This window comes from Mus caroli, unplaced genomic scaffold (genome assembly GCF_978045245.1).
Source record: "Mus caroli unplaced genomic scaffold, Mus_caroli_1 scaffold_15, whole genome shotgun sequence".
In the NCBI taxonomy this organism is placed as follows: domain Eukaryota; kingdom Metazoa; phylum Chordata; class Mammalia; order Rodentia; family Muridae; genus Mus; species Mus caroli.
In genome coordinates, this window is record NW_028227270.1 from 107,824,439 (window position 1) to 107,896,527 (window position 72,089).

The 72,089-nt window shown below is 42.2% G+C and overlaps 1 protein-coding gene and 1 non-coding gene across 4 annotated transcripts; both read right to left on the reverse strand.

Annotated features, from left to right (window-relative positions):
* Positions 1–4,084: 4,084 nt before the first annotated feature.
* On the reverse strand, positions 4,085–47,341 carry Ero1b (endoplasmic reticulum oxidoreductase 1 beta). 3 transcript variants are annotated; one of them, XM_085831284.1, is made up of 17 exons: positions 47,030–47,341; positions 38,240–38,359; positions 33,902–33,985; positions 32,874–32,915; positions 31,209–31,291; positions 29,390–29,463; positions 21,932–22,052; positions 21,775–21,821; positions 19,320–19,331; positions 16,765–16,791; positions 12,709–12,801; positions 12,330–12,576; positions 10,865–10,934; positions 10,249–10,335; positions 9,418–9,551; positions 9,067–9,071; positions 8,005–8,153 (listed from the first exon to the last, which is right to left on the reverse strand). In XM_085831284.1, the coding sequence occupies exons 1-17, from the start codon at positions 47,129–47,131 to the stop codon at positions 8,020–8,022; spliced, it is 1,482 nt and encodes a 493-aa protein (XP_085687410.1). In that variant the 5' UTR covers positions 47,132–47,341; the 3' UTR covers positions 8,005–8,019. The 3 variants fall into 3 exon arrangements, with proteins under 3 accessions (XP_021035741.1, XP_085687409.1, XP_085687410.1); XM_021180082.3 differs by lacking the exons at positions 8,005–8,153; positions 9,067–9,071 and adding an exon at positions 4,085–6,842; XM_085831283.1 differs by lacking the exons at positions 8,005–8,153; positions 9,067–9,071; positions 16,765–16,791; positions 19,320–19,331 and adding an exon at positions 4,085–6,842.
* Positions 23,031–23,212, reverse strand: LOC115029202 (small nucleolar RNA SNORA73 family). The gene has a single exon (XR_003834754.1). It is a non-coding gene; the product is annotated as a small nucleolar RNA SNORA73 family (small nucleolar RNA).
* Positions 47,342–72,089: the final 24,748 nt, after the last annotated feature.

Consider the following 72,089-nt stretch of genomic DNA (forward strand, 5'->3'; position numbering starts at 1 on the left):
CACTGGATATGCCTTGCCACTGTGCTACACACATTCTAGCCTTTGCTGTTTGTTCTACTACAAGGTTACAAATAATTTATCAAAATTTACAAGTTTAGCCAATTATTGTAGAAAAAGAATCCTGCTTTCACTCTTATCAGACAGCAATTTAAACAACAGACTGATGCAGAAACACATCAGTGTGCAGTTCTACTTTATCCAGTATGCATGAGCTATTCACAGCTTCTGATGGATCCAGATGGTAGAGCTATTAGAAAAAGGAGCAGGCTCAAATCAGAGTTCTCTTCAAAGACTAAGTAAATAGGACAATTAAAGTGAGAAAACTTTTTAAATGGAACTGTGAAGACAGACAGTGGAATTGAGTCTATTGGGTGCCTCTGTTGGACTGGGAAATTGTCATGAGTTTGGATCTGAGGCGACACTAAGAGAATCGCACATAAACTTCCTCTCGCTCCCGGCAGGATGCATGAAAACCCCTCTCCCAATGGAACAAAATACCCGATCCCTGCTGTGGCCGTCCCTATGTCCCAAGCGATTACACTTCTTAAGCCTTTGCTTCATTCTTGCCCTGGGTAGGTTCTGTGTTCAATATGGACTCATGGAATCCAAATGCCTATAGGATCCACACCTACCTCCTCCAAACCTTCATCTGCCTCTATGTTTGGATGCAGATAGCTTACTAGTGTCTTCTTTTCCCCTAAGCCTTATCTGGTTCACCCCTCAAATTCTGATTTTCTATAATCTGAGTGGAGCATATGTTCTGAACTTTAGCCTCGTCAGAACTGGAGTTCAGAGACTCACTTTCTTCAGCTCATATGAGCCTCAAAATTCTTCCCTCTCAACTCTTGTTTACATAACCGTTACCCATGACTCTGACACCCACTAGTCACTCGCCGATCATGGTCTTCCTTCAAGACCCTAACTGAAGCATAAGAGTGCATGCATTCAGATAAACAGGGTCTTCTCAGGCCTGCTATGTGAGTCTCTAACAGATACCCAACTCTTTGGACAAATAAATGGAGGGGACTCTTTTTTTTCTTTTTCTTTTGTGTGGTTTTTCGAGACAGGGTTTCTCTGTGTAGCCCTGGCTGTCCTGGAACTCACTTTGTAGACCAGGCTGGCCTTGAACTCAGAAATCTGCCTCCCAAGTGCTGGGATTAAAGGCGTGCGCCACCACGCCCGGCCAGCTCGTCTTACAAGATGACACAGGGAACATGAAATAGAGAATAAAATCTGAGCTAACTCTTGGTTAAATGACACCAAGGGGAAATGCTTTCTTTCCTTAATGTGTCACCAACACATTATTGGTGATTTGGAATTTACTCCATGGTGGTATGCGGGACCTCTATGAACGTCCCCATTTAGTAAGAACTCAGAACTACCCAAGGTAGCTGAAAAGAAAATCTAAGATGATCTTTACGTTCGTCTAATGGTTAAGTTCAAGAGGTTAAAAGTACCTTTAAATCTAAGATTGTAGTTGTAGGTAGTATGTTTGCCCATGTGTCCAGTTCCCCACACTGCATAAAATGGGCTTGGCAGTTTATACCTGTGGTCCCAGCACTTGGAAGTTGGGAGACAAAGAGAAGAATCAGAAGTTCAAGACCATCCTTGGCTATATAGGGACTTTGAGGATAGTCTGAGATACTAAAGACCCTGTAAGTAAAGAAAGGGAGGGAAGGAGGGACTCACAACAGAAAACAATTCTGCATTGCTATGAGTTTTTTCAAAGCTCGTGTGGAATCATGAAAATCTATAGTATCTAGGAAAATTAAAAGGGTGCAGGGGAAGGAGAGCGTGTAGTCAATTTGAACACATTAATAGTAAATTCCAAATCACCAATAATGTGTTGGTGACACATTAAGGAAAGAAAGCATTTCCCCTTGGTGTCATTTAACCAAGAGTTAGCTCAGATTTTATTCTCTATTTCATGTTCCCTGTGTCTTCTGTCTTCATCCTCTGTGTGTTACACGAGTCTGAACCTGTGCCTGCCTGAAGACTGTCTTGTAAATCTATCCCCGCTGTGTGTGCATCTGTCACAAAGGGTGGCAGATTTATTGAGCAGCCCAGAAAGCATAACATGGAGAAGGAATGAGGGATAAGAGAAATCTTTAGCAGAGTTTTACAAGGGATTATTAAATCAGATTCCAATTAACCCCAACTGACCCAGAAAACAGTATTTCAAACTATTGTTTATGGAGCAATATTTAAATGTTGTGTTCAACATTCATGGTGGATATTCGTTTTAGGAGATTGCTTTCAACTTCTGTGTTTGCTGTTTTCAGCAAATGACACCCGTTCATTACTGTTGGTCAGAGACACGGAAGAGTACATGACTTAAGATTACAGCTAGGCACAGGGAAATCCAAGGGTAAGTAAGGGTGACTGTTAACACCATTTTCTTAAAAGCTGAGCACACAGTAGGATAGCATCTTAAGTCACAAGTGACCTCAGGGTGTACTAACCTTGGCTGTAAGGCCCATCAAAAGTTCCAGTTCAGTCTCTTGGAGAGGACCAAGGGCGAATATTAAATATTATTTAATTAAAACAATGTCTACTGGTACATACAGGAAAATGGACTGATGAAATGGAAACATAGCCTAGATAAGGAGCTAGGTCCATAGAGGTGTCAGAGATCTGTCCTATCTACATGATTCCTCAAACTAGCCATGGAACACATGGCTAGAGTTTCCGGACCAAACAGGTTACACCTGTGTAAAGTTAGGTTGGTTTCCTTAACCTGTGTTTTGTACAAAAAAAAAAAAGTCCAAAGGATCAGAATTTAAAGCTGAAAAAGCAAAGCCATCAATTCTCTAGGAAAATAAAAAGGCCAGTGGATGAGTGTCTCGGTCTGAAGTGAGGAAGACAGTCTGAGCTGATACAGAAACTACCAAACAACTGGTATAGGAAATGAGACCACACCACAGCATGGTAAAACCATTAAAGCAAAGCCACGTAACAAACTGGAAGACTATGAAGCTCATCACGCTTGAAGAACGCCTCTAACAGGTGGGGTCTAGTGCACAAAGAACACCAAGCAAATTAAGGGTTAGTTGTTAATTTTATACATTTAGTTTTGAAAATGAGCATTTTAAATTTCCATCCTATCACAATGTCCAAATCTAGCATTTGAACACTGTCTCTGGTGGTGAGGCCATGGATGAGCAAGCACACATGTACATGAGCTGAGCTAGTCCCTCCCTGTGGAGGGCAGAGTCCAAGTCAGTACCTCTCAAACCTACAAGTGTGTGTGGTCTTTCACCTTTGAACACTTAGAAATGTACATAAACAAATGTGACATGGTATGTGGACAAGGTCTAGAAACAACTCAAATGCTCAAGAATGGTACCACTCAACTAAATACTGGAAGAGCCATAGTAAGGATACCAAGCAACCAATAAAGTGAAAAAGCTATCTGGTGGTACATGGCCACCGCAATAATTAGGTGATAAAAAGCAGATGGTGTGTATGTGATATTACTCCAAGTAAAATACGAGCGAATAGAGAAATAAGGCTTTATATGGATATATGTTGGCATTTTTTTTTTTAAAGGAGAGTATGGATGGAAATACAAAAAGCCAGGGACAGAGGGCCTGTGTGTGCACTATGGGAAACTGGGAAGACATTGTGGTATTAGTGTATATTGTGTTTTTTAACCATGTGAATGTACCACCTATTTGGAAAGTTAAATAAAACAAGCATTTTTTTTAAGCCTATGACTCAATACAAATCATAGAATACTGTTCCTACCTTTTGATTGAATGGTATTAGGTCCACATTATCAGTACAGACTCTGGTGGTCCGCTCAGGCTCTACACGCCTTGAGCTTAGAATAGAATAGCAAGCTCTGGCTGAGTCTCAGACCCCATTCGTTTTCATGCTTTAGGAAACACCTGTCCTTACCACCTAGTGTGCCGCTGCATGCAAAGTCCTCAGCACACACAGCCAACAGCTGCCATTATGACTGCAAGGAGAGTCCCCTTCAGACTATGCAGAAGTCTATTTTCCCCCAATCCATAAATTATAATCACAGTCTCATAAGAAGCACTTGATAAGGAGGAGGGGGGAAAAACAAAGAAACAAAAGATTGCAGAAACATGTATTTTAATTCATGGTTCTGACTCCAGTGGTTACAACAGCAAATTATTTGGAATTCTGCTCAGAAAACTCAAAGGTGCACCTGTAGATGTCATTTCAAATAAAGGACACGTGGATTTATGTACTTGGTTTGGACCAAGGAGTTTCCGTGACAGTATGTATCTGGTCTGAGCCTTTTGGTGACTAGCTAAGGGCTCCTGCAGGAACTTCAGTCTGCAAACTGCTGAGAAGCCTGCTGGGAAGTGTTTTCAGGTGTCTAGCTGAAAGCAGTGCTGAGAAAGACCAGCACAGTTGTCCCTCCTTACACATGGTGGCACCTAGGCAGGGTCGAGAGACACAGCACAGCATTTCATACACAAAATACAGGGGCCAACATCTGACTTGGCAAGTTTCAAAATTGATTATCTTGTTGTTTGGCTGATCCTCCACATAATCCAAAACAAGAGGAGTACTGAGCATGGACCATTTTAGTATGTAAAATCTGTCTAACATGGATGCCACTAAAGGAAAATACAGGCCACCAATGAAAATACTTCCTCTTCACATTGTTATGGCACCAGGTACAATCGTTTTAGTCAGGCTTGCTGTCAAGTGCTAGATTTTTACAGCAGGTGATGAGACACAGACAAACAGCAAGTGTTTTGTCACTCAGCCAACAAGCAATCTCACAATGTAAGCAGTGCTTGAATTTCCCCCAAGCACTGATGACAGAACTGGCAGACAGCCTCCTACAGATTCATCATCAAGGTCACCAAACAGTCCCACAGTCTCCACAGTCCTCAGATGTCATGGTGATGTCGCTATGCACACACCAACACACCCTAATGTATTTAAAAGTTAATCCAATGAGTACCAACTTCAGAATACTTCCCTTACTGAAGGAATTCATTCTAACAACCATTTCTTTCAACTTCCTAGAACACACTGTACTACTGTGTGTCCTAAGCTTGGAACAAATCATAGTTAAGAAAAATTCAGCAAGTGGAAATGAAGATCCCCCCCCCCTTAAGCAAATAGTTTAAATAACAGCATCTAACTGCAGTGGTGATAAGTGACATTTCCAAACAATCTCCACATTTAAAATAAAAATAGACAAAGTGCAAAATTTCCACCTTTCCTTACATTCTAAATGGGCACTACAGAACCCGCTGGTATACAGGGCAAGGTCACTGGCATTCACTTGGTGGGCTTTTTATCTTAGAGTGGCCCGTTCCCATCACATGGCAATACTTGCATCTCTTTAAAAAATAAAAAGCAAAGAAAAAAAGAAAACTTCAAGCCAAAAAAGAGTAATCAACCGACAAAACTCACTACTATCAACAAAACATTAAGTTTATAAAGATTAGAAATGAGGAGCAGAAATAGCCATAGAGGCCTCAGGTCTCATCACACCTCTGTAGTGGAAGACTAGGCATTCAGAGGGGAATGAGCCAATTTAATAATCTGGCCTACACCATGAAGTTACAAGGAACACAGTAAAGACTTTGGCAGATAGGATGTGGATTTAAGAGCACTTACTGTTTACTCCAGAAAGACAGAATCTAAGGAGAAGCGAGATTTTTGGACTCGCATAGATAAAAACCTTTCAAGTAATCCCATTATACACTGCCACCTTTAAAAGAACCAAGATTTAAAATATTTAAAGATTTTAAATCCCAGGTTTAGAACATGGCAGTTTAGGGCCTTCAAGTCCTCCACTGTCTTGAGTCGCCAAGGATGGCTGATCCGGGATGAACTGAAGATGGAGGGCCAGGGAGGAAGTGAAGCCGTGCTGAAGCAGCTCACCAGACAGTCGCACACAAGAGGTAGAGGATTGCATAGATTGTGTTCAAAATCAAATATTGAAAATGCTTACTTTAAAACAGCAAAATTTGTGTGTAATCCAATTAGCATTATAAACCCATAGGATCCCATTCAAATTTTGTGAAGAAGAAAAATCCATTAAATAAATAGGGCTTTTCATAAAATAACTGGAAATGTCTATAATTAGAAGAGGAACAAAGAGAAAAGCCAGAAGGGGAGCTGTAGGCTTTAGGTAAAGGACACTCTACTCTTGAGCCAGCCTGGGGTACACAGGCCAAGTGAGCACGGGAGGGCACTTACCCACCTTCACCAAGGCAGGTCCCTTTAGGCCAAAACCACAGCAGCAACAGCAACTAAACATCGTAACAGGGTTGAAGCCCTGGGAAGTCATCCAAACCTCTCACTAGTCACTGAAAGGCCTATTCATTATAGTGACAGCCCTGCATTACAGAGGATGACACACAGTGTTAGGCAAGTCTAAAACACTAACTACACCATCTATAGATTTCTGTCACTGGGACCAGCTCTAGGCAGCGCTGGTTCCCTGGTTCTTTTTTTTCTACAACAGACTGAATAGTCTTCTCAGGATAGACACAGTCATTTAAAGTTTGACAACTAGGAATGCAGGGTAATACAATACAAACAAAATGTGAAACAAACATGGCATTAGTATAACTTACAATTTTAAAGGATATACTTCATTTATAAATATCTCTAATTGATATTCTATTAAGGATCATAAATATTCAAGTGGACATTTGAATTTTCTCTTAAAGAGTTCAGAATTCTTGAAGTCTTAGACACGTAGTCTCTTTGCCCAGTGTCCAAGGCTAAAAGGCTTCATACAGTCCGCTATGTCTATGAAGACATAGAACAGTCTTCATTACCTCCTGTGCTGCAACAACGCTTTAAAGTTCTGTAATTCTCTTATGCTTGTAGAAAGTCTATAGGAGGAAAACAAGTGCATATTAGAACATACAGAGGGCATGCTGTACACAGACTTCAAATAGCCAATACTGCTTCCTTGAGCTAAGCAAAGAATCTAAAAGAACCAAAACACTGAATGCTGACAATTCCATTTAAAAGAGAAATGCTGTGACTCCTACCAAAGCTGACAAGTCATGGAGCTGTGGACCTTTGGGCATGCTTAAAAGGGCAACAGAAACCATTCTGTCTTCACACTGAGACCATCCATGAGAGGCAGGTGTGTGGTACATACACACCTTTGACGACAGCACTAATAAGGCAGACGCAGACAGATCTCTTGAGTTTGGGGCCAGCCTGGTCAACAAAGTAAGTTACAGGACTTGCCAGGGTTACACAGAGAAACACTGTCTTGAAAAATGAAACAACCACAAAAAGCCTATAGATGAACTATGGACACAGTGCCACTGTCTACACTGTCCCTCCCACTCCCAGTACCCATCTATACTTATGGCATTGTACAAGTAATTACTGGCTCAGCGAATAAATAAAGAGCTCAAACACAGAAATCAAACCCTGGGATGGGAAGAATGGGAACCTACAAGTTCCCTTCTCTTATGAACTCAGGGTTAACCTAACGAACCTAGTATTTCTTCTACAGCCTAGCGATAGTGTCCATCTGTCAAGTATACATACTTGTCTTAGTCAGGGTTTCTATTCCTGCACAAACATCATGACCAAGAAGCAAGTTGGGGAGGAAAGGGTTTATTCGGCTTACACTTCCATACTGCTGTTCATCACCAAAGGAAGTCAGGACTGGAACTCAAGCAGGTCAGAAAGCAGGAGCCGATGCAGAGGCCATGGAGGGATGTTCTTTACTGGCTTGCTTCCTCTGGCTTGCTCAGCCTACTCTCTTATAGAACCCAAGACTACCAGCCCAGGGATGATCCCACCCACAAGGGGCCTTTCCCCCTTGATCACTAATTGAGAAAATGCCTTACAGTTGGATCTCATGGAGGCATTTCCTCAACTGAAGCTCCTTTCTCTGTGATAACTCCAGCTGTGTCAAGTTGACACAAAAATAGCCAGTACAATACTTAACAAACTCAAAGAACATAACAAAAGTTAGCTACAGCTTAGCTTTTACATCTTTAGGTAAAATTAGGATCAAATCTTTTTTCCAGAATCCCCCATGTCTCAATGGGTTCTGGGCGTGGAGTCAAGGTTTGCCGAGCTGAACTGCTGGCAAGGAGCAGGCCAGGATCCCAGGACTCTAGGACTTGCTTCCTGTCCAGCGCCCCTTGGAGGGAGAATGGGCTCTAGACACAGGGCTGAAGCTAAAAGGGAGCATTTATGAAAGCCAATGGCATTTTAATGAAATATTCAATTAAAATTTTCCTTTCTCAATTTAATTTTGTTTGTGCTTAAACTATTTGTTATTTAACATCTTTTTCATTTCAAATAATCTACGTTTCACCTCGCCTCTTCCTTATTATTTTTTCAGACCTCAAAAAATGCATAAACTGATATTTCCTGAATTATAAAAATGGATCCTATCTACCTTGTGGTTTGTATCTCAATTAGCACAGACATCTTTAAATACAGACAAGAGCTGGGCTAGCAGTCAGTTCACCCTAGGGCTTGGGGTAGGCAGGGTCAGTGAGGTGGTCAGATTCCACTAGAACAAAACCCTGCCTAGACAAAACTAAGCACATGGAGGAACTAGGTGAAGGCTTTGGCATTACACTGGGGCATATCTAAATTATCTTTACATGATTGCTCTCCTTTGAACTTAAAAATCGCACTCATAAAACATACATATTAGTCTCTGTCATTTGGTCCTGTTTTTTTTTTTTAAAGATTTATTTACTATTATATCTAAGTACACTATAGCTGTCTTCAGACACACCAGAAGATGGCATCAGATCTCATTACAGATGGGTGTGAGACACCATGTGGTTGCTGGGATTTGAACTCAGGACCTTTGGAAGAGCAGTCAGTGCTCTTAACCACTGAGCCATCTCTCCAGCCCTGGTCCTGTTTTAAAAATAAACTTTCCCCTGTGATTTGACTTATTTTGTTCTACTGTTACAACACAGAATATTATTTTCTATGATTCTTTTCCTTCTGCTTTATATCCCAACACTGCATATATTTCTGTAGATAAATTCAAATTACTTAAAAAACATTTCTGATAATTATATATATGTATATGTATGTGTGTATATACATACACACACACACACACACTAGAAGGCTATTTCCCTCATGAAATTGAGAAAGAAAATTGAAAAGTACCGTAGCTGCAAACTCTCAGGTCTTCCTGGGACTGATGGAGAACTTGCCTGTCAGCCTGGAGGCCACACTGAACAATGGATTTAAGGTGTTTGTTTGAAACAAGGTCCTTACTACATGGGCCATGATAGCTAGCCTTGAACTCATGGTCTGTCTGCCTCAGCTTCTCAGTGCTGCGGTTATGAGTGTGTGCCACCACAGCCAGCATTTATCTGTCAGCAAACCAAACCAAGGCACCTTTGGGGGAAAGATCATCTTTGCAGTATGTTGAAACCTGGAGGGAATCAGGTCTTAGCTTACCTTCCAAAAGCATTTAAAAGAGCAACAATTTCCTGCCGAGTGAGCTGGAAGCCTTTAGACGGGCTGTTCTCCGGAAGGTTTTGGATTTCCTTTTCAGAGAATAGTATCTTCAAGGCAGTTCCTAAACCCTGAGTCTGAAGAAAATAGTCGCAAATTTACAGTTAACTTTACACAATAGCTACAGGGAGGACACTGAAACCTGTATGAGGGAGCTAGAGAGACAGCCAGCAGCTGGGAATGCCGCAGCTCTTCATCCAGGGGCTCAGAACCACCTCTAACCCCAGCTCCAGGAAATCTGACACCCTCGACTGCCTCGGTGGACACATACATACCCTAAATAAAAACAATCTGTTTTTAAAATCCACGAAGGGAGCTTTACAACCCAGTGCTGGACTATTCGGGAAGCAGTATTTACGCCCTCACAGATCACATCACACAGGCACAACACTTCTCAGAACCTAAGCAACCTGGTGCCTGGTGAACACGCTTCTGTCCCAGATTACTAAAAGGCCCGTTTTCTTCATCAGAGCCACAGAATTTGACTTGTACTCTCGAAAGCACTACTTCTTATGTCGTCCTGGGGCTGTGTCAGCAGCAGCATCTTTGTAAGAAAACGTGAGAGCCAGGCGGCGGCAGCAGTGCGCACCTTTAATCCCAGCAATCCAGAGGCGGGCGGATTTCTGAGTTCAGGGCCAGCCTGGTCTACAGAGTGAGTTCCAGGACAGCCAGGGCTACACAGAGAATGCACCACCACCACCACCACCACCACCACCACCACCACCAAAAGAAGAAGAGGGAAAAAAAAAAAGAATAAAAAAATTGCACACACACCTGCAATTTCCCCCACAGTCTGCATTTATCGCACCCAACACAGTCCATGATTCGGGAGATGTTCTTGAAATGTAACCGGAATTCTTCCTGGTGTGCAAAAAATATCTGAATTAGACTTTTGAAATTAAGATACATTTGGTCAAATTACACATATAAAATAAATGTTTAAGGTTTACAAGTGACTATTGCTTTTCAGTCGTTAAAAGGACCTGAATTTGTGTAGTACAACGCAGTACATTAAACAGCAGACATTAGTAGAGATGAAGATTCATGTTGCACATTACTTCAGCACATTTTACTGAGACGGCGCTTTAATGAAGGGCTGGAAGCTAACAGTGAGAGGCCTTTACTTGTGAGAACTGATCTGTCGCTTACATTGAGTAGCTTCGAAAATCTAGCTTGTCAGGGTGATTCCTCACAGCAACAGGAAAAGTTACTAAAGTGAAACCTAAGTTAGAACACTGGCCCCAGGACAGACGCCGCTGTAAATTCATCATGCCACACTGTGCCACTGGCTCTCAATTTATACCAAAATCTAAGTTAACTAACATTATGATGTAGAGCAACTGCAAGTGTGGATGAATTGAGATGTGGTTCCCACGCTACCCTCAATTACCTTTAATGACTTGGCCCCCTTTTTGTCACCTGCAAACATGGATTTCTCATCGAAGTGCATAGGAAAGGACCTGATGAAAGGACAAGACTATTAGTAAGTTACCAATGAGAAACCCAAGTCCTAGTCTCAAGAGTTCTGTAGCCCTACAAATAGTTAAAATATGTTATTATTTATAATGTAGGAGGGTAACAGTTCACATATACACTAATAGAGAAAACTACATATGACTTTGTAATTTATAAGACTAACTATCTTTTTCTTATTATTATTTTATTCATTTAAACCCAAATGTTGTCCCTCCTCCTGTCCCCCCATCACAGAGTTCTTACCCTCCATCTCCCCTTCCTTTCACCTCTGAAAAAGAGTACCCCACTCCCCACTCCCAGGGCATCCCTGCTCCCTGAAACAACAAGTCTTAACAGGATTGGGTAGGTGTATCTTCTCCCACTGAGGCCAAACAAGGCAGTCCTCTGCTACACATGGGCTGGGTGCAAACCAGCCCGTGCATGCTCTTTGATTGGTGACTCAGTCTCTGGGAGCTCCCAAGGGTCTAGGTTAGTTGACACTGTTAGTCTTCCTAGGGGATTGTCATTCTAAGACTGTATTATCTTAAGGATGCAGTATCTTAAGGAAATTAGTAAAATTATTTAAAAGTGAAAAACAATCTCCAAGTATGCCAGCACTCAATATTCTTGTACACCTTAGTATGTAGTTTACTTTAGGCTTCCCCATCTGCCTTCTCCTTCATGTTAACAACCAATGAATGTGTTTTACAGGATAAGGAAGCTTTAAAAGGTTGTTTTGGAAGGGAGCTATCACTGCTGTGATGTGGATATGCTTGGCCCAGGGAGTAGCACCATTAAGAGGTATGGCCTTGTTGGAGTAGGTGTGGCTTTGTTAGAGGAAGTGTGTCACGGTGGGAGTGGGCTTTGAGACCCTACTCCTAGTCACTGGAGTCAATGTTCTAGTGGCCACAAGAGAACTCTCCAGGGCCTCTTGCACCATGCCTGCCCAGATGCTGCCATGCTCCCGCCTTGATGATAATGGACTGAACCTCTGAACCTGTAAGCCAGCCCCAGTGAAATGTTGTCCTTTATAAGATTTGCCTTGGTCATGGTGTCTGTTTACAGCAGAAAACCTTAAGACAACTACTTTTATGTTTGCTGTACTGCTTATACTTACGACACTATGCAACTTTCAGCAGTAACAGAAATACCACCATTGTTGGGGCATTTGATGCTACATAAAATCTTAAATTCTTTAGTAAAACATACACAGCCTGTCTTCCAGTGTAAATGCTTCTGCAGCCAGGCTTCAGAGCAGCTTGGTGTTCAGCATCTGGAAGACCACTGTGCTACTATTGCTCCTGTGTCTCTCTTCTAACCTCTAGTCAAGTCTTTATCACCCCTCGCTCCACGTCAGCTGAGCAGTGGAGGATTCCAAGACACTAAAAGCCAGGCCTTACTTTGTATCCTGGAAGATGCTGAGCAGAAGGGTCTTGGTGTCAGCGTCATCTTCCAAGTTGCCGGTATAAAGATCAACAATCGAGCGCTCAAAGTAAGGGGCCACCTTTGACAAAGCACGAAGCTCTATCAAGTATAAAAAGTACAGGTTCTTTAGCCTTCTTGGACCTTCCCCCTTTGTTTCCACAGGGTCAAAGCGGCGTTTAAACTCCTTGATGTTTGGTCCCCAACTAGGTTTACCCCAGGTTTCTGAAAAGAAAAAGAAGCACGCCACCGTTTAGCATGGCACGTTTGCTTTGGCTCTGTAGAGTGTGTTTTACTTTCCAACACTTTTTATGACACCTAAAAAATAAAACATCTCCATTTACGAAATCTGATTACCTTCCAGAAGATAGTTAGCACACAGATGTAAATTGATGCTGGCATGGAGTCCTGATATAAGCTTATAGAAGACTCTTTTCTCAAGACACAAACCTATTCAGAAAAAAACAGGAAAAAAGAACCCGTATCCATTAGATAAAAAAAATATCAAATCACAAACAGTTAGTACATGGGTTTCAGGTTAATATTCAAGGACACTGTTATGGCTGAAATGTGCAGTGTCCCTGCGGGCTTAGGTCTGGGGTGCTTGTTGGGGCCTAGCTAGAGGAAATACAGCAGGGGTAGGGGACAGGGTCTGGGAGTGGGCAATAGCATACACATCAGCTTCCTGTGACTCTCCGCTCCTGTCTTCAGTACAGTGTCCTCTGCCACACATTCCCTCTGTCATGACCTGCTCACAGGCTCAGGGCCAAGTCACCATGGAGTGAACCCTCTCAAACTCTGAGCAGCATAAATTGTTCTGTATATAAAATCTTTGTCAGCTATGTTGGTCCCTTGACATAAAAGTAACTAACACAGATAATAAAAACAAATCAGGAGATAACTCTATAGGCAATTAGATGAAGATTTTTGACTAGAAAACACGAAGATTGTTTCAGAATAGACTTAACTGAATACAATGAAAACTTAACATAGAACAAGACAGAAAAGCCTGGCCCCTGAAGGTGGCCCAAACACTGGATGCAGCTGTGTAGCTCGTAGGCTACCAGAACGCAATTGCACAGGTTGTAGTCTAGACTACGAATGCACTATGCACAACTACCAGGAGGAAGTGACTGCTTTGCCTCATCGATCCCTTTGTCGTCTTATGCCTTCCCTCTGTGTTCTTTGAATCTACTCTGTGGTGGGAAAGAAGGGCCTTTATGGGCTCTTGCCTTGGGATGAGCTAATTCCCTCTGTTGACATACTACTCTACTTACAGAGAAATAAAACCTAGAAAACAGACTCCCAGAATTTTAACGCTTAAAAAAAAATCGAGTATAACACAAGCCTCACCATATGGAATTCATGGATGTGATACAAAGTCACTACATGTAGCTTCCTTAACACACACAGGCTTCTGCTCAAAATTTATGGCAAATACCCACATAATCCCATAATCCTTCCCTTCTGCTGCTACTTCATAAGACTTTCTTTCTTTCTTCTTTCATTTATTTGTTTATTATTTATTTATTTATTTATTTATTTATTTATTTTTGGTTTTTTGAGACAGGGTTTCTCTGTGTAGCCCTGGCTGTCCTGGAACTCACTTTGTAGACCAGGCTGGCCTCGAACTCAGAAATCCACCTGCCTCTGCCTCCCAAGTGCTGGGATTAAAGGCGTGCGCCAAGATTTTCTTTTCTAGTAATATACATTATAAGTGCACTTAGTGATACCAAATAGTAAACTTGAAAATGGCTAAGACAGGCCTGGAGTGAGGCTCAGTAGCCAAGAATACGCTTAGCATGCACACAACCCTGAGGTCAACTCCCAACACCAACGTAAATAAATAAATAAATAAATAAACCCCCAAGGCTAGTATGATAATTCACATGAAGAAAGGAAAATTTTGAATGAATATTCTTTATAGAAAATTTAAAAGTAAGTGAAATGCAGAACAATAAATTTAAATTATGATGTACCTTACGTATATGAATGTTTGTTTGCATGTATATATGAGGACCATGTGCATGCGTGATCCCTGCTGAAGTCAGAAGAGGGCACTGGACCCCAAGGACCTAGAGTTACAGATGTTTGTGAGCTGCCATATGGGTGACAGGAACCAAACTCAGGCCCTTTGCAAATGCAGCTAGTATTTAAGAATCGTTAGATGAAGCTTTTCTTTACCACCAAACAGGTGTTGTTTGCTTTTTAACATCCTTCCTACTGGGAAAATGTAAACATTGGGGCACAGTCTCATTTGTGTGCTGGAAAATTCTAACATAAGAGGATCTATATGGCTTACTGTTGGATCTTATCAAGGGCTCTCAGACTATTAGTTTACTCCTTACCACAGATGGCTCTGAAACAAACATCCTCAAACTAGGAAAAACAATTCTTTTGAGATCTCATTCTCTAATTCAAAGTGCTATAGAGACCAAAATATAGAGATTAAATTTTACTTTGTAGCTTTCTCCAAAAAGCATATGCAATTTAAAATGTTTATAACAAGGACTACAAATAAAAAGATTTACTAAAATATTAAGTACTAACTTCAAGGAAATTTTCCTTCAATACATAATCAAGCAATTGGTCACATTTGAGGTTCAATTTCTATTTCTTCCAACCTACCTGTATAAGCAGTGCTTCTGTCTTACAAAATGGCCAAAGTCTAGAGAAGGAACAGCAAGTAAAGCCAAGTTCATGAACATTCACAGGCCTAAAAACCAAAGCCTGGGAAACTAAGAAGAGTTCCTTTCTGCAAAGCTCACCCAGCTCATAAGCTGGAATCGAGCAGGCACCGTAAGGAAGGTGGAGCAGGAATACAAATTCTGTGACCTGGGTGATCTCAAGCAAAATACTGACATCAAAGACATGCTGATGGACTGCCCCACACAGACATGCAACACTAACAGGAAATGCTGCAGACCTTCTGGCCCAGCTTGGGGCCAAAAAGGTTGGGCTTTGTCTACAAGAGCAGACAAAAGCTTTCACCTCTTGCTCTGAAATAACACACAAAAGACACCCTACAAAGCCAATTCCACCAACTTCTAATTCTAAATTAGACTACCCAATTTAGGAAGATCTCTTTTAGATTTAATGGCACTCAAATTATTTTCAACAATGGATTTAGGGGAGACTGAATATATGTACACATGTCTCTCATAAGAGGGTTAAATTTACTAGTGCACAGAAGCGGTCTGCCTTTGACTGTCAATTGGCTGTTTTCAAGAACTCTTCCTGGTGTGATCTCTACCAACAGTGTAGGTAGCAGCACAACTGTTGTCACCCTCCAGCTCCAGAAGACAAAGTCACCTCAGAAAAGGCTGCGCCAGGCGCTCTCTGGAACCACATTCAGGGACCCCAGGCAGCAGAGCACTGATGGAGCAGTTGACGCACAGTGCCTAAGGTCAAACACTGCCAGGGACTCCATCCTCTCCGCATCATCAACATTCAACTCTCTTACTACCTCTCTGAGTCTCAGGCAGAAGTGTCCAGATTGTGACCCGTGTGTAACATGCATCCAGGAGTATTGATAAATGCAATCCAGAACATTTGTAAACCCCAGTATCATATCACAGTGTCAAAATGTCGGACACCCCTGATCTTAATTACTTTCCACAATGTTCATCTTTAGAGTAGACTTATTAAGTTATGCCATCTTTTACTAAAAGTATTTTCCAACACAATTCATAAAAGCATTCATATGTTTACTTTATAATATATATATGTGTGTGTGTGTATATATATATATATACACACATATACATACATAGTTGACTAAGAACCAACAAATTATGTTCAAAAGAAAAAAAACAGCCAATTAACAACCAATGGAATTGACTACTTAGAGTTTAATACTGCTGGAAGCTTAGGGCTATGAAACAATAATTTCTCTCTCTCATTCAGCTTGCTAATCCTCCACTAACAGTATAGCATGATTTCAAAAGCATCCTATTCCCAGTTACTAGCCAAAGCTGTTAACTCCTAGAACATTTAGCTTTTAGCCTATAGTCTTTATATCTCTGATACAGAAAACATGAAGAATGAGAAGTGCACTGCACACTACACATGCATACATGTGCCATGGGCAAACATGTTACAGACTTCTGAATCTAATTTACCTTGTCCTGTTTTACATATCACACGTGGTTCCTTACTAAGGGAAAGAGCTCTAAAAAGTAGACGTGTTTACTAGTTACTAGTTACTGTGGATAAGACAGATAAGCCTGATGAGTCACTTAGGAATACCTAGTGGCCCTTCCAGCCTGTGTATTCATCTGGTACTGATTTTTTGGCTCCCCAGTAGCCTCAAGATTTTCACATAGTTTTATCACAAATGAAACAGTGGTATTTTCTTTCAAATATTATTAAGTATCAGTTGTGTAGATAATCAACCACAGATATAAAGTTTACCTTCTAGCCACGTATAGAATGATTCTCCTTAAAAAAACAAAAACAAAAATTTGGTTAAAATATTGTAAATATTCATGTATAAACAATAAGTCAGATCATTTGAGGACTACCTCGAGAAATGTCTACTTTAGACTAAATAGTAAAATGGGCAGATATGTCTAGAAAAACCCACTGATAATTTAAATAGTTGTGGAGAGTTTTCTTAGAGATGTTTTGGTTGTTAAAATATATAAAACAATGCAGTATAAATACTAAAATATATCTTATTCACTGAAGGCTTAAATTCAAAAGCATAGGCACAAACAATAAATCTGTCTGAGGCAATAAGCACAGTATTTAATTATACCAGTAAACCACGAATATAAAAATTAAATTATAATTACTCAATTTTTCTTAAGCCAATAAAGGAAGGTGTGTTTCCTCAACTAGCTAAGACTAAATTTCAAAGGATAATTTTCAATGTAATGCTTAGAGTGGCTGTGAGTCCTGTGTGTGGGACCTAAGACTGAGAAGGACTGAGAGGACGGGGATAAGGAACACATCTGCTGCAGCAGTCCGTTCCACTGCACACATGAAGACCAGAGTTAGCAACAATGCCTGTGTCCTTATAAACCGCTGAGAGTTTAAGTGCCTTTGCCACAAAAAGAAGCGAAGTATACAAACTGATATAGCATTGATCTTGTTTAGTCACACCCCATGACACAAGCTTCAAAACACTGCTGATAAATGGACATACTTTTGTCATTAAGAGAGAATTCTTCCTGGCTCGATAATGCTCTTTTGAGTTAGGGAAGTGCTGCTGCACTTTCTGAGAGAATGGCAGAATCCTTGGCTCACAGAGATGCTGCCCAGTCTCTGGGATGAACCTTGAGAGTTGTTCTGCATCCTGAGTGCCACTGCACCTCACCCCAAAACACCACAGGCAGCTTTCTGCAGCCATCTGTTCCTCCTACTGGCTAAGGGCTGTTACTATCACACTTCCTCAACTGGCAGCTCCTCAAAGCTTCCATGTGGCCTCTTAACCCATCCGTTTAGATGAGTCCAGTCCTTCCCACTGCAAACGAGTCACCCAGGACAGACTTTTGCTCAGATCCTAGGCTTCTGCTATCCCAGCAAGCCAGCACTAGCTAATTCTACTCATCTAAACTTGCCCCCTTAATTCAGAGTTCATCTTAAAGCCCACTTCTTTAAGAAGTTTCTCATCATCAGCTCATGCATGATGGGGCTTTGTTTCACCCTTACTGAGTTACACCTGCTGGTGGGCTGTGTGTCTGGGCTTCTGTGTGTCTGTGGCGTCGGCTGTGTATTGCATTTGTCTTCCTCTGTGCGCCCTTGGCTGACAGAGGGAACGTGTGCAGTTTATACACCCTCAGTCTGTATAGTGCCACTGAACACAGGTAAGGGGAAACCGACTGGAATAACTGTCTGGCTGTTTCATAGCCAAATGCTGGAAAACAGTCTTTATAAAATTAAGCACATTATTGAAAACTGAAAATGTAACTTTCAAAGTCAGTAAGAAAATAAAGAAGTCACAAATTATCTAATAAAAGTAACTTTGCTACATCTTCTCAGAATCTTCATGTAGATTAAAATAAAAATACTGTCCATGCCGGGCGGTGGTTGCGCATGCCTTCAATCCCAGCACTTGGGAGGCAGAGGCAGGCGAATTTCTGAGTTCGAGGCCAGCCTGGTCTACAAAGTGAGTTCCAGGACAGCCAGGACTACACAGAGAAACTCTGTCTCGGGGGGGTGGGGGGGACAACCAAAACCCAAAAAACTATCCATTGTGTCTGTGGGTGGGAGGAGAGGTTCTTGCATGCCTAGCAAATGTGTGGAAGTCACAGGACAATTAAAGGGAATCAACTCTCTTCTTCCATCTTCTGGGTCCTCAAGATCAAACTTGGGCCAGCCAGCTTGGCAGCAAGCGTCTTTATCACCAACATTCAAGATTTCATTAACAGAAAACGGGAAACTCGGAAAGGAAAGTGGACCTACTTTATAATCATTTAGGTTAAATGGTCTCATGCTTTTTTTTAAAAACATAAAACAATTTTATATTTAAAAATCTTATTTATTACCATTCATTTCTGAAAAAATAGATTAAATCATCTGCTTTAAAAAAGAAAGGAAGAAAAAAAGAAAAAGAAAGAAGAAAAACACCAAATATTTAATAGTAAAAAGATTTCTTCCATGGTTGTGATAGTTTGTATATTTTCAGACCAGGGAGTGGCACCATCTGGAGGTGTGGCCTTGTTGGAATAGGTGTGTCACTGTGGGTGTGGGCTTAAAACTCTCATCCTAGTTGCCTGGAAGTCAGTCTTCCACTAGCAGCCTTTGGATGAGGATGTAGAACTCTCAGCTCTGCCTGCGCCATGCCTACCTGGATGCTGTCATGCCCCCACCTTGATGATAATGGACTGAACCTCTGAACCTATAAGCCAGCCCCAATTAAATGTTATTTTTTAATAAGATTTGCCTTGGTCATGGTGTCTGTTCACAGCAGTAAAACCCTAACTAAGACAATGGTTAAAGTAAACACAAGAGTTTCAACTCACCATCATCTTCCCCTAAAAGAAAAAAGAGAAAGACATGATAAGATGTCTTACCCAACTCAGATTCCAGCCCTGCTAATTAATGCAACACTAATCCTCACTGTTAAACTGTTTACTGTATCGTTAACTCTGATCACTATTGCAAGCATCCTGCAAATAAGGTTCTTAACAAAAACACAGGCCTAAGAGTGCAAGACTTTCACATTCTACAAAAGCAACAGATGGAGGAGGTGGGGAGAGGGGAAAGAAACTGAGAAGGGAGAAGGAACTGGACCTGGTAACACAGGTCATAATCCCAGATACTTGGGATGCTGAAGGCAGGACCTTCGCTGAGTTCAAGGCCTGTCTGACCGAGTTTTAGGCTCGGATGGCAGCTCAGTGAGATTTCGGAGCTGGAGTGTAGCTATGCTAAAATGGGAATGTGCACAAGGCCTGGGATTTCCATCTTCAGCACATTAAAAATCAGGAAGCAACAGAGGCAGCTAAGTTCAGTACTTATCAGATATAGAAAATATCCTTCAGTCCCTACCCAGCACCTGTGTGGACAGCACAGTTGCTGTGCTGGGTGCTCTTCTAGAGGATTATTCTTTTGCCCAGATGGCCTGAATGAGAGCAAGGACATCCTCCTGGGGAGGGAGAGGGCTCAAGGCTGAGCTGCCTTCACTGTTGTTCTGCCTGTTGCCTTTGTCTGACAGAGTCTGACAGCACAGTTTATTTCTCAGAAAAAGGTTCTGTGGCTTACAACCTTTCCTAAAACAGAGGCCTAGAGATGACACTGCTTCAGGAATAGAGTGGACAAAACTTTATCCCGAGCAGGCAGAGCCCTTCATGTCAGTCGAGAACCCACCAATATCATCAGCCAGAGGGGCAGGCTTCCTTGAGCAGCAGCAGAGCTGTGCCTACTCTCACTGCCTGGGCCTGCCTTTAAAAGTTTGTCCCAGCTTTTTTCTTCCATCTTTTCTTTGTTGATTTTTTCCCCTCTTCCTCTGTCCAGCAGTTTCTTGTCTAATTTATGGTAAATGGAAACAGTGTTTCTTTGTATCTGGCATCTTTTGTTTAAAAATAAATTGTATTTTCTACTTTGAAACAAAGTAACCACAGGAAAGGTCAGAAGAAATGCCTTCCTTAACTGTAACGGGGGACAGAAGAGGCAGGGATGTCCTCTTGTCCTTTAGATAGCTTCTACAGTATCTCGATTTTTCTAACATTTTGTGTAATTAAGACATTGAAGTTGAAAAACCAAAGTTATGATGTAAAGGCAGCAAGAGACACAAAAAAAATAAGTTCATAATCTCAACCTTACCAGGCAGTTTCAGAATTAGCTTGGAGAATAGCATGTTGCCTAGATAGAGCCAGCATTTAAAAGCAATGCCTATGTTCAATTATTCCACATCTGGGCCTCGGGCCAGAAGGTTCAAATCTTCATAGGAATTTCCACTCTTTGTCTCAGTCCTGACCTGAACTCTGGACTGGGAAGTCAGCTACAGGGTCAGTCTTAGGTCTTTGCTATTCGGAGATGAGGATGACAATGTCCCCACTAACTACAACATGCTACAGCATCTGAACAGCATGGTGGCTACTATGTACCTGAAAGAGATGTTTTTAGAGGTGTGCCTGGGCACTACAACCTCAGTGTCACATGCTGTAGGCCAAGAGTTCTGCCTAAACATGAAAGTTCTTAGATGATGACAATGGCAGATGGCACTGCCACCACATTTTCATCAAGTGAACTAAACTTAAAAGGCAAAACTATAATTCAGGCTCACACTAACCACAGAAACACTTAATGACCAGCTGCTAACTGGCCACTTTGTGGAGCAGTGCAGGGGCTGGAGCAGTATGAGGGCAGCCAGACTGCCTGCATTCTCATCACCCTCTCTGTACAGAGCATGGTCCATAGGTAAGTACCCCAGGCAGCACAAAGAGTGTGTTTGATAGGGCTCTGGTGCAGCACAGCCCGTGTTGTGTGCTCACCTGGCTCCCAGGTAACCTGTGTGCACTATGAAGGAAGCTGTGATGAGCCCCTGGCTCTCCACCTTGGCTGCACTTAACCAACTAGGATATTGTTTCTCAGCCTGTGGGTCACGAGGTCTTTGGGGTTGAATGACCTTTCACAGGTATCACCTAAGACCATCAGAAAGTACAGCTATAACCATAGCAAATTTGCAGTTATGAAGTAGCAACAAAGATACTTTTATGGCTGGGGTCACCACAACATGAGGAACTCTATTAGAAGGTTCCAGCATTAGGAAGGCTGAGAGTCATTGAACGAGTGTTTACAAACATGGGGACAGGATCCTCACTCTCTGTAGGGCAGGACCTGGCCTCTAGAGCTTAAATTTCTCAAGAAATCTAGGGAATGCATAGACCACTCATATCACTAAAATTAAGCCAAATATAAAATTGTCACTTTGTTTTTCTTCAACTTGAAAAAGCATGGAATGCATGGAAAACCCACCTCTGCTGGGCGCCAAAGGATTTAAAGGACGATAAACAGATCGAGGCCTGAAAAAGAGCACAAAACTGAGCTGTAAAATGGTTTAACGTATGTGTGGTACCTTTTCCAACAGAAACAAGACCCGCCTCTCCCCTCTCCCACTCCAGCCCTCAATTACTTGAAGCAGTTTTCTTCATAGATGCTGTTCCACACCCTCCATGCTGAGGAGCCCTTGTAGCCAGTGTACCGTTCCGGGTTCAGCAGCAGGTCCACATACTGTGCAGCAGGAGACCGCTCATCTGTCAGGAGCAAATGGTAAGGCCACAGAACAATGCATTACTCTCCAACCTGAGAAGTTCCTGGGCCGAGTCCACTCCACCTCACACGGTTGGGTGGTTAGTCCCTGTGACCACACTTGACCCTGAGTTTGTAGAACTTGGACAAATTACTCAAGAGGGGAAAGAACAACTCCTTCCTTTCTTTGGTTCCTCAAAGTTCACTCAGTGAATGTAACATTCTCCACCTTAGTTATAACCATCCAGGAATAAAAAGAAATAACAGAATCAGATTTAACCACACAGGAGTAAAAAGAAATGAATCAGATTTATGCAATTTCTTTCTGTAATTTATCTCAACATAGACTCAAACACTATTTTTTGTTTGTTTGTTTTTTCGAGACAGGGTTTCTCCTTATAGCCCTGGCTGTCCTGGAACTCACTTTGTAGACCAGGCTGGCCTCGAACTCAGAAATCCGCCTGCCTCTGCCTCCCAAGTGCTGGGATTAAAGGCATGCACCACCATTGCCTGGCTCAGTAACATACTTTGTTACATCTTGTATTACAAAGATTTTTCCATTATTCTGTACAGAATAATTTGGTCTTTAAACTTTCTCTTCCTTTTCTACTTGATAATGTATTTTTCTGTCACTTTAACAAGATGCATCAGATATTCATTGACTGCTGTCCCCATAATCATAGGGAAGCCCAGCAACCTGGCCCATGCCCTACAAGGACTACCTGCTGCTATCATGATGTAGGAGGATAAAAAGGTAACCATAAATTGTCCTATTAAATGGATTGAATACAACAGAAATAATGGAAACATGATTTTACAGAATGCAAGATCTTATCTCTAATCCTAATCACAAAGACACAGGAAACAAGTTACAATTGAATATACAAAAACTCACAAGCAGTTTAATTTGACTTTAAGCCATTAATTTTAAAAATTCTAATAAAAAATAAAAGTTCAAATCATGAGGTTTTTTTTTTTTTAAAGACTGTTTCCTGCATGGTTTGTCTCTTCAGTCATTGCCTATGGGACTATGAGAAGTTGTAGGAATATACAGGCCCAGACTCAAGCCCAGCTCCAGCTCCAGCACTGTGGAAAGGGGCCGTACATCAGTGGGCAGCAGGTGCCCTATACTCCATACCAGCCACTAGGACAGAGCCCGGGGAGAGGAATTTTTTTTTTAAAGCATTGTTTTGTAGGGTTAAGGATGCAGGAAGCAGCTAATTGAGATACTTGTGAAGCTCTGGTTTTTACTACCTTTAAGCAAACACAAACCTTAAGAGGAAAAAAGGATATATATGGATATATATATACACACACACACATCTGTATAATATCGTGATTAAACAATATGTTAAAGTGTACTATTTAGTTTCTATTTTTTCCAGAGTAATAAAAAGACAATTTTACTGAGCACACTTCAAGGGAGCAGAGGCCTGGCCAGGAACAGAATGGCCTTCTCATTTTATTTCTAATTTCTGTATCATTCATCTTTAAAACCTTACATATGGGTATTTTGTCTACATGTATGCTTCTGTACCACATCGTGCAGTTCCAACAAGGGCCAAAAGAGGGCGCCAGATCCCCTGCAGCTGGAGTTACAGACAGCTGTGAGTGGCCATCTAGGTTCTAGAAATTGAACCCAGGTCCTCAGTAAGAGCAGCTATTAACTGCTGAGCCATGTCTCTAACATCAGTTACATATTTTTAATTCTTTGAGCTATTTTTTAAACTCTGTAAAGCAGATTTGGTTATAAATAAAACTTCTTGAATATCACTGAATGTCATTAATGTATTCTCTGATATAAATATGCATATGTATAGACATATATTCATTTTAAGTATATGCATATATGTATTTATACACATATATTCTTATATATCAAGTGCAGGGTCTGTTATGCGTGTGTAGGTAGGACTTGCACCAGTCTCCTTACCACAGAATACCCATTCAACAACAATGAAGAAAAGGTATTTACTGAAAAGCCCTGTCCAGCCCTGACCTGATAACATCAAACCATGACAATTTACAATATATTTTAGTAGGTCAGCAATGTAGCTCAATGAAACCGTACTTGTCTAGCATGTGTGGTGGATACTCAGCACCACGAATGTGTACACCCACACTCAATCATCTAAGAACTTTAAGGAAGTTTTTTTAAAAGTGTATAAGCAATTATATCAAGCTTTTTTTTTAACTCATTAAATAGAATTTTTGTTCTCGGTTTTCTTTCGGTTAAAACATCTTTTAATACTTTTTTCAAATCACAAAAGGGTAGGATTTGTTAGCTCACGTAAGGGAGCTGGTCAGCTACCCACGTGCCTCATGTGGCTGCTGCTGGGAGGGAGGGATGGTGTTCACGGGCTGCTTTCACATCACCCTGGCAGCACTGAGAGAGTGCCACAGAGATGGGGGCGGGTCTAAAAAAACCCCAAGATTTCTATTTGGTATTTACTGAAAAGCCCTGTCCACACTGCCCTACACTGATGAGGACTGCCTTCTGTCCAGAGTGAGTGATGCAGCTAGTTCCCACAGTGGTGCTGAGGCCATTCTCCACCTAGGTCTGCTATGACATTGATCCTACCTAATTCAAACAGAAATTGTACTCTCTCACTGGCTTATGCCCCTATGCCCCTCTCCCTGGAAGTTTTCTTCCTCCTACAAAGCTATCTTTTCTGTTTTGCCATGCTAACTATTATCTAAGGATCCAGAGATTGGGATTCTGCCCTTCCTAATTTTGCAAATTTATCCAACTGGATTAATATGTCTTCCCTCAAATGTAGTGTTGTTCCAAATGAATTTTTCTTTAACTGTCCTAATTTAGTAGCAGTGGTAAGAGGTTTCACCTCATTTTCTAGTGTACCAAACACAACCCAGTCACTTTCTTAAAATACAGTGTAACAGTGGGTCAGCTCACAGAGAGTGCAGACTTGTTGCATACGTTACAGATTTAAACATGTTAAGGTTCTTGGTTGAGCTTATAAGTCCATTGCCAATCTTATCTATTTTGTTCCAAATTCACTATAAAAGCATGGTCTGCACACTTGAGGAGAATCCATAGTTTATAAAGTTCAAGTAATCCTAACAGCCAGATTTGGAAATGATTACTTTGAACAATGTTTTCAAATTATTAATGAACATTCCCTACCCATCACACTATTTAGGTCAATTGTTCATTTAGCCAAGTATTCATTAAGGACTTCTATGTCCAATACAAGTCTGGACATTACAGCTCTGAGTCAAAGACCAAGCCCTTGAGCACAGGTATATCACAGTCTAACTGAAGAAGGCAGACAGCACACAAACAAAACCTCCTGAGTAACAGGCTGTAGGTACATGTTGGAAAGTGGGCTGGGCAGAAACCACCAGTGTGGTGCCTGGGGGAAAACAGGTGACATCTGAGCAGAAGTATGAACGGAGGGAAGCAGCCAGCTGTGTATAATGCTAGCAGGGGAACAGAGAGAGCCCCCGAGTTAGTGGGTATTAAACCACAAAAGTACTGAAAACCTACTTCTTGACCTATAGGATTCTCTTCCTTCCACACACAGAGAGAAAGTAATACCAATAAGACATCAGAAACAGGTGCATGCAAGTATTTTCATGAATACATTTGAGTGAATATTCTTGAGGTTTTAATTTTAATCCACTGACATTAATACAACAGGCACATCCAAACAACAATCCTGGATCCTGGCAACAATGACAAATGACAGGTAAACATCACTGGGGCACAGGTGGACACTGCTATTCAGAGTAACAGTATGCAGCATAGTTTCATATGCATAAAATTATATAAAAGTTATAAGAGTTTCAAATTCATAATCTTAAAATCTTAAAGCAGAGCTAGGGAGATGTCTCAGTGGATAAGACACTTGTCCTGAAAGCATAAGGACCAGAGTTGGTGTCCCAAGAGAACCAGGTAAATGTTTGACAGGAATGGTGGCCACCTATATAACTCTAGCATGCCGGAGGCAGAACTAGGGGCTCTCAGAGCAAGGTGGCTAGAGGAGCTATAGTAAGAGAGCTACTGAGTTCTAAAGACCTGCCTAAATAAATATACTCACAAGACACACCTTCCATATGTACAATTTAAGAAACCAATGTGGGGGTTGGTTTTTTGTTTTTATTTTTTCTTTGGTTTGATTGGTTTTTCAAGACAGAGTTTCTTTGTATAGCTCTGGCTGTCCTGGAATTTACTTAGTAGAGTAGGCTAACCTCAAAAAGAGATCTGCCTGTCTTTGCCTCTCAAAGGTGTGTGCCAGCAAGTCCTGTGAAAACAGTATTTAAAAAAAACCCAACCAAACAAAACCTGGTTAAAATGGTCACGGTGGCTGTGGTGGTTTGAACAGGAATGGTCCCCCTAGGTTCATATATGTAAATGCTTACTCGTTAGGAAGAGGAAGTAGTGCTACCTAAGAGAGATTAGGTGGATGGCTTTGTTGAAATAAGTGTGTCCTTGTTGGAGGAAGTGTGTCACTGGAGGTGAGCTTTGAGGTTTCAAGGGCCCAATGAGGGCCCAGTGGTACTCTCTCTTCTTGTTGCCTTTGGACCCAGATGTAGAACTCTCAGCGACTGTGTCTGCCTGCTTGCTGTCATGTTCCCCACCATGTGGATGCTGACTAAATCTTTGAAACTGTAAGCAAACCCCAACTAAAGGTTTTCTTTTTCTAAGAGTTGTCATGATCTAGGTGTCTCTTCACAGCAATAAAACACCAACTAAGACAGTGCCACATACCTTTCCTAGCACTCAGGAGGCAGAGGCAGGTGGATCTCTAAGACTTCAAAGCTAATCTGTTCTATATAATGAGTTCCAAGGTTGTCAGGACAAAATAGAGAGAATCTGTCTTCAAAACAAAACAAACAAACAAACAAAAAACCAAACAAGTGCTGGGTGGCGGTGCACACTTTTAATCCCAGCACTTGGGAGGGAGAGGCAAGGCAGATCTCAAGTTCAAAGCCAGCCTGGTCTATAGAGCAAGTTTCAGGACATCCAGAGCTATACAGAAACCCTATCTCAACAAAGCAAAACAAAAAACAAAAAAAAAATGTTAACACTATATTACAGGTTATCTAATATGTCAACTTCTGTGTTAACAATCATCCTGCAGACTGATAGGACACTGGTATTGGTGGTGAACTATTTTTTTTAACCCCATGCACAGCATGCATGTAGGGATCAGAGGGCAACTGTGGTTGTCTGTCCTTGCCTTCTACTTTGAGGTAAGATCTCTTGCTATTCACTATGTCCAGCTTTACATAATTTGCTGAGGATTTAAACCCAGATCCCTGGGCTTGCAAGGCAAGCACTGTACCCACCAAGCCATATTGCCAACCCTGAGAATTCCATGAAATGCCTATTTTGAGTGTAATATATATTCACAGAATACATTAATATGAAAGTCTCCATGCTTAATTTGTAATTGAAAGAAGTGATGATAGTAGGGTTTTTTTGTTTGACTCATCTTTTTAAGATGAGGCTCTTACATAGCTAGACTAACTGTAGCCAAGGGTGACTTTGGGGTCTTGATCCTCCCTCCTCCTCCACATCTCAAGAACAGAGATCACAGGCATGAGTTGTGGCACTCAGCATACTTGAGTTATCAGCCGGAGCAAATGAAAGAATAGTGGCATAAAATAAGCAATGCCAACTACTTGAGGTATTTCCACTCAAATAGAGATGACAGCAGCCACAGAAAGTGTCTCTAAGAAAACCACCTACTCTAAGGCTCACAATGGGGACATTTCACATTGCACTGGTTCTATATTGGTCTATCCAGTCGTGGGAACACTCTGGCTCTTAGCTCTCATCTTGATCCTGCTACGGCAGAAGCCCTCTGTAACTTATCTAAGTGTATTAGAGCATAGTTCTGTGTCACCTGAATGAGAATGGTCCCCTACACTTGGGTCTGAATACTTGGTACCATTAGAGGAACTGTTTGGAAGATCATAAGATGTGGCTTTGTTGGCAGAGGTGAGTCAGTGGGGGTAGGTGCTCATCTTTCAAGACTCCAACCATCCCTAGTGTTCCCTCTCTCTGCTCTGTGTTCAAGGTTCAAGATGTAAGCTCTTAGCTATTCCTGCCGCCATGCCCTCACTCTGCCACCATGAACTCGGGCCCCCTGAAACTGTTAAATCCAAGTAAATGCTTTCTTTTATAAGTTACCTTGGTTGAAGTATTTTATCCCAGCAATAGAAAACTAAGACAAGCCTGGTGTGGTGACACACGCCTTTAATCCTAGCACTCGGGAGGCAGAGGCAGGCGGATTTCTGAGTTCAAGGCCAGCCTGGTCTACATAGTGAGTTCCAGGATAGCCAGGGCTATACAGAGAAACCCTGTCTTGAAAAAACCAAAAAAAAAAAAAAAAACAAACAAACAAACAAACAAAACAAAACAAAAAAGAGAAAAGAAAAGAAAACTAAGACAATCTGAGACTCCTCTTCAAATCTTTACAAAGCAGTATAACCACCTGAGAACGCTGAAGGACTTGGGAAGGTTCTGCTTCCCACGTTCCATTTCCATCTGTGTAGGTTGGGGCTCATTGTTCTTCCCCACTTTACACTACAGTATAAGTGGGGAGAGGTCAAAGGAATGATTTGAATACGCAGCACAGTGGAAATACTCTCGGGAAAATTTGAGTTACTGTAATTCTCTTTTGCTAAGTGGCAGTCACTTGGCTGGCCAGAGCCTGCCAATCACCCTTCCAAGGATGCTTGGAAGGAGAGGGCTATGAGGATGTCAAGTCAGAACCCCCGCCCCAGTACTGCAGGGAGTGGCTCACTATGAGTTGACCTGTTCATGGCCTGTTCACAGAACTAGAACCAAGAGATCTAAAGTGAAGGCCCACAGGAGACGACATGTTGGAATGTTAAAAACACAGGCTTGGAACTCAGATCTAGGACTGAACCATGCCTCAATCTCTTGCTATTATGTGGTCTTGAGCAAATTATTTGCTTTTTGAGGCTCAAGTTTCTCAGCCATGGAACAATACACGTCTAAAGAAACCTGTAAAGATCAGAAAGAAATCACCTATCTCTAGTACTTAGTCCAGGGCCTCAAACACACTCTCTCAATCAATGTAACCATCAACAGTAATGTCCACAGAGAAACCCGATGTCCAGGGCCTCAAACACACTCTCTCAATCAATGCAACCATCAACAGTAATGTCCACAGAGAAACCCGATGTCCAGGGCCTCAAACACACTCTCTCAATCAATGCAACCATCAACAGTAATGTCCACAGAGAAACCCGATGTTGCAGCACTAACTCAGGCCATATTTTCAGTGGTTCAAATGTCTTACAAAAAGCTTCAGGGTAAAGTGACAATGACAACTTATTTGATTACCATCAAGTTCACAAAAGTGGTCCTGCGAATCATCATATCTCGCCCAGTCAATGAACGCTTCTTTGCTTTCGTTACTATGGGAAGAAACAAAAAATATATATATTTGGAGCTGAAATTTTAACATTGCATTCTAGTGAACAAAAATAAAGATAATTTCTTCAGAAGATGAAGCCATAAATTCCCTAAATTCTAGCAGTAGTTAAACTAAGGAATTATAAAGGCAGGTCATGGAAAGCACTGTCACCACTTTCCATGGCTTGTTTATATTGCCTCACTACTTTAAAATAATTCTTAGCCCTAGTTCAGTAATTTAAATTGAATTTACAACTTATATAATAAACACATACAAAACTCAAGGTTACCATTCCAACTGACAAATTGTAGTAATTTTTTAAAAAAAAGACAGAAGTTCAATTTGTTTTTTGAATTCTTTAAATGTAAGTTGCTTCTATCTTTATAGGAACCCCAAATACCAGGAACTTTATTATATTGACTAATTCATGACGCATGGGCTCACACTCTGCATGCCAGACTAGTCCTCTTATCACAGTTGACTCTCCAATCCTTGGATTTTCAAAACAGGGCAGTGTTGTGTGACTTAGGCTGGCTTCATAAACCCCCAATGCTCTCATCCCCGCCATCGAGGTGCTGGGATTGCAGGTGTGCATCACCCTTCTTGATGCCGCACTGTTACCCTCTCCCAGTCCAACACAACAGGTAAAAACATGTGAGGAGACATGAGATGGGGAAGTGGAGGTGGCATATGTACAAATGTCCAGCCATAAAGCTGTATATTTCAAATATGCACATAACACTGTGTTGCCAATTAGACTTAAAAAAAAGTTGTTTAAAATTATACTACTAATTGTTAGAGAAATGCAGAACTAGGATACCTCTCCCTGCTCCTCTTGTACGTAGGGCGCGTGCGTGTGCGTGTGTATTTATACATGTGGGCATGCAGCAGAGCACTTAACTATTACAGGTGAGGCCCTGGGTTCAGACAACAGCCCCATAAACAAACATTACATAAAACTGTGGCATTCATTTGAAGAGTGAGTTTGTAGCTGGTTTTATATCATCCTTTCACCTTTCTACATTAAAGTTTTAATAATAAATAATATAGGCTATTATCTCCCTATTACAAAGATACTAATAAAGACCACTAACTTTATGATTTAATAGCAATTATAGTTTATAAATATAAATCTAAACAAATAAAAAGTTTTAAAAGAATGTATGAATATTGCATCCCAACTACAAGTCACACTGATGTCACTTTATACTGAATAATCTGAGATTATAAATTATTCTGACCTTCAAAAGCAAGTTTCTGTGTAGAGCAAATAAGAAAAAGTCATCAGAAAAAAATTATAAAACTTAAATTATGTTGTGAGCAGCTTTCATTACTGCAAATACACAGCCTGGATTCCTGCCTATTAAAGACTCAAGGGCTCAGCTCCTTCTGCACAATGTTCATGAAGAGCAGAAAAGCCCTGCTGTCCACTCATCCTCTGGTGTTACCACCGAGGACAAAATAGGACAAAGGGTGCAACATTTAATGCAACTGTGGACATTGTTCTTTTTAGAAGTTTATTAGCTGAAAATGTAACAATTAAGTAAAAAATGTTCTATCAAAATCACAAGCTGGGCAGTGATGGTAGTGCAGAGGCAGGCAGATCTCTGATGTCAGCCAGGCTGGTCTACAGAGTGAGTTCAAGAACAGCCAGAGCTACACAGAGAAACTCTGTCTCAAAAAAAAAAAAAAAAAAAAAAAAATTACACAAAGGGACTGATATAAACAAAGTACAACTAAACTTGCCTTAGTGTGCTGTTGATGGCGCCCAGTTTGTTAGCCTGCTCACAGTCATCCAGTTCTTTGGTGCTGTTTGCTGCTTGCGAGTACTACAAGAAAGCTCATATGTAGTTAAATGCCAGTGATTATCTCTTCTTTAGCAGTCAACGATGACACATTCTATTATCAAAATCCTTACAGTTAGACTTTTTAAAAAAGGCATGAATCTCTACCATTAAGTGAGCAAAGGCATTAAAAATGCAATAGTGTGCTGGTGATGTTGTCATTGGGTAGCAAAATTGGATAAATATGTATCTAGAGTTTTACAAACACATAAATCCTTAGAACAGCCGCCTTCAACTTAGACCATAACCCAAGGCAAATTTGTTTTTTAATATTACAACATCTTAGTGTATTGTATCATTTTAAAAAGCTGAGATACTCAGCTCTTATGGTCCAGCATTACTTCTATACACAATACTAGGGAAACTTTCATGTGCACACAATGAGACCAGGTACAAAAATGCCAGTGTTTCACTGCAAGAGCAACGAACCAGAATGCCTGAAACGTCCACATGCAGAGCCAATGTGTAAACAGAGAAAGAGGCTTTACAAGCAATAGCACTGAGCCAAATACAAACTAAAAAGTATTTCCAACTTGAAGGAATTTATACTAATAAATTGTTTTTCACTTTCCATAAAGTAATCTATATAGTACTGAGGACACACATTTTAAAAGTGTTACTTATAGACAGGTACATATGGAATAAGAGTAGAACCACTTAAGTCACTTCAGGAAATGGCTGGCTCTGGGGAGGAGTAAGTAAAATGGGATTAATGTGGTGTCGGGGGAGTGCAGTGAGCATCAGTACATGGGAGAGATGGCTGAACAGGGCACAGTACAGAAGAGGAGCGGGTGAGCATCCATCAGTACATGGGAGAGATTGGCTGGAACAGAAGAGGGAGGCAGAGAGCGTGGGAAATCTCCATGTATGTGCAGCATTGGAAGATGAGAGTTACTTGCCAGCTAAGAGCATAGCTTACCCGGAAATAAATAAAAATAAAAAGTACAGTGAATAAGTTAACACCATTTCCAAGTGCTTGGCTCAAAATAGCTTGAGAATACTTTTTTTATACAATAAATTCTGAATCTAACAAATACTAACCGAAACAGAATACTTAAAATAGGTACTAGTATTTTTGCTGCAATTACAATTGAGAGTTTTCCTATTTAAAGATTCTGAAAACAGATATAATTTCAAAAGAAGCTAGGCAGGCATAACCTCACTGCTTGATTCAAGAGTTAACATTTTGAACTCTGAGACCAAGAGTCCCCCAACCCCCCAATCCCAGGTAGACTCATGGCTCTCTACTGTCCCCACTATCCGACCATTCCCAGGTAGACTCATGGCTCTCTACTGCCCCCACTATCCGACCATTCCCAGGTAGACTCATGGCTCTCTACTGTCCCCACTATCCGCCCAATCCCAGGTAGACTCATGGCTCTCTACTGCCCCCACTATCCGACCATTCCCAGGTAGACTCATGGCTCTCTACTGTCCCCACTATCCGCCCAATCCCAGGTAGACCCATGGCTCTCTACTGTCCCCACTATCCGACCATTCCCAGGTAGACTCATGGCTCTCTACTGTCCCCACTGTCTGAAAAAAGTCAGGGGAGAAAGTAACTCACCTTATGTGAACGCCCGGCTTTAATTCCAACTGGAATTTTACTCTTTAAAAGAAAAATAAGACCATTACTTAAAAGATAGTCAGAGGGACGGTTACTATCAGGGAAAGGAGGGAACAAAAGGACACTGATCTCAAAACGCATCTGTATTTTGCTTCCTATGTTTGACTTCTCTTTTTAAAAGTTACATCTTATGTGTATGAGTGCTTTCCAGCATCTACACACATGCACCTCATGTTTGCCTGCCGTCTATGGCAGCTAAGACGGTGGTTATGGGAAGTTCTAAGCTACCACTTGAGTACTGGTAACTAAAGCCAAGTCCTCTATAGGTGCAGCAAATGTGTGCTCGCTCTTGCGCTCTCTCTCCTCCTCCTCCTCCTCCTTCTTCTTCTTCTCTCTCTCTCTCTCTCTCTCTCTCCAGCCCTTGTTTTGAGTTTTAAAATAAACACTGTGTTTATTTCTTACTAGAAATGTATCACAGAAGTGGCTATAATGCACTACATAGGGAAAGTAACTGATCGCTTGAACTTATGACTAAAACACTCAATTTAGAAACCTATTATGAACCAGCCAGCATTGTGGCTCACACACACATACCCCTACCTGGAATGTAACATTCTCTTGGTAGTAAACATAACCTTTAAAGAAAAAAAAGTATTGAAAACCTACTCTAACTGGATTTTCCTACTTCACGCACTGAATTCCCAATTTAAATTTGAAGTTTAAGGTCCAAAACTTCTCTTTTTGCCTATGAAACAAGATGCAGATCAATAAAGCCCTTGTAGGTCTAATCCTAGATTAAGCCTCTGATCTTCCTCCCATTTAGAATCAGGCCTATGTCCACACCCCATCACAACGCCACTGGATACACGAATTTCTCAACCAATCTTTTAAGAACTCTAATCATAAGAGTTGAAAGCTTATGACTCTTCTAACAAGTCCAAACACAAGAATACTGGCAACAGGGTATGATTTTTTAAAAGCCAAGAAGCCAGCCTGTCCCCTCCCGCTCCCCATTATCACACTCTTACTTCTGGACAGGGCTCCACATGACAGTCTTTTATTGAGCAGTGGCCATCTTCTGCCCAGAAAGGACATGGTCGTTTCAGATTAACCTTTCCAGGAAGAACAAATCAACATTAGTGATCAGGCATGGTAATTACAGACTGTTTGCAGATGTCACTGTGCTGGGCACAGTGACACAGTAGTGATGGGAGGGGGAATCTGCTTGATCCTGCGGCGTGTACACGGTGCAGACAGTAAATGACTACGGCTAAGCAGGCACTTGGACGGAGTGTTAGCTTTTAATGGCCATAGGTTCTCTGTCACTGCAAAAGAGGGACAGCAGTCAAGTTCACTGCTTGTTTGAAGCACAGTTGTCACTGGGCAGCATTTCAGAATGACTTTAATACTCATTCCCCAAACACCACCCACCACCTTAGCCTTAGGGCTTCAGCGCGACCTTAGTATGTGCTAAGCACTGGCTAGCACAGACACCAGACTAGGCTCAAGGCCAACGAGAGCCTTCTCTTCTAGGACTTATAATATCCTAAAGAAAAATCAAGTACTCACACGTTTATTTCATTGCAAATTGTAGTGTGTGTTCCAAAGGAGAGCCTAGAGTTCTGTAGTCACAGTGCTGATGGATGGGGTCTCGAGCAGACCATGTTTTAGGAAGATGAAAGGTGGGGAAGGGTGCATGTGCCTACAGCAATGGAGAGCTTTGATGGTGCTAAAAATGAAGAACCACCAGTTCTACCATTTTTGGTGGAAAAAGAATGGACAATACGGGTAGAGGTCACATGGTAAACACCAGTTCCCATAGTCTTCATACAACAGGAAGTTGATAATCCCACACGACTTACAGATCTATTGCCCAAGCTAAAACCCAGACAGTTTTCTGTTTCCTCCCTTGCTACTTTCTACCACCTCCATCACCATCGTGTCTCTTGCCCAAGGGTCTGCAATAGTTTCCCTCCTTCACCTCCACCTATTGCACTCAGCAACAGTTACATCAAAACCAAGGCAGACCTTTCCCGTGTCTGCTCAGAACTGTCCTGTGCATTTTCTGCTCTCTATCCCTGCAGCAGCTCTACACACACTATGTAACCATTGTCACCTGCCTCTCTTACCTCATCTATCACACTGCATTTTTGCTTGATATACAGGGCTCTGTAAGCCCCAAAGCCTGTCTCTATACTGCCCATTCTCTTTGTCTGAATTACTGTTCCTCGACCTCACGAGTCTCTTGACAGCAGCAGGCCCTGACTAGAATAGTACTCTAAAGTAGTACTTCAAATGTAACCAACCCTCACTATATTGCTATATCGTGTCTGTGTGTGTGTGTGTGCGTGTGTGTGTGTGTGCGCCCCATGTGTTCATGTTCACGTTTTTTTTTTTTTTACATTACTTTTTTTTAGGTATTTTCTTCATTTACATTTCCAATGCTATCCCAAAAGTCCCGCATACCCTCCCCCCCTCAACTCCCCTACCCACCCACTCCCACTTCTTGGTCCTGGCGTTCCCCTGTACTGAGGCATATAAAGTTTGCAAGACCGATGGGTCTCTCTTTCCTGATGGCCGACTAGGCCATCTTCTGCTACACATGCAGCCTGAAACACGTTTTTAAAGCTGGTCCCTACCTCTCTCTCCAATCCTCCTCCTCATTCACCTGCTTTCTGTGGCCTAAGTTGCCTTTGAGTTCCTTACTTCTGTGTCTAAACTCTTAAATCTATTCACTCAACTTCCCTGAACTGCTTTCCCCAGATCTCCCCACCACTTATACTTTCACATTAGAAAAGTCTTTGCTCAAATATCACATTGGCATGAACACATCCTTTCCTGATCACTTCATCAAAGCAAGGTGACCTATCTCTGTATTCCTTATCCTCACGCCATCTACATCGCCTCCTGCTTTATTTTCTCTATAGTCGCCACCTTACATCTGGCAATACAGTTCAATATCTACTTCTTTATTGTTTTTCTCCCTAAGCAGAGCAAAAGCTTTGTCTTACTCACTGCTGAATCCACAGTACCAAGACTAGAGGTCATCAGTGTGACCAATTAATTGCCTAGCGGCAAAGGTGGGAGGTTACTTCCACCTCCAGCAGCGCCTTGTTCCCCAAATTCCTAGATTGTATATGTGTGTTTGAAATCAACTTCTCTTAGATTCCCACTAGTTAGCATACTGTGAATGGATAAATGTTTCTATTTATCTCTCAGGCAGGCAGAACTAGAAGCAGAGCATCTTTCTCTCAAATCCCTGCCTGTTCCTGAGATGAAGGCATCAGCAAGATCAGGGCTACACCCTCTTGGGAGACAGGCATGGAATGGTCATATATATATGGAACAGCCTTATCGTGTTAAAGCATTTCTAAACAAGCCTATGTTGATTGGCCACACTGTTATTTTTGCCTTAGCTCTCATTTTCCCTTCTCCTGTAACAGCCTTCTAATTTCCCTTTCAGAAACAATGATCCCTCCTGCTCCTTGGAATAGCACTGCCACTAAGGTATCTTTTCTTCTTTTGGTAAAGGTATCACATGTCTTCCTGGACCAGTCATGATTCACTCCTCCAGAAATTTGATTCTTTTATAAAGAACAAGAACAATATGGGAAAATAGTTCATTTGGCCTGAAGGGCTGATGCTACAGCTCAGTGTAACAGTGCTTGCCTAGTTACTCTCGAGTCAACCACCCACCTCTGCAGTTCTGGTGTCACCATGAAGAGAAGGCCCATCCGCGCCTGCTCTTCTTTCATCTTTCTGATGTGTACCACTTCACTTTGTCTTTGAAGTTTGTAAACTTCTCAATTATCTTCTCTCTTAAACTTACAGGTTTTTTTTTAGTCAACAAAAGTATCCTACTTAGAATGCCCAGGCCTCTTATTTCTTCAATTTAAAAATGTAGATAGGAACAAAAATTTCACATGAAGATTAAATGAGCTATCCACTCATCTAAAAATTCAATTCCTCAATGAGCCAGGCCTTATGTGAATACAGAAACAGAAGATGCAGTCCCAAAGAGAGATGTGCTGAGAGAGGATTGGGACAGAGTCAGAGGAAATGGTACCTGGACCCCACATGAAAGCACAATGCCTGACAGCAGCACAAAGTTTCCACTGGATTAGACTGAACCATACGAAACTGACATGTTCAACCATTTTCAAACCATTGAAGTAACAACTTCTTTTTGGTTTATCTAATATTATGAAGGGCACGTCTATACACACAGCCACTCCTGTCATGCAGGAACTCATGAGCACCTGTTTTATTTATATGAAAAATACCCAAAGATCAGCCACAGTTTTAGGTAAAGATTTATCTTTGAAATAAATCCACCAACTGCATCCCCACAGATTCTGTACAGAGAAGAAACATTTACTGCCTTCTGGATATTCGTTGTGTCTGTAGTCAAAGGGGTGGAGTCCCAGTTTGTAATTTTCTAATTTATCTTCTTGGATAATCTACAATTGCCAAAAACTAAAAATTTCACCCTCAAAAATATTTAAAGAACTAAGATAATCTATTCAGAGTCAAGATTTAAAAAGAAACCAGGTTTAAATTTTAGAACAAATTAAAATAAAAACCAAATTATCTACCAGTCAAATCGTAAGAGCAAGAACAAGATTAAGGTAAAGCCAAGCATAGCTTTAAAATTTAGCTGTAAAATAGACTGTACAGCACACAGAGGGGAGGGACTGAAGACACGGAGAGTGAACATGGTCAAAGCACATGATGGACTTGAACCAAAAGAGGCCATCATGTCGCCCACTGCCTTGTACAATGAATAGACATGAATAATTGTTTTAACTCACTAGGCTACCCCCTTAGTACTGTCTCCTTAAAAATATAAAATTACATTTCTTTTCCTTCTGATTGTTGACATACATCCAATACTGTTCCTGCCTTTCCACTGATGTTTTAGAAGGCCCAGGACTCATGCTGGGTTAAAAATGGAGTCCACAGACTAACGGTGGAGGCATGCTCTACTTGTAGCATGACTTAGTTTGCAGTCCCCACAAAGAGCACCAGTGACCTCCTATTACTCTGTGGTGTTTAAGATACACCCATTATACCAGCCCAGTGCCCCGCTGCAGCCTGCCAGTGAGGTCCAGAGCGCATAACCTGTGCTCACAGAGGCTGACAAAGTCCGTGTGGGCAGGAGGAATCGGCACCTCAAAACTGAAACTGAAAGAGGAACAATTCCCAAACATAAGAAGAGGAGCTCTGATTCTTGGTGTGTGTTGTAAACAAGGTTTTCACAATGATAGTTCTTAAAAAGATTTTGAAAAACATAATAAAAGAAGTCACATTTGCAGACAGCTATATAGAAATCTTTGGATTAACAGAATTAAAAATTGCCACCTTACCTTGTAATAGCGAAAATAGTCCCGTTCTTGTAACTTTTTTATTTTGGGAAAGATTTTGTAGGTGTTGAATTTATCAATGCTGTCAATGTCACATAAGCAATCATCCAGAACTCCAGTCACCTAGAAGACACACGAGTAAGACCTAATATATACAAGCTACTAATGTTCATACCTTAATAGACCTACTATTTTAAAGGATAATTTATTCATTCAAGTTGGCCAGTTTTACTGATTAAGGTTTATAAAATTAGGGCCAAGGAAGTGGCTTAGTAGGTAAAAGGGCCTGCTGTGGAGTCTGACAACATGAGTTCAATCTCCCTCCATATGGTGGAACGACGGTACCAACTCTTGAAACTTGTCCTCTGACTTTTATATGCATGCCATGTCACATGTGTATTCAGTCCCCAATACATACACACACGAACTACTATAAAAAGTATTTTTAAGACTTATAACATTAAAGCAGTCACTTTATAAGTATAGCAGTTGAATATTAAAAAAAATCCAGGAAAATTACATATACCTACTTTGAAATACCAATCCTTCTTTTAGAGTTCAAAATGGAAGATACTTCTGCCTTTCCTCTGCCCAATCAATAAAAACCGTAGCCGCCACTGGATTCAGACTAACCTAGAAGCCACAGCCTGTAATGCTCTGCCGAGGCCACCTACACCTTCTTTTGGGTTGCTATTTATGTGCCACATGTGGTGTTAAGAGCTTTTGTATGTCACATCATTTACTCTTTAACACTATCCTGTAAATAACCCCCACTGTAAGAAAATCATGGTTTAACAAGCTTCCAATGATTGTTTTACATACATGGAACCTAACTCCCACATCTCTCAGGCTTTAAAGTCTGTGTTCTTCCCCACTACTCCATGAATCCATGAAGAGAAACAGGTACATATGAGGTAAATTTTGAGTCCAAAAGATTCTGAAACACATCCTTCAGCTTCACTAAAAATGACTCTCGATACATATATATGCACAACTTGGATTAACCCTGGGAGATGTCTCCTAAGTTAAGAGCAGCATTCCCAAACTCACATGCTATGGTTCCAGGCACAGGGTATTCTGAAAAGCTTTGGAAATGGTGGAAAGTGTGATGGCTGCAAGCTGGAGGAGGAACAGGATGGCTCAGCAGGTAAAAGCATCTATCCTCCAAGCCTGATGACCTGAGTTCAGTCCCAGGATCCCATGATGGATAGGAAGAAGCAATTCCTAAAGGTGTCATCTGACCTCGACATGTGTGTCCGGCTGCACCCACACGCACCCACACCCTGGCCTCGAAGATGATGGTGATGATGATGATAGAACAGGATAGATGCTTCAATTGAGCATCTACACCCACACATTGCAAGCATGCAGACATGAAATAATGAGGAGGAGAAGGGGAGGAGGTAGATAGGAACAGAACAAATGCTTGACGGGAATAGCCTGATCCATATTTTCATTGTGGTGATGAATGCATGAAACACAATATAATAAAAATGTGAATACAACCGGGCAGTGGTGGTGCACACCTTTCATTGCAGCACTTGGGAGACAGAGGCAGGCAAATCTCTGAGTTTGAGGCCAGCCTGGCTATAGAGTGAGTCCCAGCATAGCTACGGCTACACACAGAAACCCTGTCTCAAAAAAAAAAAAAAAACCCAGCCCCCCTCCCCCAAAAATATGTGAATATGTACACACAAATAATATACTCAGAACCAGGAAAATATCAAATCATTCTACCAATGGCAACATCCTGTTTACAACTCTCTCTTTATAAAACGTTACCATTGTGTAACTTGGTACCATGACATAGTATGTCTCTGTATTTTTTCCTACAACTGCACATGAACTTGCAACTATCTCAGTTCAAGGTTTTAAAAACAATGGCACTCTGCCTATTAAATGTCGTATTCAGGAAGCCCTCAGATAGGAAGAGACATAGAAGCAGAGATCAGAAGCAGAAGTTCTAGCCATTTTTTTTTCTTTCTCAGCGTGGAAATGTCTCTCTCAACTCCATCCCACACGGACACAGTAACATGTCACCTTTACAGAAGGAACAAGGGCTGGAATTCCCCACTTAAATCTCCATGTTTCCCAGAATCCTGTCACTAACTCTCAAATTTCATTGAGCTTCTAGGTTCTCTAGTCACAGCAGTCATATATACATACGTACATGTGTGTGTACGTGCACGCACGCCTGTGTGCATGTGTTTAAATATCTTTTCTAATCTGGGCATGGTAGCATAGGCCTCTAATCCCTGCATTCAGGAGGCAGAGGCTGGCAGATCTCTGCATTTGAGGCCATCCTGGTCTACAGAGTGAGCTCCAGGACAGCCAGAAAAACCCTGTTCAAAAAAAAAAAAAAAAAAACAACAACAAAAACCCTTTATCTGGTAACTTCTTTCTTAGTAAGGCTTTTTAAACTGAAAACTTTTGATTTGTAAACTATTATTTTCTTTAAATATTTTCAGGGGCTGGGGAGGTAGATGTCAGTGAAATGCTTGCCACGCAATGTTTATAAAGGCCGAAATGCAGATCTCCAACACTTACATAAAAAGCTGGGAGACAGCACTGGGAGGCTGAGACTGAGGCTTGCTGGGGGCTTGGTGTCAGACATTCTAACTGGTGAGCTCCAGCTTCATCAAGACTCAATAAGGTGGAGAAAAGATTGAAGCACCTAGTGTTAACTTGTAGCCTCCATGTCATGTGTACACACACACATAGGCCATTTTCATTGTGCTAAGGATAAATTACTGTTAACACACATCTGTAACTTGTAAAACCTGTCTATCACCAAAAGTCTGAAATGTAGATGCAAATATTTCCTGAAGTTCTTTCTCAAGTACAGCTACCTAGAGGTTAAACTAAAGCTTACTATTGTGATTTTTCTTTGTAATGCATCCCTGAATATACTCACAGTTCCCGTTTTAGTAACATTAATGTCATTTCAGTTCGGTTCTTCTGCAAAGCTGTTGCTTTTGCTAACATTTTAGTTTGGCATCTATGATGGTGAGTTTTATGTGTAGCTAGCTAGCTCATTTACTTTCCCTGATAATATGAGCAATCACAGCTTAGCTATTCCATTTTGTTCCATGCAGAAGAACAGCCCAAGGTATGCAAATCCTGATTCCAAAGGCTCTACTGCACACACCTAATCTTAGAAGGATACTCTTTTACAAAGTAAGTGTCTTTAAAGATGTGATTAGGGCAGCCAAGATTGCTTAGTGGGTAAGGATGCTCGCCTGGCAGCCTGAGTTTGATCCTTAGAACCCAAGTGAAGTTGGAAACAAAGAACTCCTCCGACCTCTACATGCAGTGCATGGCAAGCAAGCAAGCATACATGAACGTGCAAACATGCAAACACACACAATATACAAATTTTAAAGAAAAATTTTAAGATATGATTAAAGGATCTTTTGTTTTGTTTTGTTTTGTTTTTGTTTTTCAAGACAGGGTTTCTCAGTTTAGCCCTGGCTGTCCTGGAACTCACTCTGTAGACCAGGCTGGCCACGAACTCAGAGATCCTATGCATCCCAAGTGCTGGGATTAAAGGTGTACTGTACCACTGCCTGGCATGATTAAGGATCTTAAGGCATGAAGATTATATTGGATTAATAGAAAGAGACCAATAGAGTTAAGAAAATGAATTCCTTATCAGAAAGAGACAGGGGTGCTAGTCCTGGAGTCAGGAGAAATCAGAAGAGTTTATAATACTGACACTGAAGATACAAGAAGAAGTCACAAGGCGAAGACTAAAGACACCCTTAGAAGCTTGGCAGAATCAAGAAACAGTTCTTACAGCCTCCAGGACTCCCACCTTATTGATAAAATTAAGGATATTATCACTGTAAAACTCATTTCCAGATTTTGGTCCTCAAAACCATGAGATTAAAAACATTACATACATTGTTTTGAGTGACTAAACTGTGGCAATCTGTTATAGCAACACAGGAAACAAATATATTCCACATTCATTATAAATTTTGCTAAAGAAAAAAGCTATACAATCATCTTTGTACATATATCTTGGGAGACATGTGGAAGAGTTTATCAAGGTGATAATGTTGGGTGTAAAATTGTTCTAAGCACACATCCAGCTTTATGAGAGGACAGCAGATTGACTTAAGTTTTTATATCAAGTCTGCATCTCACCACCAATGGTCAGGAGTTACCGTTGAGACATGCCACCCTGAATACTAATATTAATCTATGGCTTAATTTTTTACCAATCAACAAGAACAAAGAGGTAGGAGGGAAGAGTGGAGTTTTGTCCTAATGATAATGTCCTACATTTATTTCTTTCTGATTCTGAAGCTTGAGGTTGTGTGTCACCCAAATGTAAATGGTGGAGAATAAAAAGTTGGATATGGTTGTCTAAAACTAAGATTTCTTGTCTTCAAATATAAACTTGAGACTCAGGTACAGATGGGTTTTTAAAACCAAGTGTTCAGATAAGATGAACAGGAAAGACACAAACCTCAAGGGTCAAATGATTGGTGATCAAGGGCAGAGGAGAAACAAGCCAAGTGTTCTAAAGCAGACTAGGCCACTACAGAGGAAGTAGACCAGAAAAGTTAGCATCCTGGATACCAAAGTAAGCACTTGAAAGAGTAAAGGTCAAGTTATAAAAAAAAAAAAAATCTACCAACAGGTAGAATCTGAGGTTTAAGAACTTTACAGTCTTAGCAAGGAGGACACTGGTAACCTTGACAAGAGAGATTTCAGGGCAGTAGAAGAACTACAATTCGGTACAGTCTGACTGTAATGAATAGGTTAAACAAAACAGGACAGGAAAAATTAAATGAAGACAGCTTAGGAATTTTTCCAGATACAGAAATTAAAAGGGGGAGGCAGCAGCTCAGTCAGGAAAGTGCTCAACGAGGACAAGAGCGCATAACCAAGACCCAAGGTCATCTGCTAGGATGACAGTGACAGCTCCTTAGGGAGAAACTAATGAGGTGGGGGAAGTGAAGACATGGCGAGAACCACAGCCTTGGGTAGAAAAGAAGAAATGGACCCTAATACATGCTCTAAGAGCACGAATGATTCATCCATGGCTGTAACCAACAGGATCACAACAGTTGGTACAGAGTCCAGGAAGTGGATTACTCGGTGGAAATTCTCTTTTGTTAGGCGTGAAGCCAATAGGGCAGAAGAGTAGGTGACAAAGGATTATTTAGGAAAATCTGTAACAGTTATTTCTTAAGCTAGGTATAATCAGCTATTTAATTAATTCACCCTTTTAGTTTTAAATATTACTTCCCTTCCCCGATGGTCTTTTGAGACAGAGACGCACGTAGCTCAGGCTAACAAGGAGTTGGCTCTGCAACTAAAGCCAACCTTGAACTTCTAATTTTGTTCACTCTTGAGATTATGAGTACATACCACCATACTTGGCTTAAATTTTACTTTGAACACGTCAATTTCATTATTTTTAATCTTCTGGCCATTCTTTTAGATGTTTAATACTTCTACGCTTTTCTTAAGTACACTAAAACTGATATTAAATTACCTACTTAAAAATTTCAGAACCTAAGGTATTGTCTCTAGTGTTTCCACTTATAGGTGTTCCTCAACTTTCCATGAGAAATTGCCCCCCTCCCAATAAACCCACTAAAACAAAAATATCAAATGGAAATGCAATCGAAACACATAGCCTACCATACAGCATGGATCAGAACCTCAGGAGACAACTTGTGGAGTCTGAGTTGTTTATTACGCTTGTGTTGGCAGAGCTGATGGTGAACTGTTGCTCACTGTCCCTTCCTAGCACTGAAAGTACAGAACTAGCATAACAGAAAAAAAAATGTATCAAAATACGAAGTAGTTTCTACTAAGCAGATATAGCTTTCTCACCTGTGTAATTAAAAAAAAAAATCCAACCATTGTAAGCCAAAAATCCAACCATCATAAGCCGGGGCTATTTGTATCTGATTCAAGGTACCTAGTGCCTTGTGGCTTGTGATAACTTTTTTTGGCACGCTCCTAGCTGTTTACTCCACTGGACACTATCTCTGAAATCTGTTAAGTCCTTGAGTTGAAAACACACTTCTCTAGGAGGAACGGATATTTGCTTTCTCTGGTAAGCTGGGCTTGCTGTGAATTCTACTGCTAGCCAAAGCTCATCCTAGCACGAGTGATACAGAGTGGGCCTGAAAAGGCAAGTGAGGGAGGGGCTGCTCACAGTCACAGGTTCTCAGCCGGGTTTTCAACCCCTTCTTAGTAACTTCTTTCCTTTTCCACAAAATGGGACTCATTTTCCATTCACACTAACACTAACAATGTATCTCTTTGGGGGTCTCTTATGATTTTTCCATTTTTAGGGAAGACACTGTTGTTATTTCTTACCAATTTTACCTCCACGAAGCTGTGAGACTAGAAGCTTGGTCTTCAGGTTTAAAAGAAACAAATCCTCGGGGCAGTGGAATAGTTAGGCACTGTGAGTCCCACATTTCTGACCTCCATTTAGTGGGGAGCTCTGTGTTCCTTGATTTCATGCCACCTCAGATGGGCATTTTAAAGGATTTCAAATATATTTGACAGAAATATCCTTTTACAGGAAAACTGTATGTTAGCATGCCATGAACCATATTTGCATTTCATTTATAAGAAAATGGGGCATCAGATATACAAATGAACATCCTCTCACATAGTCAAAAACATTTTCCTGCTTTCGATATAGAAGGCAAAGTACCTATTTCCTTAAATGACTTTGATTTCTTGTGAGCAGAGGTGTTTGTTCAAAATTCTAATTCTTCCTCTTACTTTTACTCTTTCTCCCCCTGCATACCCTGCCCCTCATGTTTAGGATGCGTGAGAAGTAGAAGAACTGTCTCTGTTCCACCTTCTGATTTTCTGGTCTCTGCTTTTCTGTCCACTGAAGCAAGTATGCTGATTTGTTAATGCTGGGTAGAGCATAAAGGGCTACATTAGGCCCCAGTTGATGTAACTTAATAAGCCAATTAAGCTCTCTGAACTTCACTTAACCACCACAGCCTTACATATGATATGTACCAAATAAAATGAGGTAATATATAATTAAACATGTTAGAGGTTAAAGTGCTATCTAAAAATGACATCAAAACTGTATTTAGAAAGTACCCATTGGAAACAAAATATACTTTTGTAGACAGGCACAGTGTTACTTTGAAATACACAAATATCTGATTGTTGATATATATATTACAAATATATATCAACAAATAGAATTACAGGTACATTATAAACCACTAATTACATGTGACTATTGGTAGCTAGCAAAACCTTAAGTGAAGCTCGATACCGGTGATTTTAAAAGTATACAATTAATTAATAACATATATCAAGCAAGGAAACAAGAAATCAGACTTTATTTAAAAGTTCTAAATGTAAGCTCCACTCAAGCCAAACACTCAAACTAGTAACTACAAAGTAACCTTGCTATTGACAGCCTAGGAAATTTATTTTTTCTAAATCTGATAGATACACCCAGAATTCTATCATAGTGTTTTCCAAGCCTGACTAAAGTGTAGTGGAAAGAACAATTGCATCACAGATACTTACAAGGCTTGTTTAAAATTCTGATTCCTTGCTCAGTTCCAGATGGACTCAGAATACACAGAAGGGGATCAGAGAAGCTCCACGTTTAACAAAAGGTTTCTTTTCCTTTCCCTTTCTTCCTTCTTTTCTCTGACTGGTTCATTGTTTAGTTTTTTGAGAGAGGGTCTTGCTATGTAGTCCTGGCTAACCCAGAATCTCAATATGTAGACCATATTGAGCGTCCAACCTACGGCAAGCCTACTGTTTTTCCTACTGTTTGTGTTTTTTACCCCTGAGAGCTGAGGCTACAGGTGTATGCCACTGTTCCTAGCTGTTTATTTTTAACAAATCGTTCAAGAGAACTCACACATGGACACAAACAGAATATTCTTGTATTCTAGGACTTCATGCTGGACACCATAACACCATGAACAAGGCAGAAAAACATGTTTACACGGTTACTCTCACTGTTACCATCATTTTTTTTTTCTCTTAGCAATGAGTGTTAATTGCTTCAAACTGCACGCCCCTCATTATCAGGCCATCTGAGACACTTTTGTTTTTCTTCAGTTTTGGCTCTTGGAGCTAACACTTTGCAGCAGGTGCAGACAAGATACAGCAGCATCTGGCAGCCTGTTCAAATCTTCCTCACTAAAAGAGGCAGAGCAAACCTACCTCTTTTCAAAGCAAGAGGCTGTGCTTTGGCTTTGAGTATGTAGTGAACACTTCAGTAATACCTGCCTAACCAAGGCAACGTCAAAGTCTAACGGACTGTCCAGCCGGCAAGCCTCACCATAGACTTAAGAAGCCCACAGTAGGGGCCTAGGCCCTCCAGTGTCATAACTGGGCTCACCTGGCATGCCACTTTGCATACGTAGGACAGGTGGATAATTATAAAGCGGGTAAAGCCTATAGCTATCTCTAGAGCACAAGTTCAAGGAAATGAAGTAATGTCCCCTCTAGCCCAGGAAGAGCACCCTGTGGAAGGGTGTCAGAGGTTTGTGTCCCAAACACCATCACCACCACGTCTTGCTCAAGACCTGTGTCTCCCCGTCACCATCACAAAGATAAAGCCACTAGCGCTTACTGGCCGTCACCATCTTCCTCTTCCGTAAACCATCACCACACTTGTCGTGTCCCCGCGCCCGCCGCGCTTTACAGACCTTTCCCGCACTGGCCGGTGCGGTTCTCAATCCCTGGCTGGCCACTCGCACCTGCACCTCGGCCTCTAGGAGACGCCGGCGTGACCCGTCCCCTGCCTTTGGTCCTCGGGCTCACCTGGGTCTTGACGAGACTTGAGAGGAAGCTCAGGGTGACAAGCAGTTGCACCGTGGCCGCCGCCCCCTGCCCAGTAACGGCCCGGCGGAACCCCGGACTCATGGTGACCTCGGCCGTTGCGGTCGCCTCGGCCGATCGGGGCTGGGAAACGGCGACCCGCCGCGACGACGACGGCAGGGGACAGTGCCTGGGAGCCGGGAACCTCCAGGACCCGGGGTCTGAGCGCCGGTCTCGGGCAAGGAACACTCTACCGTTCCCAGCAGCAGCGACTGATGTACCAGTGCTGCGCGCCCCCGCTTCATCCCAGGAGGCCCCGCCCCCGGCGTCCTCAGTTATGATCACGCCCTCTGCGCAAAGCCTTCTGGGAGTTGTAGTCCCTGTAGCCCCTTGGGGCCCCCCCACAGTGGGAAGTTCTTGAAAATGGAGAACTACAGGCTGGGAGGTCGCTCTGCCTCCCTGAGGCGGGGCTCCGCGGCGGCCAATGAGGCGGGACCACGAGGGCTCCAAAACACCCAGGAGCAGGCGGGAGAGTGGGTGCTGTTTTAGGGGTTGGCCTGAGTTGGTGGAACCTCTGTTTCGTCGCTCTGAGAAACTAGACTGCCCACCCGCATCCCCGCAGGTCTTCAGGCACTGTGCCAGTAGCTCTTTGTCACCGCTTGACCTCCTGGAGCCATGATTTTCTCGCCAGGCCGGCCAAATCTTTGACTTGCTATTCCCAAGAGCTTTCTTTGCCTTTTTTCTCCTCTGCAGCTACCTAAAACCACCTGGCATCTTGTTAGGAAGTCTTCAGCTCCTCCTTCATGTCACACGCCCCAGAAGTATCATTGCTTGGTGTCTCCACTACTCCTCTACCAACACCAGAAAATCTATGATACACTTTAAAGGATGAAGGAAAACCCTAGTCTATACAGTGAAAAAAGAAGAATCGGGATAAACGCACAGAAAAGCTTAAAGGGACATAGATTATCCCAAATTTAACACATTCTAGATGGTTTTGTGGTCTTAACTACACCTCAGATATTGTTCTGGGATTATGTGAGATTATGTACATAAGCTTCCTGTAGTCCCTAGCAAATAAGTGATCAATTAATGGTAATCACTAACTTTACCGATATTCCTGAGTTATAGGAAACTTATTCAGTAGTGTGTATCAATTTGTCATTGTTGATGTAACACCTGACCAGAAGGATAGTGATTGAAAACAACCCCAATGTATTATCTTACATTCTGGAAGCCAGAAAACTAAAACAAACTGTATTCATTTGGAATATTCTAGAGAATGATGTTTCCTTGCTTATTCTAGCTTCTATGGCCAATCAAATTCCTAGATTCAGGACCTCACATGACACAGTGGCATAGCCTGCTTTTGTCCTCTGTGCTTTCTGACCCTTTCTCTCTTGTGTCCCTACATATAAAGACCTTCGATTGCATGAGGCTCACCCAGATAATCCAGGCAATTTCCTGATCTCAAAATCCTTAATCACATCTTCAAAATCTCCTTTGACCTCTCTAGTAACATGAGAACATTCGCATCCATGATTCCATCTAGACCCACTGCATGATCTGTAGAGTCAGCCAGAAATGAAAGTCCAGAGGAAATGTGAAGACTTTTAAGGCGGAGACAACAGAACAATAAACCAGTCCAAGGCCCTGGAACTTCACAGGTCATCTTCCCATGTCACCAGCTCCCTTTTCTCCACATTTCTGTTGCCTCCACTTTGACCCAGGGCTTTCTTACCTACACAGCTAACAGAGAACTGCGTGCAACTTGCTTCTCAAAGCTGCCTTTCTATGCTCTTCATTTCTCTGTGCTTTGGGTATGCATGGGACTTTCCTCAGACCCCTTTGTGCAGCAATTGGCCCAGATAATGTGTACATCATGGAACATAGCCATTTTTTTTTTTAGTTATAAACTGCCTTATTTTTAAATCTCACATTTTTAATACCTGATATCAAGGGCAGAACCCATGCCTGTCATTCGGAGCACTTCAGGGCCTGTCACAAAAGAAAAACGTGGGCTTTTCTATCAACTTTTCAATTGGTAGAAGAAAAACAAGTTTACAAAGATTATAATGGCACACACACCATTTGTTTTAGCTCAGAAACTTTACTCACAATGTTTGGAAACATTTTTTTCTCTCTTGGTGAGTGAAATCATACATGGGTGTTTTTTATGAAAAAGAAAGGTTCCTATTCACTGTGCCCCTTCTTAGAATTGGGCACAAAACACCCATGGAAGGAGTTACAGAGACAAAGTTTGGAGCTGAGACAAAAGGATGGACCATCTAGGGACTGCCATATCCGGGGATCCATCCCATAATCAGCTTCCAAACGCTGACACCATTGCATACACTAGCAAACATTTGCTGAAAGGACCCAGATATAGCTGTCTCTTGTGAGACTATGCCGGGGCCTAGCAAACACAGAAGAGGATGCTCACAATCAGCTATTGGGTGGATCACAGGGCCCCCAATGGAGGAGCTAGAGAAAGTAACCAAGGAGCTAAAGAGATCTGCAACCCTATAGGTAGAACAACAATATGAACTAACCAGTATCCCGGAGCTCTTGACTCTAGCTGCATATGTATCAAAAGATGGCCTAGTCGGCCATCGCTGGAGAGGCCCATTGGACACACAAACTTTATATGCCCCAGAACAGGGGAACGCCAGCGCCAAAAAAAATGGGAATGGGTGGGTAGGGAAGTGGGGGGGAGGGTATGGGGGACTTTTGGGATAGCATTGGAAATGTAATTGAGGAAAATACGTAATAAAAAATATTAAAAATTTTAAAAAAAAGAAAGGTTCCCATTGACCTGTGCTGTGATCTGTTTTACCGCTTGTTGTAATGAGCAGGGGGAGGAGATGATTAAGATGATTAATTGATGAATAAGCTACTGTCCTCTGTTTTAGCCTTGCTGTTTATTTCTTATTAGAGCAGGCATTGCCTTACCCATGCTCCTTACCTACACTCCTTAACTTCTAACTTCCCATCCGAGTTATGGGTTTGCAAGCTGAAACAGGAAGAACCTTTGTAGCAAGCTATAGAAAAATTCAGATCCAGCTAGATTTAAAAACAGTAAGAAAACTAGTAGTAAGTCAGGGAAACTGACAACTTTGGGACTGAACAAGGCTTCATCACTTACAGTTCCAGCAAAGTGAGTCCATCGGGGTGTGACTCGGGGTGTGACTCGGGGACCAACAGGAGCATGGACCGTTCTGGTCTTTTCCAGAACATTTCCATTGGCTTGGCTCATTGTTCTCAGTTACTTTTCACACTCTATCCTCCCATCAAACTTCAAATTACTCCTCAAGTTTAGCTGAGAGAAGGGGAGAGGAGTGGGTGGGGGAGAGAGAGAGAGAGCAAGAGAGCGCACAGAAATACTGACAGCCCTGCAGGATTACAAAGAATGGGAAGAGTGTAGGTGCACAAATCCATGGAAGCCATCCTATAAGTATGTCTCACGAATTTGCTTTTTTGTGTGGTTGTAGAAATTGAACCTAGGGCCTCACACATGTCAGACAAGCACTCTACTACTGAGCCATGTCCCTGGCCCTCTTCATGGTTCCATTTTTAAAACATTTTTATTTATGCATATATGTGTATGCATGCAGTGCCTGCAGATGACAGAGAAAGGAATCAGATCCCCCTGGAACTGGAGTTATAGGAGGTTGGGGGCTGCCTGATATGGGTGGTTGGGAGAGAACTGGGCCCTTCTGCAAGGGCAGCAAGTGTTCTTAACCACTGAGCCATCTCTCCAACTCCCTTTTTTAAATCTTGTTAAGTTGCCTAGAGAAGCCATGAGATTTCCATGTACGTGCCTCAAGCCGACTGAGTAGCCAGAATTGCAGGTCTGCCTCCAGGCCTGGCTTTAAATGCACTTTGCTTGTTTGCCTTTTTTTTTTTTTTTTTTTAACCTTGGCTTGCACTCCTACATTCATTAAATTGTCACAGATGTCCTGGTCTGTGGCTACACAGAAAAGTATACCAAATAAAGCTGTAATATGTTTTTGCAGATAATGCAATTTATTATTTACAAACCACCTGGCTTAGACAAGCCTAATTTTCTGGAACTAAGGGACAGGAAAATTATTTTTCTTTCAGTGGAGAAAAATATATGAGCCCCACAGATCAATTGTGGAAAGAGTGAGGACCAATTTTGTCAATTAGTACAAGTCCTTCAGGGCAAACAGTGATGATTTCCCATTAACATGGTGAGGGTGGGTCAATGTTCTCAGTACAGATGATCTGTTACTTTTCTCATTGCTGTGACCAAGTGCCCAGCAAGAAACAACTGAAGGGGAAACAGGTGAGTCCATCCGTCATGGGGTAGGGAGATACACCGAAGCAGGGGACCAGGCTCTAATCTGTAGCCATGGGAACATGAGGCTAGGGAACAAAAAAGTCAGGCCAATGGAAATGTTCTGGAAAAGAACAGAACGGTCCATGCTCCTTTTGGTCCCTGAGTCACACCCTGATGGACTCACTTTTAAACTTCAAGGCACCTACCCACCTACCCCTACATAAACACACACACACACACACCATACATAATACCACACACCTCACAGACATACACACTCACCCCTACCCACCTACCCCTACATACACACACACACACACCATATATAATACCACACACCCCACAGACATACACACTCACCCCTACCCACCTACCCCTACATACACAACACATACACATACACACACCCCAGAAACTGATTTCCTCAAGGCAGGTCCCCCTTCTAAAGGGCTCACAAACTCCCAAAACAATGCTACAAGCTGACCAAGGATTCAAATACAGGAGCCTCTGGGGACATTTTATATCCAAATTATGACAGATGGTGAGGCATGATCTCGTTTCCTGTAACTCTCAAAGGAGCCTAACGGAACTGAGCATGGGTGAACTGAGTATGTCTCACCTTTTGGAATGGATGCTGTCAGTGGCGCTTAACCACTGAGCCATCTGCCCAGCCCTTTTTTGTTTGTTTTATCTTGCTAAGTTGCACCGACAGGCCTTGCCATTTTGACCCTCCTTCCTCAGCCCCTGAGTATCTGGGATCACGGGCCTCTGTCACAAGGCCTAGCTTGCAGATTCACCCTTCAAGGGGGAAGGCTCAGCTGGTAAAGTGTTTGCCTTAGAAGCCAGAAATGTCGGGACAGCATTTGTTATCCCAGTACTGGGAGATGGGGACAGGTAGATCCCCAAGAGCTTCCTGGCCAGCCAGGCTAGCAGAATCTCAAAAAAATAAAATGGAGAGTAATTGAAGGGAGAACTGCATGTCAGCTTCTGGCCTCCACACTCTTACAACACACACACACACACACACCACATTCACAGAGAGAGAGAAACACACACACCACGCCACACATACACACACACACACACAGAGAGAGAGAGAGAGAGAGAGAGAGAGATTCATACACTGCAACTATAGTCACAAATGCACGCACAGGAGCAGAGAGATCATTTCCTCAGGTTCACTGTTCTGCTTTCAAATCTGTTTGTCTCCATTCCTCTTACAGATTTCTTTTTCTCTCCTCCTTCCTATCCCACACCCCCTGCCTCTATAAGAACGACTGATTACTAATCATCTCATTCCTGTACTTACCAAATGCTAGGCTTTCTACCCAAAACTCTGATCATCTTCTGGTCTAAGTTAGAATTCACTTTTCCTGGGTCTGTGCATTATATTCCATCTAGAGTATAAGGTTTTAGGCAGACCTATCTCGCACTATATTCTTTTGAGTGCTATCTCAATCCCTATGAACAGCAATGAATATGTGTTTGTTGATTAATAATTAGTATTTTTCACTCTCTTCAGTTATGTTATAACTTTCCAGGATACAGGGCCCCTGAATGTTTCCTGTGGAGGGCTGGTTAGCAGCTTTATTTTGGCAAAGAATGTTCTTGGAAAATAGAGTAAAATGAAATAGACCATTTTTCATTAAGAAATGAGCAGAGGTAGATTTGGAGAGCAAAAAAAACTGGGAATAACAGATTGCCACACTGCTCGAATCATTCCTGGAAACAATTTTTTTAAGGTTTTTTTTTTAATTATGTGTTCGGTTGTTTTGTCTGCATGTATGTCTGGGTACCCATGGGTACGCTGCCGCCCTGTGGGTGCTGGGAACCAGACCCTCTGGAGGAACAGCCAGCGTTCTCCACAGTTAAGCTTTAACAGTTTCTCTCAAGGGAAATGGGATGACCAGTGCGGGACATAGGGCAAGTGGCAGTAAAGGGAATGAGTCCTATCAAAATGTTTAGGTCTACATATGCAAGTAAGGTCTTTATGCTATAAAATTAACTTCTTTTTCATTGGTTAACTTCAGAGCAAAACATGAAATGTCTGTCACTGCTGTTAGCAAAGACTTGAAAACTGCCTCGGGTGAATGAATTTAACAAAGAGACTTAAATTTAACAAAGTGGCACTAAGTACATACATTTCCAAGGTGTCTTCAAGTGCATTGCGTTTCTTTGATGGCTTTCTGGCACGGATAACTTCTACTGAGGAAAATCTGACCAATGGCCCTAAATAAAAGTCAAGGCAATGAAGTGGAAACTTAGTAACTCCAGTCATTTTCTCTTGATAGCAAGCAGAATTGTGACTAATGAACCTACAGGGTGGCAATCTGGTGTGTTTAAACAACTGTGTTGATAATCCTGGTGTGTCAATAAATGACCATGAGAGTGGGTTTTTTCCTTTTTTTTTTTTTTTTTTTTTTTTTTTTTTGTTAATAGGATCTCCATCTGTGACTTATTTACAGGGGACTTTTTGCTTGGTGATCACATCTCTGAATTTTAACGGAGGGGATTTCTTCGCCTTTTCTTTTACAATGAATTGGGATTAAAAGTAATGAAAACCAACGAGCTTGGCTGGCGTATGGCTCTGTATTCACTGTTCTCTCTTCTAAAGTGCTCTGTGTGCATCTTGGTATTTACCCAGCTGCACTGGTCAAGTGTGTTCACTGAATAGCATTAAAACTGATGATCGTCTTGAATCCGTTGAGAAGTGTTGCTTTTCCTAAAGGCATTTTCAAGTTTTGTGCAATTTAAATAAAACCTTTTGTGTGACAGATTCAGTACACTACTCTGCTAAAAGCAAATATATAATCTTTTCTTTTCTTTGTGACACTTGGGGTTGAAGCTAGGCTTTCACCCATGATAGGCAAGTGATCTGACATGAGCTCCATCCTCCTTTTGCTTCTTATTTTGAGATATGGTTTCATTAAGTTGTTCAGGCTGGCCTGGAACCCACACTATAGCCCAGGCTAGGCTTCAACTTGTGATCTTCTTGCTCAGCCTTCCAAGTAGCTAGGATTACAGGCCTGCACCACCAGGCGTGCTAGTAATCTATGATTTGATGGGGGTGAGGACCGTTAAATACATGGGAAAAAAAAAACTAGAATCATTCTTATGCCAATTTCTACCTCCCACCTTGAAATAGTTAATGTCGAGGACCACCTAGGAGACAAGTCTCTAGGGATGCCAGACCAGGAGTTTCTAGAATGGGTTGACTGAGGTAGGAAGACCAACCATAACTATGAACAGCACTACTCTATGAGCCAGGGTCCTGGGCTGAATGAAAGAAGAATGCACAGTGAGTACTCCCACTCTGTGTTCTGTGCTTTTTACCCATGGTCACACGAGCACTGCATGTCACTCCTTCTGCCATGCTTCCCCTGCGATGATGGAATATACCCACAGACTCCAAGCCAAAAATCCTTTCTTTTTTAAGTAGCTTTTGCCAGGTATTTTGCCAAAGCATGGCAAGTACTCTACTGAGTGCCTACTATAGAGTTAATGCTATGTGCCCCCCTAATGTAATGGTATTTGCATCCCGTGCCTTTGAGAAAAGCCTAGTGAATGGGATTAGTGGCCTTACAAAGGGAACTCTAGGGGAGTGCCGGGAAGGCTCAGTGGTTAAGAGCACTGGCCACTCTTTCAGAGGTCCCAGGTTCAGTTCCCAGATCCACATGGCAGCTCAAAACCATCTGTAACTGCAGTTCCAGGAGATCTGACTCCCTCCTGTGAGCTCTGTGGGCACCAGACATGCATGTGGTGCACAAGCATACATGTAGGCAAAACATCCATACATGTAAAATAAAAGCAGTTAAATATTTTTTTTAAGCAACAGGGACTGTAGGAAGCTCCTTCATTGTTTCTACGATGTAAGGACACAAGCACACAACAGTCTATGAACCAAACCTGCCAGTCCTTCAATTTTACACTTGCTTATATTGCCTTCGTTTTGACTGGAATGTAACTCCACAGAGGAGGGAGAAACTTGCCTGATTCATCCTCTGCTGTATTCTCAGCACAGGGCAGAGCACCAGACATGAGGAAGTAACTCAGTAACTATTTGTTGACCTAGTAAATGACAACATAGACTTCTTGCCAAGGATTTTCCAACCCATGGTCCATAAATGTCCTGCAACTCAGTGCTACAAAAATAACTTTATAAACAATGAGGATAACAGAACCAGCCTGGCTTAGGAGGACGGGGTTCCTAGTTAAAACAGCTAAAATAATACACAGAAGACAAGGAATGCAGGAACCATGGAGGCATTTCCCGGTGTCCCAGGCAGCAAGAGTACTGAAGCTGGTGACAGCTGTATCTCTGCTGAGCCAGAATCAGAGTAAAGTGTGATAGCAAAACATGAGCATAATTAAATCAGAGCCACACCGCTTGATGCCTCCCCTCTCCATAACCAGTTCTAGGGCTCTCTGAGAATAGCTACTCATCTGGTCAACACGGAGTGAGGAGAACAGAAACCCTCAGAAGCGTCCTGGCAATGGGGAAAGCAGAGTGAATTCTTACTAAAAACACCAAACTTGCTAATGACCGCCAGAAATCCCGAAAGTTAGGGACTAGAGAGATGGCTCCACAGTTAGAAATGCTTAATGCTCTTGCTAAGGGTCCAAGTTCATATCCCAGGACCCATATCTGATGGCTCACAACTGCTTGCAACTTCAGCTCCAGAGGACTGGCCTCTGTGGACACCTGCACGCGCGCACACACACACACACACACACACACACACACACACACACACACACACAAAATTAGGAATATAATATTTAAAATTAAACTGAAAACCTGAGAGCTAAAATTGATATGGTTCAATTTGTAGAGTGTTTGCCTAGAATCACAAAGTCCTGGGTTCAATTTCTGGTACTGTCTCAACATAACATGGTAGTGTTTGCACACATATAATTGATAGTAAGATATATCTTAAAAAAGAAATCTTGGGGGGCTGGAGAGATGGCTCAGCGGTTAAAAGCACTGACTGCTCTTCCAAAGGTCCTGAGTTCAAATCCCAGCAACCACATGGTGGCTCACAACCATCTGAAATGAGATCTGACACCCTCTTCTGGTGTGTCTGAAGATAGCTACAGTGTACTAATATAATAATATAATAACAAATAAATAATAATATAATAAATGATTTAAAAAAGAAATCTTGGAGTTATTTATTATTATAGTTATGTTTGTTATTCTTATGATCATATATTGATTGTACTGAGCAAGGAGTTTCTTTATGATGATTTTGTACATGCAGATAACATACTTTTAATCATATTCAAGAGATCCCTCAGCAGCTAAGAGCACTGGCTGCTCTTCCAGAGGGCTGAAGTTCCATGCCTAGCACCCACATGGCAGCTCACAACCATCTCATTTCGGGGATCAATATGGTGGCTATTACTCCATCTCCCTGAGCATCAGAGAAAGCAGAGACCCCAAGGATCTTAGTCCCCAACTTCAATTGCTACAAATTTATTCCCATATTGCAACTACTTGCTTACTCTTGTGGACTAGGAGTTTCCCTGTCGTCCTTGCAGCATGCTCCTCCTCTATTAAACAGGATAGGCTAACTCTCTGTTGACTTTCCACTAAGACATAAAGTTGGAATAGGTGACTAGCCTAGAGGGAATGCCTTTCTGTTTGCTAAACAGAAACAGTTTTCTTCTTTCCAGATAATTCCAGGCTGAAAAGAATAACCAAGATGGTGAATATGATTAACTTTTTAAATTTATGTACATAGATGTTTTGCCTGCATGCATGTCTATACAGCACTTGCACGCCTGCTGCCCGGAGAAGCCAGAACTGGGTGTCAGATCCCTTGGAATCAGTTATAGACAGCTGGGAGTTGCCATCTGGGTGATGGGAATTGAACCCAGGGCCTTAGGAAGATCAGCCAGTGCTTTTTACCACTGAGCCATCTCTCCGGCCCTTCCAAACAATGTTTTTATCTAATAGCTAACAACAGATGTTTTTGTTGTTAAGAATTAACTTACTACGTCTTCACAACAGTCAGTGGCATTTTGCTGCCCCCATGTCACAGGTGGCTTAAGCAACTTTGTCTAAGCTCAGGCAGCTTTGGAGTGAGTAAATGGAGGAATCAGAATCTGAAGGAGGCATTTTCTTTCCCTAGAGCTCTTGCTCTGAACCACTGTGAAATCTTAGTGGATCTGACATCTTCTCTTGATACCCTGCCGTGGCTGTCAGCTGTATACTCCCATCGCTTGCAACCATGTTGAGAATCAATATGTGAGAGGGAAATAGAGTATTCCAGGCTTAGAAACTACTGAAGAAATAGCATCCACATCCCCTGTAATAGAATTCAATTCAGATGATTGGCTTGTGACTCCTGGGAAAACACAGGGTCATTGCTTGTTTTTAAAAAATGTTGAGAAATGAGTTGGGGAAGCTGTCTTTGTTTGTATAGTGCAAGCATAAGGATCTGAGTTTACTTCTCTGCACCTATGTAAAACGCTAGGTCCAGTGTCACACAGCTATAACCCAGCCACCAATGTGGCAAAGACAGGCAGATTCACAGGGTTCACTAGCAAGCCAGGTTAGGTTAATTCTGAGAGTTTCGGCTTCAGGCAGGGACTCTGTCTCAAAAATAAGGTGAAGGGTGATTGAGGAAAACACCTGATGCTAATCTCTGACTTACACACATGTAGGCACACACATACATATATACACAAACATACACACATTGAGGGACTTTGAATTCTATCTGCAGGGAGGGAACTGGTCTAGCTCAGAGACGTATTTCTTGCATAAAACTCAGCTATAGATGATACACAGAAAATGAAGGTGATAACTCCCTGCACAGTCAGCAGGAGATTCAGTTGAGGAGAGGGCAGGCAACCTTTGCTCTCAGAGTTCCTCAGCTTCCTTTACAAAATGCTCTAACCATTGAGTCTCAGACTGGTGACCCATGCCCCACCTATGACTCATGGAATTTTGCTGTTTAGCTTACAAAGTACCACCCCCTAGACTGTTAAAATACTGAATTAATTAACAACACTTAGCTGTCGGAGAAATTTACATTAATATCCAAGGCTCCAAACCAGCAGCCATTGTGCCATTAGCATGGGGGTACATGCCACTTCCCATAGGCCCCTCTGACCCCAGCAACCCATGAAGCCAATATCCTTACTTCTCAGCTCCTAATAGCAGTTGAAGTGGCTGACCTGATTACAGCCCCCAGGTGCTTCCACTCACGTCAGTCTTTTCCTTAGATGCCTGTCCGCTTTCTGGTGATGTCTGTCCACTTCATTAAGTCAGTCATGTGTAGATGTAAAACAAACAAACAAACAAACAAACAAGCCCTTAGGCTCACATCAATGCAAACATCTCCTCAGAGGTTGTGAAGGACTGTGCATAGTGAAGACTGGGTTCCTGGAAAAGCTATTTTATCAAATAGCCTTTTGGCAGGACTTGCTTTGTAATACTTCATCTTCAGAGCATAAGTAATGTACTCTTTAGGACTGTAGAATTATTTTTTAAAGTTTTAAAATTTTCATTAGACCAATGGTCTTTTAAAGAAATTTCTAAATCAAAATACTAGAATTGTGTAGCTAATACACCCGTCTGAGCGTTCTACAGCAATGAAGAGACGCCATAACCTTTATAAGGGGAAGCATTTGACTGGGGTCTTGCTTACAGGCTCACTCCAGTATCGTCGCGACAGGGAGCTTGGTTGCACTGCCTGGTATGAGCTGTTGAAACCTGAAAGCCAACCCCAGCAACACCCTCCTCCAACAAGGAGGCACCTCCTCCTGTAAAGCCACACCTCCTAACCCTTCTCTGCCCCCTGGGGACTGAGCATGCAAATATATAAGCATATAGGTCCATTCTTACTGAACCCACCACAAAACCTCAATGGCGTGTCTGCCGAAAGCTGCAGTCACGATCCAGTTTTACTGACTTATTAAGGTATTGTTCCTCAAAAACTCCTGAATCAGCATACACAAACCTGGAAAGACAGAACCTTTCAGAGGGAATTTTTATCTTCTCCTGAGAGACAGGTAACAATGTCCCGACTGTTCCCAAATGTCTGGTTTCCAGAGATATGTCTGCCTTAGCCTCTAAATAGCTAGGATTACAGACAGACCACCACACCCAGCAAAGAATTCACATCATGAAAAAATTTTATGTGAATTTTTTCTCTTTTTTTTTTTTTTTTTTTTTTGGTTTTTTTCGAGACAGGGTTTCTCTTTATAGCTCTGGCTGTCCTGGAACTCACTTTGTAGACCAGGCTGGCCTCGAACTCAGAAATCCGCCTGCCTCTGCCTCCCGAGTGCTGGGATTAAAGGCATGCGCCACCACGCCCGGCTGTGAATTTTTAAAATTATTTTAGCATATAAAATAATGTGTTGAGGTTTGATCTATTGCTGTGTATTGTCATGCTAAATTCTGTTTCACATGGTCTAGGTGCCTCAAGAGGAGGAAATTCTCATGTATGCCAACTTTTGTTGTGCAAACCTTGTTTTTAACGTTAAGACTATTGGTTAATAAAGATGCCTACAGCCTGTAGCTAGGCAGAAAAGAGACAGTTCCTGGGCTTGGGGTTGGAGGAGGGAACACAAGGAGAGAGAGCAGGAGAAGGAAGAAGGCACCATGGGGAGGTGGATCAAAAGCTTACGGCCATGAGGAATGGCCTGCTGGAATAGGAGCGGCCCAGGCAGAACATGGTAAGTGATATCCAGGGTTACTGCCAGGGAAGTAGATAAACTAGCACAGAGGGTAGATTCTGCCCAGCTCTGATGCTTTAAGGCTTATTATAAATACAAAGGTTTTGTGTCTTTTATTTGGGATCTGAATGATCTAAGGTAGGGTAGAAACCCCCAAATAATATTTACTGCAACAATAATGGTTTCATTATGACACTTTCATACATGCATATGATATATGATATGATGCCTCCTCATATTCATTCATTACCCTGCTACTCCACCCCTTTCCTACTAGCCACTTTCCTTCCACACACCCTGCTACTCCACCCCTCTCCTACTAGCCACTTCCCCCACCACACACACACACATTAAATCTAGATTCTCTATTAGAAAAAAAAAAGCAATAATTTTCTTTTTCCTACATCATTATTGTCTTATTAGGGTTTCTATTGCCATGACAAAAACACCAAGATGAAAAAGCAACTTGGGGAGGAAGGGGTTAATTCAGCTTACACTTCCAGATCACAGTCCATCACTAGAGGAAGTTAGGACAGAAATTCAAGCAGGGCTGGAACTCAGAGGCAGGAGCAAATGTAGAGACCATGGAGGGATGCCGCTTACTGGCTTGCTTCACATGACTTACTCCGCCTGCTTTCTTATAGAACCCAAGACTACCAGACAAAAGATGGTCCCACCCACCATGACCTAGGCTCTCCCACACTGATCAGTAGTTGAGAAAAACACCTTAGAGCTGGATCTCAAGGAGGCATTTTCTTAACTGATGCTCCTTCTTCTCTGGTGACTTTGGCTTGTGTCAAGTTGACACACAAAACCAGCCAGTGTAATTATCTCTTGTTCTTCCCTTTCCTGTCAGGACCATCCCCACATCTACTTTCAAGTCATACATACATAACCCACATCTACTTTCAAGTCATACATACATACATACATACATACATACATATTTTGCTTAACATAATGATTTCAGGGTCTATCTTCCCCAAAATGACATCATTCTTTATGTCTGGTTAAAACTCTATTGCAGGGGCCAAAGATGACCTTGAACTTCTAATCTTCCTGCCTCCACATCCCGAGTATCAGACTCACAGGCATGTACCACCGTGTTTATGGGGTGCTAAGGTTCAAATCTAGGACTGCGTGCCAGACAAGCACTCTACCATCTGAGCTACAGCCCTAACCAATTCATTTCTAACTTATTCTTGAAACCCACTGTGCAAAGAGAAATTCTATTTTTCTAAATTGTAAAAAGAAGAAAAGAGGGAGGAAAAAGTTAAAACGTTCTTATATAACATTCCAGCCGCCCAGCGGCAATGTCACAGATCTATCTCCTGCAGTTTCCCTAACCTCCACTTTCCGTAAGTAACCTAGTTTTTTGTTGCCATAAAACATTTTACCATCAAACTGGGTCTCTTTCAAAGACTTGGCTCATTCTCTCTGCTGTGTCCCACTAGGTTTTACAGCCTCAAATGAGCTGTCATATTGCTTCCTTCTCCATCAAAAGAAAAAACGAATGTAGGGAGAAGGCTAGTCAGACAAGTACTTGCTGTCCCTGAATGAGTTTCCGAGTGTACTCCTCAGAAGCCATGGAAAGGCAGAAATGGTGGGATGTTCTTGTAATCTCAGCACTGAGGGGGTGAAGACAGGTGGATCCCCTAACAGATGATCCCCAAGTCCCCAAGAAACCCTATTCTTAAGAGGAAGTTAGGCAAGGTCTGAGGAATGGCCTCTGGCCTTCACATGCATAGGTACGTGTGCCCACCCATGTGTGCTCTTGAATGTGTGTGTGTTTGTGTGTGAGTACGCACGCACAACTGCAAACAGAAAATAAAAGAGAATCCATAGACAATGATCCTGGCAGGGGCAGGACAAAAAACACAGATTCACACGCAGAAAGGGTCCCTTTTGAGGAAGGAGAAAACGCTTTTTCTCAGAAGAAGGAAGCCCAAGGTTCCTGCCATAGCACTAGAGAGCTGGCCACCTCAAAACAGAATGCTAACCTGGAGTTCGTTGTGAATTATGGCAAAGCAGGAAAATCAGGCAGCACCAGCAGGAGCAGCGGCTTTAGTAACAGAAGTTCTTCCCTTCCACTACAATTCTGAGCTGTCCCACGATGCAAAAGGCATACACATGAGAACCCTGAGGCAGGACAAGCTGGGGACTATAAGTGCCAAGCTTCCTGAATGAAAACGTTCCTGTGTAGTGAGATATAAAGAATCTTCCTGACCTTGGGGACATAGAACAAGAATGAGAGTATCACATCCATGGCCAGCGCTCCCATCCTACCAAATCTTGGCTTTCCTTCCTCTGTGACAGTGCTGCTATCATGGCTCTATGGATCTTCTGGGACAGAGATTCCTGCTGACAGGGTAAGGATAGGGTAAAGAGAGCATTCTGCTCACTGGGCTCTGACTGCTTGGATCTGAAGCCCGGCCCCACTCCTGAGACTCAAAAATGCCAGCACACACTGCCCAGGTTCTCATCTAACATAGGCTGGGTGCTAACAGGCTAAAGCTTGCAATAGCTCACCTCAAGATGATTAGAAATTTCACTTCATCGGCTGCAAAGTGTGTTGGCGCCACCTATAATGCCAGCACTTGAAGGACTGAGGGGAGCCTGGGTTTACAAGGGAGACCCTACTCGATACTAATAAATAATAAATAAATAAGTAAACAAATAAAATATCTCTAAGATACAACATTGGCAAAACCAAAACAGAAGTGTGACCAACTATTAAGGGAGGCAGATCGTGGTGATTATCAAGATAGCAGCACACTTAGCCAAACTCAGAATCACAGTCCTCTGGGTCAAACACCTTAGCATGCAAAGCCCACCAGTATTTCACCAATATTTATAAATAAGGCAGTGAATTCTCAATTGTTTTTAGTTTTACAAGACCTAGTTTTACAAGGCCTCAGGGCACCAGCGTAGCTGCCACAGCTCCTGCACAGTTTTGAACATCAACTTACTCCTTCCAGGAAGTCCGAGGGACTTCCAGTCAACTGAGGCCAGGCTTTCTCAATACATTGTTTTTAAAGATTTATTTATTTATTTTATGTATATGAGCACACTGTAGCTGTACAGATGGTTGTGAGACACCATGTGGTTGCTGGGATTTGAACTCATGACCCCCAGAAGAGCAGTCAGTGCTTTTAACCACTGAGCCATCTCACCAGGCCACGGTACATTTTTTAAAGGCTCTTCACGTGTTTGATATCTGATCAAGTTTAGGTTTTTGTTAGGGGTGGATTGAGAACAACTTGCGGTTGTCAGTTCTTTTCTTCCACTGTGTGGGCCCAGGGGATTGAACTCAGATTCTCAGGGTGCAGGCATGCCAAATCAATTTCTCTCATTAAGTCTCAGAGCAAGGCCATGAGATGGCTCAGCCACCAAGTGTGACAACTTATCTCTGTATGTGTATGTATGGATCTATGTGCATGTATGTTTGGGAGTACACATATTGACGGGTGCTTGTAGGAACTACAGGACAACCTTCAATGTCATACCTGGGATGCTGTCCGCCTCTGTTTTGACTCAGGGTCTCTCACTCACAGGGCTCACCACATGTGCATGGCTGGCTGGCCAGTGAGTACCAGGGGTCTGCCCATGTCTACCTCCCTGATGCTGGATTGCAGCATGTATCACACATGGCTTGTCCAACAAGGTAATGGTGGTCAAACACAGACCTCTGTGCTTGCAGGGCAAGTGCTTTTCCTTTTTTTTTTTTTTTAATTAGCTTTTATTGATTCTTTGTGAATTTTATATCATGTTCCCCAATCCCACTCATGCCCCCCCTCCCTTTATATCTACCCTCTGCCTTTAAACCTTCCCCCCAAAAGAATACAAAACAAAATCAACCAACTGCCACCACCACCACCACCACCACCACCAAAACATCTTGGTGTGGGAGCTGTGGTGCATCATGGTGTGTTACACCGTATACCCTTTGCACAAGTACTTTTCTGACTGAGTGATCTCTCCCCTCATCTGTTTTTGTTGTTGTTTGATTGATTAATAAGCCTACAACACCTGGTATTGCCAGGTAGTTTCCCATCTGTGTACTAACCACGCCCCATCTACAAATGGTCTTGTTCCTTTCTACAGAAAATTTGAGTCTAAGGTTATACACTGGTCTTAATATGTTTTTATTAAAAGAAGTACAATTTCAGCTTTCATTTGGTGTAGAAATCTAACATTGCTAAATTTTAATGTTTATATCCTCCTTCTGCATTACTGTGGCAATCATGGCACCATCTACGACCTCATACTTTTTAAAATATATTCACCAGGAAATGGTCTCATGAGTTCGAATATGCAGGAAAAAGTACTTTGTGCTTTTTCTCAAACCTGTTCCAGAAAAGCACATTATAGCTGGGCATGGCATGGCAGAGGCAGGTGGATCGCTGAGTTTGAGGCTAGCCTGGTCTACAGCGTGAGTTCCAGGACAGCCATGGCTACATGAAACCCTGCCTCAAAATAAACTATATGATTTTAAAGGACTATGTTTTAAAACTCTGGGTCTTATGTATCTCAAGCTGGCCTCAAGCTCATAGTTTGTTATATAGCTGGCACTAACCCCGAATTTCCTGCTTTTTTCCCCTTCTACCTCCCAAGTGCTGAGATTCCAGGTGTACACCACCACACATAACTATAAAGACTATTTCTAGGTAAAATGTGCATCCTGTCTCTCCTACGCTCTGAGCCTCTCCTTTTGGAAGGTGTAAATATGGCATTCTGGATAAGGCAGCATGAGCAAACTAATCTTTCACTGACAAAAGATGCCAGCGCTTTTCCCAAAAAGGTTATCAAATCGACACTGCAGAGGACATGGGAGGGCAGGTAACCCATGAAGCTGTGACTTCATTTCCTGCAGGTGTCGATTCAGAAAGAGACTGCTGATATGGAGACAACCCAAGTGGATGGATGGATGCCTGGGTGGGGGGATGGGTGGGTGAGTAGATGAGTGTGTGTGTGTGTGTGTGTGTGTGTGTGTATGAACGGGTAGATGTATGTATGTTTGGGTGGGTAGGTAGGTGGATGGATGGTTGGGTAGATAGGGGTGGCAGGAGAAGGTTTAGGAGTGCCCAGCCTTTGAGGTAGTCAAGGCATTTTAAAATTACTTCTCTCTTTCTCTCTCTCTCTCTCTCTCTCTCTCTCTCTCTCTCTCTCTCTCTCTCTCTCTCTCCCTCTGTGTGTGTGTGTGTGTTCCATTCTTGGATCTGAGATAGATCTTGGGCTGGTGCACATGTTCGATCAGCTGGGAGCACAAAGTGGTGCATCCAAAAAATCCCTGCTACAGTACTGTGGGAAGACTTGAATGTTGCAGGTCCAGAGGCTAATTATCTGATCTTAAGCTATTCTAATTCTCCAGAACAGCCATTTCATGCCTCCTCTGTGTCTGAACTAACATCTTGTGACTTATAAGTACAAAACATTTTGGAATCTATTAACTTAGCAGACCATTAGCTTCCAGTAACCCTAAAGTTAAGACTGTCATCAGATAGCATCCTGGGCCTATAGGAAAGGTTTCCCCATCTTTCTGTAGCCACCTCTCTGATATCCTCACCAATGTGTTTTAAACATGTCTTGATCTATGACTCTCTTCATTCTGTAAAACTATAAAACCTCATGAAACTGCTTCCACATTGAAATATGGAATTTGGAGTAACTTAAATCTGTGCTCCAGGGCCAGGGTCACGGCTCCAGAATAAACAATCTCTTGTTCCCTTTAAGATGAGGGCTGTGCTTTTCACATGAACAGAAGGAAGGGAAGAAGAGAAGGAGGGAATTCAAATATACGGAGAGAATAACCAGTTCTAGGAAGCAGGCGGAGCAGGGGAGAAGGGGGTGCAGAGCAGTGAGTGAGTGTGACATCAAACAAGCCTATGTATGTAAATGCATCACAGGAAAGGGTGGGTAATACCAATCTACTGCATCTGGGACTGAGTCCAAAGGATTATATTCTAACTACTCTTGTCACAGGAGCAAAATGAGTAACTATGTAGTATGTGGATAATTAATGACTGTGGATATGTTAGTTTTCTTCCCATAGCACCATTTAATACCTCAAAGGCACACGGTGAATTTGATTTTCATATGTATATATATATATATATATATATATATATATATATATATATATATATATGTGTGTGTGTGTGTGTGTGTGTGTGTGTGTGTGTATGATCTTATATATATATATAAGATTTTGATTATTATATATATACATAATATATATATAATAATCAAAATCTTTTTTTTTCAAGCCCAGGATTTTGCTTTATCCATACTAGGTAAAGGACTCTCATAATTGGCTACATCCTCAGGCCAAGAGATCCAACCATCTTAGCATCAGTTCCAGGTTTTCTCCCCTGGATTGGGAGGATGTTATTTGTGGAAGAGGTTTCAGACTTGCTGTTAGATGACTCTGTGCACCAGGGCAAGTGTGGATTAGATTTCATTGAGTATTCTCATTTGCTTGGCTCTAGCCAGGGCAGGGTCATTCCTCAGGCTGGGTTTGGTTCACTTGTCACCTTAATGAATAAGGAAGAGGCTGAAGAACAGCTCTATTTCAACGTGAAAGTGTTACCTTGAAAACATAATAACCCAATTTGCATTTTAAATAGCAAGATGCTGTGACTGGGGAGCCAACTGAATTTTGATGTTTATGTGGTTATAAAGGACAGGATTTATATCTGTGAGTTCTTGTTTGCTATTAAGTTCTCTGACCTTTTCTTAGACTCTCTATCTTTGTGTCTCTGTCTCTGTCTGTGTCTCTGTCTCTCTCTCATAGGATAATCTCAGTCATGTGACCTTCCTACCCCAGCTTCCTGAGTGGGGGGATTACAGATGTGCAACCACGCCCAGCTATATTTAGATTCCACAGAAACTCAAGTAGGAAAATAAATTTTTGACCCCTGCTTCTTCCTGAACTCAGCTTGGGCTCAGCTCTGAGTTCGTGGAATAAGAAACAGCCCTTCTTTGCAGCAGAGCCATCAGCCATATCCCAGCTGGAACATGCACTCCCAATGGCAGTAAGTAACAGCCCTAAAACAATAAACAAGGACAGACATGCCAGCTTTATCAGGTTTCCTTAAATGGACAATGTTAGTCATGTTCTACCAAACCCACAGCAGCACCTAGCATCTTGTGGACACATAGCAGCAAAGGTTAGCTAATTAATATTCCTAATTTATTTAGAAGCACAAAATTAGTAGTATTAACTACTACTGTTAAAGTAGATGTTAGTGTCATAGGAGAAAGAAAGTAGGCTATAGAACTGGGCACACAATGTGTGCCTTGACTGGACCAAGGCCCAGTACAGATCTAACTATAAAGCTAACAAGGGATCAGGAGCTGGAAAGAGAGCTCAGTGGGTAAGAGTTCATATTTGAACCTGAGTTCAAATTCCTGTCACCTATATTAAAAACTGAGCATAGCCACGTGTGCCTATAATCTCAGTGTTGGGGACTGAGACAGACGGATCCCAGGAGCTCACCAGCCTAGTCCAAAGGGTATGTTTCAGGTTCAGCAAGAAACTCTGTCTCAAAAGATGGAGGAAGATACCTGACATTCTCCTCAGACCTCTGCATGCACACACATGGTACATGCACATATACCATGTATGCAGAGAGAGAGAGAGAGAGAGAGAGAGAGAGAGAGAGAGAGAGAGAGAATAAGAGGCTGTGAATAACACAAACATACAAATTTCTAACATCCAAAACCAGTATCTGCTATGATAAGTATGATAAGACACCATGACCAAGGCAACCAAGGAAAAAAAGACTTTGTTGGGGGCTTTCAATATCAGAGGGAGAGTCCATGACTGTCAGGGTGTATAGCATAGCAGCAGGCAAGCAGGCAAACATGGTGCTGGATCGGTAACGGAGAGCTTACATCATGAGACACAAGCAAGTGGCAGAGAGAGTGTATCCCACTCCTAGAGATGCACCTCTTCCAACATGGCCACACCTCTTAATCCTTCCCAAACAGTTCCCCTAAACTAGCAACCAAATGTTGATACATATGAGCCTGTGGAGACCATTCTCATTCAAACCACCATGTTCATAGAACTCTACAGGGGGCTCCAGGATGTAGACAAGACTGAGTTTCCTAGCCTTTGAAGAGCAAGGGAGGCTGGGTTCAGAGACCCATGTCCCTGACCTTTGGCCACTCCCCACTGTGCATATAAGCACCCCAAATTCTAACAGGTACAAACTGCCTTTGAAAGGAGTGACAGTCTGTCAACACTGAAAGGGTAGGCAGCATTTGGAACTAGAAAACCAAACAGCGATTCTTTTGTTAACCCAGCTGTGAGCATAGGCACTAGGAAAGACAGAGTCACAGGAGTCATTGCAGCCCTGCAGTCATGACCATCACAGGAACCACCGTGTCCATATGGCCATGCACAGGTCTGACTTCCCACAAGGACCACTGCTTGGTTGATGACTATTCCTTCCTCTATGATATCCACAGATCTGCCTTGCTATTCCATCCCTTGATGAGTTCTTCCAGCCCCTATGACAGTGTGTCCCCAAGACAACATCTCATTCCCCATTTCCAGGAATCTGCCTCAGACCCAGTCATCAGAATTGATCTCTGTATCTTGCTTAGGCTGGCATCAGACTCCAGGGGAGCCCAGGCTTGGTAAAAGGTTCTAAGGCTCCTAAGGAGGCACTGGCCTCATTGTCCTGAGTCAATACAATGGATTCGAGCCAGGACGATGGCTCAACAGGTAAAGTGCTTGCCCTGTAAGCATAAAGACACGAGTTCAGAGGACTCATGTAAATCCAAGGGCCCATGTAGTTTGCATCTGTAATCCCATGGACCATTCAATTCACAAGAGGTGAGACAGGAAAACTCCCAGAAGCTCATAGACCAGCAGACTGGTTGTGCATCACTGAGCAGGAAAGAAGAGACCCCTTGACCCTATCTCAAGTGAGGTAAAAGGTGAAGACTGACACCTTAGGTTGACCTCTGTCCCACACATGTACACATACCTGTGGCTCTACTGCACATGTACTCACATGAGAACGCACGCAGAAATAAAAATTTCAAACAAACAAAAGTAACTTGAACAGACTATCAGCCTGTCCGATATGCTCTCTGAGAGCTCAGACCTTAACTAACAGAGAGTTCATGATAGATCATTTATTGGAGGTGAGGAACTACCTTGAAGCCTGCCATGGTACCTTTTAATCTTGACACACAGCTGTCACAAAACCCCCAGGTGCTGCACTCCCAAGGTGTACACAGTTTAACTCGGCGTCCCATAGGAAAATCTTCTTTAAGGATCTTTTGACACAAAGGCCACCAGCCATGGGTACAAAGTGCACTGATAAGCTACTTCAATGCTGAAACATTTCTGGCCTGCCAGGTGTTTGCATGTGGTGTGCGCATGTCCCAAGAACTGGGATGAATTCCTGACCAGATCACTAATGCATAATAGAACACTAATATCACCCTCCAGGCAGGTGCCATTGTGAACCAGTTCATAATTTATAAAACAGGGCTACAAGCCAAGAAATAGCAAAGAAGCAAGATTTGAATCCAGGAGATCTGACGTTGCATACAGGAAGCTCCAGGAAGCATCTAGAACTTGGTTCTCGTTCCACCTTTGTGCTAGCCTGGCCCCAACCTCTGATAAGCTGTTCACATCTAAGGTCAGATCCTTTTCCTTCAAGTGGAATGTTCCCACAATGCTCCTGTGAACTCTAACCTTGTGAATTAACTGTCTACTTGATCATTTGTCAAGCCCATATCTAAGTCAGTAAAGTGCTTACTATATGAAGATGAGGACCTGAGTTCAATTCCCAGAACCAGTGTAAAAGGCTTAGGTCTGGAGGCACCTGCTTGTGATCCCAGTAATAGCAGGGAGGTAGACACAGGTGTACCCTGGAGCTCCTCGTCCAGCCAGACTACCCTGCTTGGAAAATTCCAAGCCAGTAGGAGATCTTTCATTAGAAAAAAAAAAAAAGACTGGGGGGGGGGGGACACCCACCCACATATGTGCATATACAGGCCCCCCACAGGTAAATACACAATAAAGGAAATTTTAAGAAAAGCTTATGTTATACCATCCAACTGGCAAATAGTCTGCCAGGTTTCTAAATACATGTGGCTTTGCCATCACAGGGACTGCCATCTAAAGAGGAAAAAAATCCTTTAGTTGGTGCCTGTTTGACAGACAATATAAGTACATGGTTCTTTCTATGTCACTACAATAGTTAAGCAATTGTATAATTAAGAAAATTGCAATGACAACTTACTTTTTCTTGATACAATCAAGGGTATTGTTGCCAGTTGAATGCTGTGGGTTTCTGGCGTAGGAATCATCTCACTGTGTTAGTGTCAATGCCATGGAATTAACACGGAACTGGCAATTTAGCTGTAGTTTTGGAAGGAGGTTCCGTTGTGATTAACAAGCCAGCAGGGTTTGCTAACAACTTTTATTTACCTGGCATACAGCTGTCATGAGGTGGGTGACTGACCTACCCCTGAGGTGATTTATGTCCTGAATTGCATCTCGACTTAAGCGTGACTTGTCATTTGTGATAGGTGATAAGACTGTTGGTATTTATTTTCTCCTCTCTTTGGCAAGTTCTCAAGATAAAAGGAATTAGAGTGAGCCTATTGTTCTCCTCCCTCTATTTACAGAGCTGTAAAACTCAACTCTTCTTTACTAGACAAGAGAGGGAAGATAAATCAGATCAATTCGGGATAGAGTTTTAAATGATTAGTGGTTCTAAAGAGGGGTGAGAAATGAGAGCTGTCAGTTTGAAGAAAGTTCGCTTGTACAAGCGACATATTGTGTAGGCTAGAGATTAATGTGTGCTATTCTTAGAGTGAAAACTGAAGTAAACTGACTGACTGGTAAAGCCAGTTCCATGCCTCTTCCTCCTGGCTGCAGACTGTTCTCTACACAAAGCACAGTGCTGAACGTATAATAACAGCCATCAAACTCTGTATAATTAAAGAGCAGGCGTCAGCAAGAATATCCCATCAGAAGTGACAGAGGAAATGCATTCCCCAAAGAGCTTAGAAATTGAAAACAGCTGCAGAAGCAAACCCACAGCTGGAAACGTCCCAGAAGGGGCCCCAAGGGATGACAGGATAAACCCACTGAGGCGAGAAAAGCATCAGGAAGAGCCATTCCTAGTCATCCTATGGATGTGGCTGTCCCTCTTCCTGCCTATCCTCTTAGCCAGTCAAAGGATTGGGCTTTTCCCCCCCTGCAGTGGCCTGATCTGGAGCCTAGGTTTATTCTTCCCAACCGCTCCAAAGTCACCCCTCCATAGCTTTGCTCCTGAGCAGCTCACAAGTGGACGCAAGCTACCTAATGTCCTCCAGGTCGGGTTTTGTGACTCAGGGGTCAAAAGAGGTCCTTACCCTTGCAAGGCCGCAAGAAAGCTGATTTGCATCGAGGCCTCGCCCATTCTGCATAACCACACCCTTCAAGCTGAGCCGGCCACTTCATGGCTCCGCCCGCGGCTCCTCTATGACCAATGACTGTAAACCACGTGGCCTCCAAAACAAGGGTAGAATGTGACAGCTAAACCGGCTCCTCCGCCCTCTGTGTCCACCTCGCCCCCTTCTGGTCTTTTTTCCAAGTTCTTGCTGTTGGGATCTCGAAATGCTTTCTTTACCCTGGCTCTCGAGACCATGGTTCAGGCTTTCCAAAAAAAAAAAAAAAAAAAAAAATGGGATTCTTCTTGTTCAGACACACAGGCTCTTGAGATCCAGGCTTAAGCTGAAGCTGATTTCAGAAACTGGGTACCCCACCTGCTGCGCAGGTGCAAACACGCAGACCCAGACCTGCCTCAGAGCAGCTCTCCTTCCTATTGCTTTCTTCTGATTTGGGCTGGTATCCAACAACAGGACCAGCAGTGTCTTCCATACCAGCTCCCAGCTAATAAAGGGGCTGGTATAGAATAGGGTTTGTGCTAATGGAGTTAGAAGTAACTTCCCTAGGACTCCCCTATGAGCTAGTACAGTGCCCGGAAGCTCAGATAGCTACTTGTTCCCTAGCTGCTTGGCTGCAAAGTCGACTCCTGTTCACACACTGCCACGGAG

Bases quoted from the DNA above. Each gene is read 5' to 3' on its own strand.
- Ero1b (XM_085831284.1), bottom strand. From the start codon at position 47,131: ATGAGTCCGGGGTTCCGCCGGGCCGTTACTGGGCAGGGGGCGGCGGCC. The intron at 21,822-21,931 runs GTAATTGAGGGC...GCTCTTTTTCAG, and splicing joins TATGAAGAAAACTGCTTCAA to GCCTCGATCTGTTTATCGTC. The intron at 10,336-10,864 runs GTAATTGAGGGT...TTTGCACACCAG, and splicing joins AGGGGGCCAAGTCATTAAAG to GAAGAATTCCGGTTACATTT.